The sequence below is a fragment of the Lissotriton helveticus genome, chromosome 4_1 (assembly GCF_964261635.1).
Source record: "Lissotriton helveticus chromosome 4_1, aLisHel1.1, whole genome shotgun sequence".
Classification (NCBI taxonomy): domain Eukaryota; kingdom Metazoa; phylum Chordata; class Amphibia; order Caudata; family Salamandridae; genus Lissotriton; species Lissotriton helveticus.
Window position 1 is genome coordinate 969,057,998 of NC_136063.1, and position 72,089 is coordinate 969,130,086.

A 72,089-nucleotide genomic window follows, 5' to 3' on the forward strand; every position below is an offset into this window, starting at 1 on the left:
TATAAATGGAAAATCAGAGCATCAATAATTTATGGTGCAGAGCTCTGGGGATTTGAAAATATTTTTCCCATAGTTCTTGCACAACATAAGTTTTTGAGATCGTTAGCTGGCCTGCCCCAATCAACTCCTGTCAAGCCACTATTGCTAGACTTAGGCTGCAATCCGTTCGAGGAGGCTGCGGGTTTCAGACCCTTAGCATACTGGAGAAGGTTGTGGACGACACCAGAGATAGCAACCTACGCCAATGCAGCAGTGCACATTAGGAAAGCAGACTTGTCCTCAAATGTTAAGTGACTACAAAAGATTACGGGCACATTGTTTGAAATGGGGCTTAGCCACTTGTGGGAAGACCCGGTAGGGAACACCTTGCCTAGCAAAAATTAGTATAAAGCACTTTACTGGGACTAGATCAGCAAGAAGACTATGTCTCTGGTGAGTAGTAGTTACTTAACAGGTATCTTCCTAGAGCACAAGTTTGAAATAAGATCAGAAGCCGATTGGGATGTCATCACGAGACCCGGCGATAGGAATCTATTTCACCAATTCAGAGTGGGCACTCTCCCAATAAAATCCTTTACGGCAAAGTGGAACAACTAATTAGATGTTAGTTGTTCCACGTGCCTAACTATGGAATTGTCGATGACTCACATACTGTTTGTGTGCCCAGCATATAATGGTCCCTGACACAAGTGGCTAAAGCTGATTTGCTCCAATCTTGGCACTCGATCCTGCAAGATAGTCCTACGTATCTTGAAAACAGATACAAGTGAAGACATAATCATAGCTAAGGCGAAACTTCTTAGTTGGACCTGGGCAATTAGAAGATCTACTTTGGAGTCTGCACCTGGAACTTTTCTCAATAATTAGCTGGTACGTTTAGTTAGGCGGTGCACTTCTTATGACAGAATTTCAGGGAATTTGTTTATATATGGAGTCTCAAATCATTATTTTTTAATTGTTTGGATATTAATCCATTTTTAAGTGAATTTATTCGATAAAAGATGATATCAACATTTGTATAGAACTGTATGGTTTTAAAGGTATGATATTTTATTACACTTTTATATCTGTGTTTGTGTCTTTTATGATTAAAATTATCGAATAAAGACTAATTGAACTTGATCTTGATAAAGATACTATGATTGTAAACAGCTGAATATAAGCTTTCCAACTATCCCGGGTTAACAATCAGTAGCACTTCATCATCAGCTATTTCTTCAATAGTATGCTATATATTTACTGAGCCTGTTAGTTTACTCCGTTAGAGCATGAAGTCAAAAACGGGAAGGACATACTTTCAATCAGTCTCCAAGCCAATACCAGATGCTCCTTTAATGTTGAAAATAGATGTATTATCTTCTGTATCATGTTTATCTCTATATTTCCTATGAGTAAAAGCTGGTAGAATGATTAGATGAATTAATTGAATATAGTTGATGAATTGTTGTTTATTGCTAAACCACATGGAAAAAACGTACATTTTTTTGAAGTCATATTAGTTTTTCATGTTGATAATATATAACTATAGCTTCATGTTAAAACGCGGAAATTGAGCTTTCCAAATCTCCCGGGTTCACTATCATTAGCATTTTTTCATATTCTGGTACTCCAGAAGTGTGTGCGCCTACGTAAACTGGCCTGTTAGCTCAGTTTGTTAGAGCGTGGTGTTAATAACGCCAAGGTCAAAGGTTCGATCCCTGTACAAGCAAAGTTTAATTGTTCGAAAAAGAAGTTTCATTTTTCTTGTGTCTCATTTTTGACTGTTTATCTCCTTGGAGCAAAAGCTTCTTGAAGGATTGGATGAATACATTTGATATAGATATAGAATTATTTATTCTTTTTTTATTTTTTTACTATGCCAACGTAAATAGAAATACAAAAGACATCACATCGAGTGGAGCAACCCCCACCCAACCCCCAAGAGGAAGAGAAACTACTGAGTGAAAATAAAGGCACAGCGGAAGAAAAAGGAAGAAAAGAAAAAAGAAATAATTGTCAAGCAACATTCTGAGGTCCTAAGGATGAGATGGTATAGTGCTAATGAAGAAACAGCGAGAAAGAAATCAACATTAGGAGGCTCCAGCCAGGAAGTAAGATTTTCCCAAACCTCCAGGCCCTTGCGTCCCTTTTTGGCATAAACAGCTATTTCTAAGTGATAAGTAGCAACGAGTTTAGCAAGCTCTAACACCAAGTAACAACATCTCTTATTTATTGCAATTGATTGAGGTCATTTTTTGTTTGTCTTGTTGATAATATATAAAGATACTATGATTGTAAACAGCTGAATATAAGCTCTCCTACTATCCTGGGTTAACGATCAGTAGCACTTCATCATCTGCTATTTCTTCAATAGTATGCTATATATCTAGTGAGCCTGATAGTTTAGTCTGTTAGAGCATGAAGTTAAAAACGCCAAGGACATACTTTCAATCAGTCTCCAAGCCAATACTTGATGCTCCTTTAATGTTGAAAATAGATGTATTTTCTACTGTATCATGTTTTTCTCTATATTTCCTTTGAGGAGAAGCTGATAAAATGATTAGATGAATCAATTCAATATAGGTGATGAATATTTATTTATTGTTTAACCACATGGAAAAAACGTTAATGGTTCTAAGTTCTAACACTAAGTATGAACATCTCTTTTGTATTGTCATTTTATTTAAGTCATATTAGTTTCTTCATGTTGATAATATATAACTATAACTTCATGGTAAACTGCTGAAATTAAGCTTTCCAAATCTCCTGGGTTAACTATCATTTGCCCTTCTTCATATGCTGGACCTCCAGGTAGTTGTGCAAAATGGCCTGTTAGCTCAGATGGTTAGAGCGTGGTGCTAATAACGCCAAGGTCACAGATTCGTTCACTGTACAGGCCAAGTTTAATTGTTTGAAAAAAGATGAATTTTTCTAGTGTCTGATATTGGACTATTTATCTCCTTGGATCACACGCTGCTTGAAGGATTGGATGGAATCAGTAGCATTTCATCATTTGCTAATTCTTCAATTGTATGCTATATATTTAGTGAGCCTATTAGTTTAGTCTGTTAGAGCATGAAGTTAAAAACGCAAAGGACATACTTTCAATCAGTCTCCAAGCCAATACTTGATGCTCCTTTAATGTTGAAACTGGATGTATTTTCTTCTGTATCAAGTTTACCTCTATATTTCCTTTGTGCAGAAGCTGATAGAATGATTAGATGAATCAATTGAATATAGGTGATGAATATTTATTTATTGCTAAACCACGTGGAAAAAACGTTACTGGTTAAAACATTTTAACACTAAGTATGGAAATCTCTTTTGTATTGCAATTTTTTTGAAGTCATATTAGTTTCTTCATGTTGAAAATATGAAACTATAATTCATATTAAACAGCTGAAATTCAGCTTTCCAAATCTCCCTGTTTAACTATCATTAGCACTGCTTCCTGTGCTGGTCCTCCAAAAAATTTGCAAAATGGCCTGTTAGCTCAGTTGGTTAGAGCGTGGTGCTAATAACGCCAAGGTCACAGGTTCGATCCCTGTACAGGCCAAGTTTAATTGTTTGAAAAAAGATGAATTTTACTTGTGTCTCATTTTGGACTGTTTATCTCCTTGGATCAAACGCTGCTTGAAGGATTGGATGAATACATTTGATATAATTATAGAATTAATTACTATTCTTAAAGCACCTGGAATATCTATTAATGGTTCTAAGTTCTAACGCCAAGTAACTAAATCTCTTATTTATTGCAATTTATTGAGATCATTTTTGTTTAGTCTTGTTGATAATATATAAAGATACTATGAATGTAAACAGCTGAATATAAGCTTTCCAACTATCCCGGATTAACAATCAGTAGGACTTCATCATCTGCTTCATCTTCAATAGTATGCTATATATTTAGTTAGACTATTAGTTTAGTCTGTTAGAGCATGAAGTTAAAAACGCCAAGGACATACTTTCAATCAGTCTCCAAGCCAATACTTGATGCTCCTTTAATGTTGAACATAGATGTATTTTCTACTGTATCATGTTTATCTCTATATTTCCTTTGAGGAGAAGCTGATAAAATGATTAGATGAATCAATTCAATATAGGTGATGAATATTTATTTATTTCTTAACCACATGGAAAAACGTTAATGGTTCTAGGTTCTAACACTAAGTATGAAAATCTCTTTTGTATTGTAATTTTGATTAAGTCATATGAGTTTCTTCATGTTGATAATATATAACTATTACTTCATGGTAAACTGCTGAAATTAAGCTTTCCAAATCTCCTGGGTTAACCATCATTTGTCCTTCTTCATATGCTGGACCTCCAGGTAGTTGTTCAAAATGGCCTGTTAGCTCAGATGGTTACAGAGTGGTGCTAATAATGCCAAGGTCACAGGTTCGATCCCTGCACAAGCCAAGTTTTATTGTTTGAAAAAAGATGAATTTTTCTTGTGTCTCATTTTGGACTGTTTATCTCCTTGGATCAAACGCTGCTTGAAGGATTGGATGGAATCAGTAGCATTTCATCATCTGCTAATTCTTCAATAGTATGCTATATATTTAGTGAGCCTATTAGTTAAGTCTGTTAGAGCATGAAGTTAAAATCGCAAAGGACATACTTTCAATCAGTCTCCAAGCCAATACTTCATGCTCCTTTAACGTTGAAAATAGATGTATTTTCTTCTGTATCATGTTTACCTCTATATTTCCTTTGCGCAGAAGCTGATAGAATGATTAGATGTATCAATTGAATATAGGTGATAAATATTTATTTATTGCTAAACCACGTGGAAAAAACGTTACTGGTTAAAAATTCTAACAGTAAGTATGGAAATCTCTTGTATTGCAATGTTTTTGAAGTCATATTAGTTTCTTCATGTTGATAATATGAAACTTAATTCATATTAAACAGCTGAAATTAAGCTTTCCAAATTTCCCGGTTGAACTATCATTAGCACTGCTTCCTGTGCTGGTCCTCCAGAAGATGTGCAAATTGGCCTGTTAGAACAGCTGGTTAGAGCGTGGTGCAAATAACACCAAGGTCACAGGTTCAATCCCTGTACAGTCAAAGTTTAATTGTTTGAAAAAAGATGAATTTTACTTGTGTCTCATTTTGGACTGTTTATCTCCTTGGATCAAACGCTGCTTGAAGGATTGGATGAATACATTTGATATAATTATAGAATTAATTACTATTCTTAAAGCACCTGGAATATCTATTAATGGTTCTAAGTTCTAACGCCAAGTAAGTAAATCTCTTATTTATTGCAACTTATTGAGATCATTTTTGTTTAGTCTTGTTGATAATATATAAAGATACTATGAATGTAAACAGCTGAATGTAAGCTTTCCAACTATCCTGGATTAACAATCAGTAGGACTTCATCATCTGCTTCATCTTCAATAGTATGCTATATTTTAAGTGAGATTATTAGTTTAGTCTGTTAGAGCATGAAGTTAAAAACGCCAAGGACATACTTTCAATCAGTCTCCAAGCCAATACTTGATGCTCCTTTAATGTTGAAAATAGATGCATTTTCTACTGTATCATGTTTATCTCTATTTTTCCTTTGAGGAGAAGCTGATAAAATGATTAGATGAATCAATTCAATATAGGTGATAAATATTTATTTATTGCTTAACCACATGGAAAAAACGTTAATGGTTCTAAGTTCTAACACTAAGTATGAAAATCTCTTTTGTATTGTAATTAAGTCATATTAGTTTCTTCATGTTGATAATATATAACAATAACTTCATGGTAAACTGCTAAAGTAAGGTTTCCAAATCTCCTGGGTTAACTATCATTTGCCCTTCTTCATATGCTGGACCTCCAGGTAGTTGTGCAAAATTGCCTGTTGGCTCAGATGGTTAGAGCGTGGTGCTAATAACGCCAAGGTCACAGGTTCGATCCCTGTACAAGCCAAGTTTAATTTTTTGAAAAAAGATGAATTTTTCTTGTGTCTCATTTTGGACTGTTTATCTCCTTGGATCAAACGCTGCTTGAAGGATTGGATGGAATCAGTAGCATTTCATCATCTGCTAATTCTTCAATAGTATGCTATATATTTAGTGAGCCTATTAGTTTAGTCTGTTAGAGCATGAAGTTAAAAACGCAAAGGACATACTTTCAATCAGTCTCCAAGCCAACACTTGATGCGCCTTTAATGTTGAAAATAGATGTATTTTCTACTGTATCATGTTTATCCCTATATTTCCTTTGAGGAGTAGCTGATAAAATGATTAGATGAATCAATTCAATATAGGTGATGAATATTTATTTATTGCTTAACCACATGGAAAATACGTTAATGGTTCTAAGTTCTAATACTAAGTATGACAATCTCTTTTGTATTGTAATTTGTTTGAAGTAATATTAGTTTCTTCATGTTGATAATATATAACTATAACTTCATGGTAAACTACTGAAATTAAGCTTTCCAAATCTCCTGGGTTAACTATCATTTGCCCTTCTTCATATGCTGGACCTCCAGGTAGTTGTGCAAAATGGCCTGTTAGCTCAGATGGTTAGAGCGTGGTGCTAATAACGCCAAGGTCACAGTTTCGATCCCTGTACAGGCCAAGTGTAATTATTTGAAAAAAAATGAATTTTTCTAGTGTCTCATTTTGGACTGTTTATCTCCTTGGATCACACGCTGCTTGAAGGATTGGATGGAATCAGTAGCATTTCATCAGCTGCTAATTATTCAATAGTATGCTATATATTTAGTGAGCCTATTAGTTTAGTCTGTTAGAGCATGTAGTTAAAACCCAAAGGACATACTTTCAATCAGTCTCCAAGCCTATACTTGATGCTCCTTTAATGTTGAAAATAGATATATTTTCTTCTGTACCATGTTTACCTCTATATGTCCTTTGCACAGAAGCTGATAGAATGATTAGATGAATCAATTGAATATAGGTGATGAATATTTATTTATTGCTAAACCACGTGGAAAATACGTTACTGGTTCAAAATTCTAACACTAAGTATGGAAATCTCTTTTGTATTGCAATTTTTTTTAAGTCATATTAGTTTCTTCATGTTGATAATATGAAACTATAATTCATATTAAACAGCTGAAATTAAGCTTTCCAAATCTCACGGTTTAATTATCACTAGCACTGCTTCCTGTGCTGGTCCTCCGGCAGATGTGCAAAATGGCCTGTTAGCTCAGTTGGTTAGCGTGTGGTGCTAATAACGCCAAGGTCACAGGTTTGATCCCTGTACAAGCCAAGTTAATTGTTTGAAAAAGATGAATTTTTCTTGTGTCTCATTTTGGACTGTTTATCTCCTTGGATCAAACGCTGCATGAAGGATTGGATGAATACATTTGATATAATTATAGAATTAATTACTATTCTTAAAGTGCCTGGAATATCTATTATTGGTTCTAAGTTCTAACGCCAAGTAACTAAATCTCTTATTTATTGCAATTTATTGAGATCATTTTTGTTTAGTCTTGTTGATAATATATACAGATACTGTGAATGTAAACAGCTGAATATAAGCTTTCCAACTATCCCGGATTAACAATCAGTAGGACTTCATCATCTGCTTCATCTTCAATAGTATGCTCTATATTTAGTGAGACTATAAGTTTAGTCTGTTAGAGCATGAAGTTAACAACTCCAAGGACATACTTTCAATCAGTCTCCAAGCCAATACTTGATGCTCCTTTAATGTTGAAAATAGATGTATTTTCTACTGTATCATGTTTATCTTTATATTTCCTTTGAGGAGAAGCTGATAAAATGATTAGATGAATCAATTGAATATAGGTGATGAATATTTATTTATTGCTTAACCACATGAAAAAACATTAATGGTTCTAAGTTCTAATACGAAGTATGAAAATCTCTTTTGTATTGTAATTTTTTTTAAGTCATATTAGTTTCTTCATGTTGATAATATATAACTATAACTTCATGGTGAACTGCTGAAATTAAGCTTTCCAAATCTCCTAGGTTAACTATCATTTGCCCTTCTTCATATGCTGGACCTCCAGGTGGAGGTGCAAAATGGCCTGTTAGCTCAGATGATTAGAGCGTGGTGCTAATAATGCCAAGGTCACAGGTTTGATCCCAGTATAGGCCAAGTTTACTTGTTTGAAAAAAGATGAATTTTTCTTGTGTCTCATTTTGGACTGTTTATCTCCTTGGATCAAACGCTGCTTGAAGGATTGGATGGAATCAGTAGCATTTCATCATCTGCTAATTCTTCAATAGTATGCTATATATTTAGTGAGCCTACTAGTTTAGTCTGTTAGAGCATGAAGTTAAAATCGCAAAGGACATACTTTCAATCAGTCTCCAAGCCAATACTTGATGCTCCTTTAATGTTGAAAATAGATGTATTTTCTTCTGTATCATGTTTACCTCTATATTTCCTTTGCGCAGAAGCTGATAGAATGATTAGATGTATCAATTGAATATAGGTGTGAAATATTTATTTATTGCTAAACCACGTGGAAAAAACTTTACTGGTTACAAATTCTAACACCAAGTATGGAAATCTCTTTTGTATTGCAATTATTTTGAAGTCATATTAGTTTCTTCATGTTGATAATATGAAACTTAATTCATATTAAACAGCTGAAATTAAGCTTTCCAAATCTCCCAGTTGAACTATCATTAGCACTGCTTCCTATGCTGGTCCTCCAGAAGATGTGCAAATTGGCCAGTTAGATCAGCTGGTTAGAGTGTGATGCTAACAACGCCAAGGTCACAGGTTCAATCGCTGTACTGTCCAAGTTTAATTGTTTGAAAAAAGATGAATTTTACTTGTGTCTCATTTTGGACTGTTTATCTCCTTGGATCAAACGCTGCTTGAAGGATTGGATGAATACATTTGATATAATTATAGAATTAATTACTATTCTTAAAGCGCCTGGAATATCTATTAATGGTTCTAAGTTCTAACGCCAAGTAACTAAATCTCTTATTTATTGCAATTTATTGAGATCATTTTTGTTTAGTCTTGTTGATAATATATAAAGATACTATGAATGTAAACAGCTGAATATAAGCTTTCCAACTATCCCGGATTAACAATCAGTAGGACTTCATCATCTGCTTCATCTTCAATAGTATGCAATATATTTAGTGAGACTATTAGTTTAGTCTGTTAGAGCATGATGTTAAAAATGCCAAGGACATACTTTCAATCAGTCTCCAAGCCAATACTTGATGCTCCTTTAATGTTGAAAATAGATGTATTTTCTACTGTATCATGTTTATCTCTATATTTCCTTTGAGGAGAAGCTGATAAAATGATTAGATGAATCCATTCAATATAGGTGATGAATATTTATTTATTGCTTAACCACATGGAAAAAACGTTAATGGTTCTAAGTTCTAACACTAAGTATGAAAATCTCTTTTGTATTGTAATTTTTTTTAAGTCATATTAGTTTCTTCATGATGATAATATATAACTATAACTTCATGGTAAACTGCTGAAATTAAGCTTTCCAAATTTCCTGCGTTAACTATCATTCGCCCTTCATGCTGGACCTCCATGTAGTTGTGAAAAATGGCCTGTTAGCTCAGATGATTAGAGCGTGGTGCTAATAACGCCAAAGTCACAGGTTTGATCCCTGTATAGGCCAAGTTTACTTGTTTGAAAAAATATGAATATTTCTTGTGTCTCATTTTGGACTGTTTATCTCCTTTGATCAAACGCTGCTTGAAGGATTGGATGGAATCAGTAGCATTTCATCATCTGCTAATTCTTCAATAATATGCTATATATTTAGTGAGCCTATTAGTTTAGTCTGTTAGAGCATGAAGTTAAAATCGCAAAGGACATACTTTCAATCAGTCTCCAAGCCAATACTTGATGCTCCTTTAATGTTGAAAATAGATGTATTTTCTTTTGTATCATGTTTACCTCTATATTTCCTTTGCGCAGAAGCTGATAGAATGATTAGATGTATCAATTGAATATAGGTGATAAATATTTATTTATTGCTAAACCACGTGGAAAAAACGTTCCTGGTTAAAAATTCTAACAGTAAGTATGGAAATCTCTTTTGTATTGCAATGTTTTTGAAGTCATATTAGTTTCTTCATGTTGATAATATGAAACTTAATTCATATTAAACAGCTGAAATTAAGCTTTCCAAATATCCCGGTTGAACTATCATTAGCACTGCTTCCTGTGCTGGTCCTCCAGAAGATGTGCAAATTGGCCTGTTAGAACAGCTGGTTAGAGCGTGGTGCTAATAACGCCAAGGTCACAGGTTCAATCCCTGTACAGTCCAAGTTTAATTGTTTGAAAAAAGATGAATTTTACTTGTGTCTCATTTTGGACTGTTTCTCTCCTTGGATCAAACGCTGCTTGAAGGATTGGATGAATACATTTGATATAAATATAGAATTAATTACTATTCTTAAAGCGCCTGGAATATCTATTAATGGTTCTAAGTTCTAACGCCAAGTAAGTAAATCTCTTATTTATTGCAATTTATTGAGATCATTTTTGTTTAGTCTTGTTGATAATATATAAAGATACTATGAATGTAAACAGCTGAATATAAGCTTTCCAACTATCCCGGATTAACAATCAGTAGGACTTCATCATCTGCTTCATCTTCAATAGTATGCTATATATTTAGTGAGATTATTAGTTTAGTCTGTTAGAGCATGATGTTAAAAACGCCAAGGACATACTTTCAATCAGTCTCCAAGCCAATACTTGATGCTCCTTTAATGTTGCAAATAGATGTATTTTCTACTGTATCATGTTTATCTCTATATTTCCTTTGAGGAGAAGCTGATAAAATGATTAGATGAATCAATTCAATATAGGTGATGAATATTTATTTATTGCTTAACCACATGGAAAAAACGTTAATGGTTCTAAGTTCTAACACTAAGTATGAAAATCTCTTTTGTATTGTAATTTTGTTTAAGTCATATTAGTTTCTTCATGTTGATAATATATAACAATAACTTCATGGTAAACTGGTAAAGTAAGCTTTCCAAATCTCCTGGGTTAACTATCATTTGCCCTTCTTCATATGCTGGACCTCCAGGTAGTTGTGCAAAATTGCCTGTTAGCTCAGATGGTTAGAGCATGGTGCTAATAACGCCAAGGTCACAGGTTCGATCCCTGTACAGGCCAAGTTTAATTGTTTGAAAAAAGATGAATTTTTCTTGTGTCTCATTTTGGACTGTTTATCTCCTTGGATCAAACGCCGCTTGAGGGATTGGATGGAATCAGTAGCATTTCATCATCTGCTAATTCTTCAATAGTATGCTATATATTTAGTGAGCCTATTAGTTTAGTCTGTTAGAGCATGAAGTTAAAAACGCAAAGGACATACTTTCAATCAGTCTCCAAGCCAATACTTGATGCTCCTTTAATGTTGAAAATAAATGTATTTTCTACTGTATCATGTTTATCCCTATATTTCCTTTGAGGAGAAGCTGATAAAATGATTAGATGAATCAATTCAATATAGGTGATGAATATTTATTTATTGCTTAACCACATGGAAAATACGTTAATGGTTCTAAGTACTAACACTAAGTATGAAAATCACTTTTGTATTGTAATTTGTTTGAAGTAATATTAGTTTCTTCATGTTGATAATATATAACTATAACTTCATGGTAAACTGCTGAAATTAAGCTTTCCAAATCTCCTGGGTTAACTATCATTTGCCCTTCTTCATATGCTGGACCTCCAGGTAGTTGTGCAAAATGGCCTGTTAGCGCAGATGGTTAGAGCGTGGTGCTAATAACGCCAAGGTCACAGTTTCGATCCATGTACAGGCCAAGTTTAATTGTTTGAAAAAAGATGAATTTTTCTAGTGTCTCATTTTGGACTGTTTATCTCCTTGGATCACACGCTGTTTGAAGGATTGGATGGAATCTGTACCATTTCATCATCTGCTAATTATTCAATAGTATGCTATATATTTAGTGAGCCTATTAGTTTAGTCTGTTAGAGCATGTAGTTAAAAACCCAAAGGACATACTTTCAATCAGTCTCCAAGCCTATACTTGATGCTCCTTTAATGTTGAAAATAGATATATTTTCTTCTGTACCATGTTTACCTCTGAATTTGAATTTGAATTTAAAACATTTGTAGAGCGCGGCATACACCCTGCGGTTTCTTGGCGCTGTATAGACAAGGTTAGGCAAAACGAAGCTGTGGATGACTGGCCCAAGAAATAACATGAGGCACAGTTTACAGAGAAAATGCTTGTTTAAACAAAAAAGTTTTAAGATCTTTGCGGAAGGAAGGATAATGGGAGGAAAATCGTAAATGGTCGGGGAGGGAATTCCAGAAAGTGGGAGCCAGAGTTGAAAAATTGGCACCTCCCCACTTCTTTCGTTTGTAGCGCGGGATTTGGAGGAGAGATTTGGACGATGATCGGAGCTCTCTGACAGGAGCATATTCATTAATCAAGGAGGAAATGAAAGCGGGAGCAGACCCCTGGCGAGCCTGGAAAATCATACAACCAATTTTAAAAAGGGAGCGCTCCTTGACAGGGAGCCAATGAAGCTCCCTAAGGAGGGGTGTAGAGTGATGAGAACGCGAAAGACCATACACCAATCGTGCCGCTTGGTTCTGAATCAGCTGGAGCTTCCGCAGACTGTATGCAGGGATGCCGTTGTAAAGGGCATTGGCGTAGTCCAGCCGTGAAATCACCAGAGCGGACATGATCAGTTTAAGTGCCAGAGGGGAAAAGAAACGGGAGACAGTGCGAATAGTGCGGAGAGTGAGAAAACAGGAGGAGACAACAGAACTAATTTGTGAGTGTAAGGTGAGTTGGTTATTCACCCTAACACCCAGGGTTTTGACTTTGGAGGAAGGAGTGGGGGAAGGACCAAACGAAGAGGGCCAAAAAAGAGAGTTCCAGGGACTGGAAGATCCACCTGTGAGAACCAACTCGGTTTTGTCCGGGTTCAATTTGAGATGGTTGTGGTTCATCCAGTCCCTGATAAAAATCATAATAGACTGGAAATTTGAAATAGAGTGGGGAGATGAGGAGAGACTGAAAATGAGCTGGAGGTCATCCGCATAGTTATATACGGTGACCTCCAGCTGCTGGAGAGCAAAGATTAAAGGAGAAATGTATAGGTTGAAGAGTAAAGGAGAAAGTGAGGAACCCTGGGGAACACCACAAGTGACGTGGAGTGGGGCAGTCGTGAAATCCCTCAACCGAACCGCCTGGGTGTGGTCCCTCAGGAAGGACGATAGCCAGACCAGGGCTGAGCCCTCGATTCCCGCCGCTCTGACACGTGAAAGTAAGATGGTATGGTCCACCGTGTCAAAAGCGGCGGAGAGATCGAGGAGCACCAGCGCCTGATGTTTATTCCGGTCCATGCCTTCCCTGAGATTGTCCAGGACCGACACCACAACGGATTCGGTAGAGTGCCTAGGGCGGAAGCCGGCCTGACGAGACGCCAAGCCTCCATTTACCTCTACATGGGTGCTGAGTACCGAGGTGACATGGCGCTCAAGCACCTTCCCCAAGTAGGGCAGTAGGGAAATGGGGTGGTAATTGGCTGGAGTGGACGGGTCAGCGCCGGGCTTCTTTAAGATGGGCACTATTGTAGCTGATTTAAGTGCGGGGATCACGACTCCCTGGGTGAGAGAGCTATTGAGGAAAGTGATTGGGGGCTGGGGGCAGGCAGAGTAAATCTGTTGTAGAATTCGTGCCGGACAGATGTCTGCCGGAGAGCCAGATTTGACTTTAGGCAGCATCTCTAAAAATATTTCTTTGGTGAGGGGAGGAATTGAGGTGCGACGGGACTGAACAGTAGGGGGGAGAGGGTCAACAAAATTAGAAGAGGGAGGGGGGATATTTGCCTTGATAGTTGCAATCTTGTCCAGAAAATAGAAATTTAGTTGGTCACACAGGGCCTGAGTAGGAGGAGATTGGGGTAAGGCCCTGTCCGAGTAGGCTAAATCGTTAACTATGGTGAAAATCTCCCTGGGTTTATTTTCAGCTGAATGAATTTTTGTAGAGAAATACATAGTTTTGATGGCTAAAATGGCTTTTTTGTACTCTGTTAGCAATGAAGAATATTGGTTTTTCAATAGGGGACAGTAGTTTCTTCTCCACTGCCTCTCGGCTTGTCGTACGGCCAATTTTTGTTCCTTTAAGTCGTCACTGAACCACCTATTAGAGTCCTTGAGCCGTCGAGTAGAAATGCGGCGTAGTGGAGCGACCGAGTCGCAGCTTCCAGCAAGCCAGGTGTTAATAGCAGTGGCTTGTAAATTGGAAGATAGACCTGAGAGATTGGGAGAGGAATTCATAAGCAGGGAGGTCAGTGTGGGGAAATCAACCCGGTTCCAATTCCGCGCCCAGGTGTTTTTGGCGTGTGGAACCTTGATGACGGGGTTGAGGACGAGAGAAAAGGAAATAAGGTCATGATTAGACCAAGAGCAAGGGAATACACACACAGGGGAAACAGAGAGGTTGAGGGACCAAACCTGGTCTAAGGCGTGACCATGGGAGTGTGTGGGGACAAATACATGAGGGACAAAGTTCAAGGACTGGAGGGATTCGGTGAATTGTTTAGAGGAGGTGCACTCTAGAGGGTCCGAGGGCCAGTAGTTGAAATCACCTGACACCAGGACAGAGGCATAATTAACCACCAAGTTGGCCACTAGGTCTTGAAATGCTGGCAGAAACAAAGAAGAAGGCTGGGGTGGGCAATACATTAGTAGACAGGTAATTGGAGGAGAAAAAGAGAAAGAGCGGGCCACAAGGTATTCAGTGGAAAAGATGGGAGGGGATGGCAAAATTTGAAAATTATAATTTGAGCGGGCAATTAAAGCTACGCCGCCACCAGTCCTACCTCTATATGTCCTTTGCGCAGAAGCTGATAGAATGATTAGATGAATCAATTGAATATAGGTGATGAATATTTATTTATTGCTAAACCACGTGGAAAATACGTTACTGGTTCAAAATTCTAACACTAAGTATGGAAATCTCTTTTGTATTGTAATTTTTTTGAAGTCATATTAGTTTCTTCATGTTGATAATATGAAACTTAATTCATATTAAACAGCTGAAATTAAGCTTTCCAAATCTCCCAGTTGAACTATCATTAGCACTGCTTCCTGTGCTGGTCCTCTAGAATATGTGCAAATTGGCCTGTTAGATCAGCTGCTTAGAGTGTGGTGCTAACAACGCCAAGGTCCCAGGTTCAATCCCTGTACAGTCCAAGTTTAATTGTTTGAAAAAAGATGAATTTTACTTGTGTCTCATTTTGGACTGTTTATCTCCTTGGATCACACGCTGCTTGAAGGATTGGATAAATACATTTGATATAATTATAGAATTCATTAATATTCTTAAAGCGCCTGGAAAATCTATTAATGGTTCTAAGTTCTAACGCCAAGTAACTAAATCTCTTATTTATTGCAATTTATTGAGATAATTTATGTTTAGTCTTGTTGATAATATATAAAGATACTATGAATGTAAACAGCTGAATATAAGCTTTCCAACTAACCCGGATTAACAATCAGTAGGACTTCATCATCTGCTTCATCTTCAATAGTATGCTATATATTTAGTGAGACTAGCAGTTTAGTCTGTTAGAGCATGATGTTAAAAACGCCAAGGACATACTTTCAATCAGTCTCCAAGCCAATACTTGATGCTCCTTTAATGTTGAAAATAGATGTATTTTCTACTGTATCATGTTTATCTCTATATTTCCTTTGATGAGAAGCTGATAACATGATTAGATGAATCAATTCAATATAGGTGATGAATATTTATCTATTGCTTAACCACATGGAAAAAACGTTAATGGTTCTAAGTTCTAACACTAAGTATGAAAATCTCTTTTGTATTGTAATTTTTTTTAAGTCATATTAGTTTCTTCATGTTGATAATATATAACTATAACTTCATGGTAAACTGCTAAAATCAAGCTTTACAAATCTCCTGGGTTAACTATCATTTGCCCTTCTTCATATGCTGGACCTCCAGGCAGTTGTGCAAAATGGCCTGTTATCTCAGATGGTTAGAGCGTGGTGCTAATGACGACAAGGTCACAGGTTCGATCCCTTGACAAGCTTAGTTTAATTCTTTGAAAAAAGATGAATTTTTCTAGTGTCTACTTTTGGACTGTTTATCTCCTTGGATCACACGCTGCTTGAAGGTTTGGATGGAATCAGTAGCATTTCATCATATGCTAATTCTTCAAAAGTATGCTATATATTTAGTGAGCCTATTAGTTTAGTCTGTTAGAGCATGAAGTTAAAACGCAAATGACATACTTTCAATCAGTCTCCAAGCCAATACTTGATGCTCCTTTAATGTTGAAAATAGATGTATTTTCTTCTGTATCATGTTTACCTCTATATTTCCTTTGCGCAGAAGCTGATAGAATGATTAGATGAATCAATTGAATATAGGTGATGAATATTTATTTATTGCTAAACCACATGGAAAAAACGTTACTGGTTAAAAATTCTAACACTAAGTATGGAAATCTCTTTTGTATTGCAATTTTTTTTATGTCATATTAGTTTCTTCATGTTGAGGATATGGAACTTAATTCATATTAAACAGCTGAAATAAGCTTTCCAAATCTCCCGGTTGAACTATCATTAGCACTGCTTCCTGTGCTGGTCCTCCATAAGATGTGCAAATTGGCCTGTTAGCTCAGTTGGTTAGAGCGTGGTGCTAATAACACCAAGGACACAGGTTTGATCCCTGTACAGGCCTAGTTTAATTGTTTGAAAATAGATTAATTTGTCTTGTGTCTCATTTTGGACTGTTTATGTCCTTGGATCAAACGCTGCTTGAAGGATTGGATGAATACATTTGATATAATCATAGAATGAATTACTATTCTTAAAGCGCCTGGAATATCTATTAGTGGTTCTAAGTTCTAAAGCCAAGTAACTAAATATCTTATTCATTGCAATTTATTGAGATCATTTTTGTTTAGTCTTGTTGATAATATATAAAGATACTATGAATGTATACAGCTAAATAAAAACTATCCAACTATCCCGGATTAACAATCAGTAGGACTTCATCATCTGCTTCATCTTCAATAGTATGCTATATATTTAGTGAGACTATTAGTTTAGTCTGGTAGAGGATGAAGTTAAAAACTCCAAGGACATACTTTCAATCAGTCTCCAAGCCAATACTTGATGCTCCTTTAATGTTGAAAATAGATGTATTTTCTACTGTATCATGTCTATCTCTATATTTCCTTTGAGGAGAAGCTCATAAAATGATTAGATGAATCAATTCAATATAGGTGATGAATATTTTTTTTTATTGCTTAACCACATGGAAAAAACGTTAATGGTTCTAAGTTCTAACACTAAGTATGAAAATCTCTTTTGTATTGTAATTTTTTTTAAGTCATATTAGTTTCTTCATGTTGATAATATATAACTATAACTTCAAGGTAAACTGCTGAAATTAATCTTTCCAAATCTCCTGGGTTAACTATCATTTGCCCTTCTTCATATGCTGGACCTCCAGGTAGTTATGCAAAATGGCCTGTTAGCTCAGATGGTTAGATCGTGGTGCTAATAATGCCAAGTTCACAGGTTCAATCCCCGTACAGGCCAAGTTTAATTGTTTGAAAAAAGATTAATTAAGCCAATACTTGATGCTCCTTAAATGTTGAAAATAGATGTATTTTCTTCTGTATCATGTTTACCTCTATATTTCCTTTGCGCAGAAGCTGATAGAATGATTAGATGAATCAATTGAATATAGGTGATGAATATTTATTTATTGCTAAACCACGTGGAAAAAACGTTACTGACACAAAATTCTAACACTAAGTATGGAAATCTCTTCTGTATTGCAATTTTTTTGAAGTCATATTAGTTTCTTCATGTTGATAATATGAAACTTAATTCATATTAAACAGCTGAAATTAAGCTTTCCAAATCTCCCGGTTGAACTATCATTAGCACTGCTTCCTGTGCTGGTCCTCCAGAAGATGTGCACATTGGCCTGTTAGCTCAGTTGGTTAGAGTGTGGTGCTAATAACGCCAAGGTCACAAGTTCAAACTCTGTATAGGCTAAGTTTAATTGTTTGAAAAACGATTAATTTTTCTTGTGTCTCATTTTGGACTGTTTATCTCCTTGGATCAAACGCTGCTTGAAGGATTGGATGAATACATTTGATATAATTGTAGAATTAATTACTATTCTTAAAGTGCCTGGAATATTTATTAATGGTTCTAAGTTCTAACGCCAAGTAACTAAATCTCTTATTTATTGCAATTTATTGAGATCATTTTTGTTTAGTATTGTTGATAATATATAAAGATACTATGAATGTAAACAGCTGAATATAAGCTTTCCAGCTATCCCGGATTAACAATCAGTAGGACTTCATCATTTGCTTCATCTTCAATAGTATGCTATATATTTAGTGAGACTATTAGTTTAGTCTGTTAGAGCATGAAGTTAAAAACGCCAAGGACATACTTTCAATCAGTCTTCAAGCCAATACTTGATGGTCATTTAATGTTGAAAATAGATGTATTTTGTACTGTATCATGTTTATCTCTATATATCCTTTGAGGAGAAGCTGATCAAATGATTAGATGAATCAATTCAATATAGGTGATGAATATTTATTTATTGCTTAACCACATGGAAAAAACGTTAATGGTTCTAAGTTCTAACACTAAGTATGAACATCTCTTTTGTATTGTAATTTTTTTTAAGTCATATTAGTTTCTTCATGTTGATAATATATAACTATAACTTCATGGTAAACTGCTGAAATTAATCTTTCCAAATCTCCTGGGTTAACTATCATTTGCCCTTCTTCATATCCTGGACCTCCAGCTAGTTGTGCAAAATGGACTGTTAGCTCAGATGGTTAGAGCGTGGTGCTAATAAGACCAAGGTCACAGGTTCGATCCCTGTACAGGCCAAGTTTAATTGTTAAAAAAAGATGAATTTTTCTTGTGTCTAATTTTGGACTGTTTATCTCCTTGGATCAAACGCTGCTTGAAGGATTGGATGGAATACGTAGCATTTCATCATCTGCTAATTCTTCAATAGTATGCTATATATTTAGTGAGCCTATTAGTTTAGTCTGTTAGAGCATGAAGTTAAAAACGCAAAGGACATACTTTCAATCAGTCTCCAAGCCAATACTTGATGCTCCTTTAATGTTGAAAATAGATGTATTTTCTTCTGTATCATGTTTACCTCTATATTTCCTTTGCGCAGAAGCTTATAGAATGATTAGATGATTCAATTGAACATCGGTGATGAATATTTATTTATTGCTAAACCACGTGGAAAAAACGTTACTGGTTCAAAATTCTAACACTAAGTATGGAAATCTCTTTTGTATTGCAATTTTTTTGAAGTCATATTAGTTTCTTCATGTTGATAATATGAAACTTAATTCGTATTAAACAGCTGAAATTAAGCTTTCCAAATCTCTCGGTTGAACTATCATTAGCACTGCTTCCTGTGCTGGTCCTTCAGAAGATGTGCAAATTGGCCTGTTAGCTCAGTTGGTTAGAGCGTGGTGCTAATAACACCAAGGTCACAGGTTTAATCCCTGTACAGGCCAAGTTTAATTGTTTGAAAAAAGATTAATTTTTTTTGTGTCTCATTTTGGACTGTTTATCTCCTTGGATCAAACGCTGCTTGAAGGATTGGATGAATACATTTGATATAATTATAGAATTAATTACTATTCTTAAAGCGCCGGTAATATCTATTAATGGTTCTAAGTTCTAAAGCCAAGTAACTAAATCTCTTAATCATTGCAATTTATTGAGATCATTTTTGTTTAGACTTGTTGATAATACGTTTGATATAATTGTAGAATTAATTACTATTCTTTTTTTGTTGTAACTTTTTATTATATAAAACAAAGGAAACATATCAACAAACAAACAAGGCAATATGTCGATAGTGCAATCGTTAGGCATGTGCTCAAGGTGGACGGGAGATACATGACAAAAGGAGACAAAATTCGTTGACTACAGATAAGGGGGGGGCGAAGGCGAAAATTGCATATCAACAGTACAATACACCACATCATAGCGGGAATGCAGGTCAGGGTGATTGAGGAGGACTAGGAATCTCTGCAAGTGGGGGCGTACATATATCTCCCTGGTATGAGTTCCATTGGCTCCAAATGTTCCCCCATTTTCTGGGTCTGCCTCTTGCTATATACACCGTTTTCTCTCTGAACATGCACCAGTCCATATTCTTTTTCCAGGCAGTCACTGTAGGGGGCCTCTGGGACCCCCATAATTGTGCAATATCTCGTTTAGCTATCATATTGGCAAAAGTCACCCATCGAAGCTGTGACACACCATAATCATTCGGTCCCCACACATTCAACATCATTGCCGGGCTTCTGGCATCATCACAACACCCGTTACTTCACTCATCACATCATGTATACGGCTCCAAAAACGCGCCACCTCAGGGCATTCCCAGATTATGTGAAGATAGGTGCCAAGGAGACCCCAACCACGCCTACATAAGCCATCCGCGGAGTAACCCATATGGATCAGACGGGGGCCAGTGACGTAGATTCGATGGAGGATCTTGAGCTGAACCAGGCGGAGGCGGGCCGGAATTGCAACCTCCCTGGGAGAGGAGATCGCGGACTGCCAGTCCTCATCATCCAGTTCAATACCATCAGCGATCCAGGCGTCCCTAAGGCGAGCAAGCAATCTCGATCAGTCATTAATCATCTTTTTATAAAACAACGAGATGGTACTATCCGGCACATGACCATCCAATATACGATCTTCGAGGGGGGAGGATTCCGGAATGTCACTACCCACAGGAAACACTGAATGCAAGGCATGGCGTATTTGAACATAGCGAAAAAATTCCCTGCCACTCAGCTGATATTCCGCTTGTAAGTCCGAAAAGGTCTTCACCCCACCCTTAACCCAGAGATCACGTACCTTACTAATACCTATTGTGTCCCATTTGTCAAACCCCTTCGTCTTCCACAGACAGCCCAATTTTGCGGAGGCATAAAGCGGAGTTGCGCCGGTCAATCTATCGCTCCAACCCATAGCCGCAGTCGCGCAACGCCACACACACACAGCTATAGCGGTAGGTCCTGAAAGTCGTAAACGGGAGGGTCCTGAGTAAAGCACCCTCTTGTAGTCACCACCCGGCAGCAGCCACCTATCCATTTCAAATGCTGGATTCAGTGCCGGACCATACATCCCATGGTTGATCGCAGCAAGTTGGGAAGCCCAATAATACCTTCCAATGTCTGGAAGTGCTATGCCGCCATCATACCAGGGAAGTGTTATTTTGAAAGAGCGATGCGCGAACGTCCGTCCCATATCAATTGCCTCTGCGAGGATTCTACCTCCCGAAAATATGTCGACGGGATCACATCAAAACTATTCTGAAGTGCATATAGGAATCGCGGTAAGGACATCATTTTAAAGAGGGCCGCACGCCCCAAAGGAGACAACGGCAATTTACGCCAGCATCCTACATCCGAGCGCAGTCGTTGGAGTGGGGGGAGTAGATTGCGTTCATAGCAATCCGCCGGGTCCAGCGAGATAAACACACCCAAGTATTTAAAACCAGACTGCGACACCTGGATGGGGCAGCCCCGCGGTAAAAGGGGGACACCACCCGCGAGCACATAAATATAGGATTTTGACCAGTTAATAACAAGGCCCGAGTTCTTCCTGAAGGAGTTAAGCACGTCGAACAACACGTTAAGCGATTTTTGGGGAGACGTGAGGTACAATAAAATGTCATCCGCGTACAATGAAATACGGTCTTCAAAGTCCAGAGTCCAACGTATACCCTTCATTGAGGGTTCCCACCGTAGCCAAGCGGCGAGCGGTTCCAACGCAAGAGCAAAGAGAAGCGAGGATAATGGACAACCCTGCCGCGTACCCCTCCCAAGAACAAAGGGCATGGAGACCCGACCATTAACCACTACCTGCGCCAGTGGGGCTTCATACAGGAGTTTAACCCAACTAATAAAGCCAGCGCCAAAACCAAACTTGGCGAGTACGGCCCAAAGATACGGCCATTCAATTGTGTCAAAGGCCATCGTGGCATCCAAGGACACCAAGATGGCCGGCTCGCACAACGTCGGTGCCCTCGCGAGAATACCATGCAAACGCCGCAAATTCAAGGCCGTGATGCGATGAGGGATAAAGCCTGACTGGTCCGGGTGAATCAGGTCACTGATCACCGTAATCAGACGATTAGCAAGTAACTTGGCAAGAATCTTAGGCTCAGCATTTAAGAGCGAAATGGGTCTGTAAGTCGCGCAGCGGTCCCGTGGCTTACCCTCCTTATGAATCACCACAATGGTCACAAAACGCTGATCCCGAGGGAGGGAGCCAGTTTCTTGCGCAGCCAAAAACATATCTCAAAGATAAGGTGCTAGCGTATCAGGGCGTAATTTATACAGTTCGATAGGAAGGCCATTGGGACAAAAGCCTTGCCAGAGCGAATAGAGCGCATCGCAAGAGCTACCTCATCCACCGAGGGTGCGGCATCCAAACAGTCCCGGTCAGACTCAAACAAACAAGGTAGTGCGATATCCTTAAGTAACAAGTGAGAATCCTCCTCGGGCCTGTCAGACATCGAGGTATACACCTCTCGGAAATAATCAGCAAAACATTCCACAATTTCAACTGGGTCTGTCACACGCACACCATCCAATTTCTCAATCTCAGGAACCACACGACTCGCTCTCTCCTTCATATCCAGCCAAGCAATCAACTTCCCTGCTTTATCGCCCACATCATACAATCGTCCTTGCTGTTCCCTACTCATCATCTTGGCCGCATCAGTAACTAAAGTCTTATATTCTAATTGCTTAAGGTGGAGAATATGCAATGCGTTTCGAGTAAGATCTCGCTCCAATGCTGTCTCTAATTCAGTAATTTCTGTCTCAAGATGAACAACTGCCTAATTTTTACATTTCTTGGCACACCCAAAGACAATGCCTGTCCCCTGATAACAGTCTTGAAAGCTTCCCACAACAAAACAGGTGAAGACACGGAACCCACGTTTTCAGCAAAATACAAATCTAATGACTTAACCAATTCAGTGCGGGTTTTGGGGTTAAGAAGATACCAGGGGTTAATCGGGGCTACCCTCCCTTCAGCGCCTGTATTCAGATTAAAATGAAACCAGAGGGGGGAATGGTCTGATATACCCCGAGCCAGGTGTCTAATTTCTCCGATCGAAGGGGACAGGGCAGCCGGCACCAGGATATAATCCAGTCTAGAAAGACTACCATGTGCTCCCGAGTGGAAAGTGAACTGTGTCTGCTCTGGATGCATAAGCCTCCAACAATCCACAAGCCCTAATGTCTCCAGAAAGTCACCTAACCAGGATTGCACAGCTGTAAGGTCTCTGGGTGGATAGCGATCCGCTCTGCCGGAGACGACTGAGTTACAATCACCACCTATTATCAAAACACCCTCCGAGAGACCCAAAACCATCCACCCCAAGTCTGCAAATGTTGTGGATTGAAGGCCAGGAGGAACATATACCGATACCAACGAAACTGTCCTTCCCTCCCACCTCCCTACGAGTGCAACATATCGACCCCTGGTGTCAAGAACCACATCATCAATCTCGAGGGGGAGTGAGGTCTTAAGCAATACACCCACCCCTCTAGAACTAGAAGTAAATCCAGAATGGGCAACAAGACGATAACCCCATCTGTTAAGAGCATAACAAGCATTCCCAATCAAGTGTGTCTCTTGTAGCAATACAACGTCGGGCGAGAGGTGCCGCAAAAGCTGCATAACCACCTTTCTCTTTATACGATCCCCCAACCCATTCACGTTCCAGCACAATACCCTCAACCCCCTACCCCCCATCCAAATCCAAGAGGAACTCCCATCTCAGAACGAGCGCCACACCAATGTCAGAAGTAGTAATAGTTTGTTGCCTTGAAAAAGAAAAGGTGAACAACCCCAACACAGTTCCCTCCCTCCCCCCAGTGTTCCCAACACAACTCCCCCCATCCTGCACCCCTGCACAGACTCAGAAGCAACCCCAAATTGCAGTGTGCTTGTCGCCCTAACTGAAAAACAACAGCTAATCTACACAAAGAAACCCCAGAGGAGGAAAGGATCCCTTCGTCCCCGCCGCCTACCGGGATACACGGGGAACGATCAAAGAAGTCAGTGAGCCACAGCTGTCCACAATCAATAGTATTCAAGACTCAGGTACCATTGTCATTCTTGATCCATTAGGCCCCCTTCAGCGCCACCAGTGTGGTCTTGGCCAGCACGGCGAGCAGACAAAGTGTCCGACCAATCACTTGCTTCCTCAGGCCGGACAAAAAAGAATGTCCGATTGTCATATTCAAGACGCAGTCGGGCCGGGAACAGCATCACATATTTCAACTCCATGTCTCTAAGCCGACGATTCACCCCTTGAAATCCCATGCGTTGCTTCTGGACCGAATGGGAAAAGTCCGGATAAAAGTTCACAGCAGCGTTCTCAAACTGCGTAGGACCGCAGGTCCGTGCAGCCTGCAAAATGGGGTCGCGGTCCCTGAAGTTGAAGATTCGTGGGATAATTGGACGGGGGGGGGGAAACCGGGCTTTGCCTGTCCCCCTGGCACCCTGTGTGCACGTTCAACGGCGAAGAATTTGCTCAGGCCCTTGGGTGCAAGATGATTGAGAATAAGGTCCTCTACTCGAAGATCCGTAGAGAGCGAACTAGAGTCCTCCGGGACCCCAATAATACGCACGTTGTTGTGCCGTGCACGGCCCTCAAAATCCTCCAATCGACGAGCAAAGAAGTCATTAGCAGTTCTAAGGTTGCGCACTTCTGTTTGCAGGTCGGACACATCCGTCGTGAGGCTGGATGTTTTTAGATCAAGAGACTTCACCTTCTCGTTCGTCTTAGCCAAATCAGTTCTGATTAGGTTGGCATCAATGGCCACCGTATACAGCATCAGAGCCAGTGCTTCATACTGTTGGCCGATAGAGGTCTTGATACCAGCAATGGCGCCCATTACGTCCTGTAGCATTAGGTCCGCCGACACAGACGGATCATCGATAACCGCCTCCCGGGTCTTAGGTATGCCACCAGGGGATCCTTTAGGGAATGTGTAGCGGTCCATGACATTCGTCTGGGCTGAGCCTCCTCGGAAGGTGGACTAAACTTTCCGTTTTTCACCCTCGGGCTTGCCCGTCATGGCGAGCCGGGTGCCCCGAAGGAAAGCTTGAGACCTAGTCCAAATGGCTCCTCAGAATTCACCCACGAGAACACCAGAGGCAGAGACGATTCAAGTTGAATTCACAGTCACACTGTCGCTAGCTCCGAGCCCAATGAAATGGCATAGGAGCCAGCTTGTCCAGCCTTCACCCCGATGAGGAGATACGATTTGTAGGAGAAACGAAACCGAAAGTGAAGTGAGGCTGTGAGCTGATCTCTGCCAGCCGTTGTTGTTGAATTACGGTCTGGGTAAAGCCACAACTCAAGGTCCAGGCGGTCCAATGGAGAAGGCCACAAAACCCCGGATGGCGGGGATCCAACGTCCGATTCCGACCCTGAAACCCGCTAGCACATCAGCCGGGCTGTGTCCTCAATGATCTTCCATCAAATCAGGATAATATCCAGGATAAACGTGGGAGGCGGCGAAGTGTCTCTAGAGCCCTGTGGTCACGCGGCCATCTCCGATGCGCGCGAAGCTCCTCCTCTCAATTACTATTCTTAAAGAGCCTGGAATATCTATTAATGGTTCTAAGTTCTAACGCCAAGTAACTAAATCTCGTATTTATTGCAATTTATTGAGATCATTTTTGTTTAGTCTTGTTGATATTATATAAAGATACTATGAATGTAAACATCTGAATATAAGCTTTCCAACTATCCCGGATTAACAATCAGTAGGACTTCATCATCTGCTTCATCTTCAATAGTATGCTATATATTTAGTGAGACTATTAGTTTAGTCTGTTAGAGCATGAAGTTAAAAACGCCAAGGACATACTTTCAATCAGTCTTCAAGCCAATACTTTATGGTCCTTTAATGTTGAAAATAGATGTATTTTCTACTGTATCATGTTTATCTCTATATTTCCTTTGAGGAGAAGCTGATAAAATGATTAGATGAATCAATTCACTATAGGTGATGAATATTTATTTTTTGCTTAACCACATGGAAAATACGTGAATGGTTCTAAGTTCTAACACTAAGTATGAAAATCTCTTTTGTATTGTAATTTTTCTTAAGTCATATTACTTTCTTCATGTTGATAATATATAACAATAACTTCATGGTAAACTGCTGAAATTAAGCTTTCCAAATCTCCTGGGTTAACTATCATTTGCCTTCTTCATATGCTGGACCTCCAGGTAGTTATGCAAAATGGCCTGTTAGCTCAGATGGTAAGATCGTGGTGCTAATAGCGCCAAGGTCACAGGCTCGATCCCTGTACAGGCCAAGTTTAATTGTTTGAAAAAAGATGAATTTTTCTTGTGTCTCATTTTGGACTGTTTATCTCCTTGGATCAAACGCTGCTTGAAGGATTGGATGGAATCAGTAGCATTTCATCATCTGCTAATTCCTCAATAGTATGCTATATATTTAGTGAGCCTATTAGTTTAGTCTGTTAGAGCATGAAGTTACAAAACGCAAAGGACATACTTTCAATCAGTCTCCAAGCCAATACTTGATGCTCCTTAAATGTTGAAAATAGATGTATTTTCTTCTGTATCATGCCTCTATATTTCCTTTGCGCAGAAGCTGATAGAATGATTAGATAAATCAATTGAATATAGGTGATGAATATTTATTTATTGCTCAACCACGTGGAAAAAACGTTACTGGTTCAGAATTCTAACACTAAGTATGGAAATCTCTTCTGTAGTGCAATTTTTTTGAAGTCATATTAGTTTCTTCATGTTGATAATATGAAACTTAATTCATATTAAACAGCTGAAATTAAGCTTTCCAAATCTCCCGGTTGAACTATCATAAGCACTGCTTCCTGTGCTGGTCCTCCAAAAGATGTGCAAATTGGCCTGTTAGCTCAGTTGGTTAGAGCGTGGTGCTAATAATGCCAAGGTCACAGGTTCAATCTCTGTACAGGCCAAGTTTAATTGTTTGAAAAAAGATGAATTATTTTTATTTTTTTTATTTTTATTTTTTTTATTGAGCAAGATCATAATACATATATCGGTACAAACAGAGCAATCATTTCATGTATACTACATCAAACTAGTAGTTATTGCCCATAAGAGACATCATAAAATTATAAAAAGGTAACAACAAGGAAGAATCAAATCAAAAAAGCAATATCATGATATGGCAAGGATATACAATTCATAGTTCTATCTAACAAGAAGCATGAGGACCTCTTTTATTTTCATGCCAATTAGTTATCGGAGCCCATATCTGGGTGCCAAGCATTCTAGATTTTCTTCCTCTAGTTTTGTAAATAGCTAGCTCCTGTTTGTAAATCCCCTAAAACCTGCTTAGCCACATTTGGAAGGTAGGAACCTCAGACTCTTTCCAGCGGGTAGCCAGTATAATTCTAAGCACTGCCATGCCTATAAAAACAGACATTGATTCTTCATTATTATACCCGAGAGATTCGTCATGACCCAAAATATATACAGTCAATGAGGCTCTCAGTCTGTGTCCAAAAATTACTGCCCAGTATTCAAAGATCTTCTTCTTTATTAAATCTAATTTGGGGCATTCAGCAAACATATGCGTTAAATTTGCTAAAGGCTGATCACATCTTGGACATTGATCATTGGGCCGTAGGCCCCAAGTATATAATTTTGAAGGTGTAAAATAGAGATCATAGATTGTTCTGTAATACTGGGCCTTAAGATTAGAGGCTAAAAATGTAAACAGCTGAATATAAGCTTTCCAACTATCCCGGATTAACAATCAGTAGGACTTCATCATCTGCTTCATCTTCAATAGTATGCTATATATTTAGTGAGACTATTAGTTTAGTCTGTTAGAGCATGAAGTTAAAAACGCCAAGGACATACTTTCAATCAGTCTTCAAGCCAATACTTGATGGTCCTTTAATGTTGAAAATAGATGTATTTTCTACTGTATCATGTTTATCTCTATATTTCCTTTGAGGAGAAGCTGATAAAATGATTAGATGAATCAATTCAATATAGGTGATGAATATTTATTTATTGCTTAACCACATGGAAAAAACGTTAATGGTTCTAAGTTCTAACACTAAGTATGAAAATCTCTTTTGTATTGTAATTTTTCTTAAGTCATATTACTTTCTTCATGTTGATAATATATAACAATAACTTCATGGTAAACTGCTGAAATTAAGCTTTCCAAATCTCCTGGGTTAACTATCATTTGCCCTTCTTCATATGCTGGACCTCCAGGTAGTTTTGCAAAATGGCCTGTTAGCTCAGATGGTTAGATCGTGGGGCTAATAAAGCCAAGGTCACAGGTTCGATGCCTGTACAGGCCAAGTTTAATTGTTTGAAATAAGATGAATTTTTCTTGTGTCTCATTTTGGACTGTTTATCTCCTTGGATCAAACGCTGCTTGAAGGTTTGGATAGAATCAGTAGCATTTCATCATCTGCTAATTCTTCAATAGTATGCTATATATTTAGTGAGCCGATTAGTTTAGTCTGTTAGAGCATGAAGTTAAAAACGCAAAGGACATACTTTCAATCAGTCTCCAAGCCAATACTTGATGCTCCTTAAATGTTGAAAATAGATGTATTTTCTTTTGTATCATGTTTACCTCTATATTTCCTTTGCCCAGAAGCTGATAGAATGATTAGATGAATCAATTGAATATAGGTGATGAATATTTATTTATTGCTAAACCACGTGGAAAACACGTTACTGGTTCAAAATTCTAACACTAAGTATGGAAATCTCTTTTGTATTGCAATTTTTTTGAAGTCATATTAGTTTCTTCATGTTAATAATATGAAACTTAATTCATATTAAACAGCTGAAATTAAGCTTTCCAAATCTCCCGGCTGAACTATCATTAGCATTGCTTCCTGTGCTGCTCGTCCCAAAGATGTGCAAATTGGCCTGTTAGCTCAGTTGGTTAGAGCGTGGTGCTAATAACGCCAATGTCACAGGTTCAATCCCTGTACAGGCCAAGTTTAATTGTTTGAAAAAAAGATGAATTTTTCTTGTGTCTCATTTTGGACTGTTTATCTCCTTGGATCAAACGCTGCTTGAAGGATTGGATGAATACATTTGATATAATTGTAGAATTAATTACTATTCTTAAAGTGCCTGGAATATCTATTAATGGTTCTAAGTTCTAACGCCAAGTAACTAAATCTCTTATTTATTGCAATTTATTGAGATCATTTTTGTTTAGTCTTGTTGATAATATATAAAGATACTATGAATGTAAACAGCTAAATATAAGCTTTCCAACTATACCGGATTAACAATCAGTAGGACTTCATCGTCTGTTTCATCTTCAATAGTATGCTATATATTTAGTGAGACTATTAGTTTAGTCTGTTAGAGCATGAAGTTAAAAACACCAAGGACATACTTTCAATCAGTCTTCAAGCCAATACTTGATGGTCCTTTAATGTTGAAAATAGATGTATTTTCTTCTGTATCATGTTTATCTCGATATTTCCTTTAAGGAGAAGCTGATAAAATGATTAGATGAATCAATTCAATATAGGTGATAAATATTTATTTATTGCTTAACCACATGGAAAAAACGTTAATGGTTCTAAGTTCTAACACTAAGTATGAAAATCTCTTTTGTATTGTAATTTTTTTTAAGTCATATTAGTTTCTTCATGTTGATAATATATAACAATAACTTCATGGAAAACTGTTGAAATTAAGCTTTTCAAATCTCCTGGGTTAACTATCATTTGCCCTTCTTCATATGCTGGACCTCCGGGTAGTTATGCAAAATGGCCTGCTATCTCAGATGGTTAGCTCGTGGGGCTAATAACGCCAAGGTCACATGTTCGATGCCTGTACAGGCCAAGTTTAATTGTTTGAAAAAAGATGAATTTTTCTTGTGTCTCATTTTGGACTGTTTATCTCCTTGGATCAAACACTGCTTGAAGGTTTGGATGGAATCAGTAGCATTTCATCATCTGCTAATTCTTCAATAGTATGCTATATATTTAGTGAGCCTATTAGTTTAGTCTGTTAGAGCATGAAGTTAAAAACGCAAAGGACATACTTTCATTCAGCCTCCAAGCCAATACTTGATGCTCCTTAAATGTTGAAAATATATGTATTTTCTTCTGTATCATGTTTACCTCTATATTTCCTTTGCGCAGAAGCTGATAGAATGATTAGATGAATCAATTGAATATAGGTGATGAATATTTATTTATTGCTAAACCACGTGGAAAAAACGTTACTGGTTCAAAATTCTAACACTAAGTATGGAAATCTCTTTTGTATTGCAATTTTTTTGAAGTCATATTAGTTTCTTCATGTTGATAATATGAAACTTAATTCATATTAAACAGCTGAAATTAAGCTTTCCAAATCTCCCGGTTGAACTATCATTAGCACTGCTTCCTGTGCTGGTCCTGCAGAACATGTGCAAATTGACCTGTTAGCTCAGTTGGTTAGAGCGTGGTGCTAATAACACCAAGGTCACATGATCAATCCCTGTACAGGCCAAGTTTAATTGTTTGAAAAAAGATGAATTTTTCTTATGTCTCATTTTGGACTGTTTATCTCCTTGTATCAAACGCTGCTTGAAGGATTGGATGAATACATTTGATATAATTGTAGAATTAATTACTATTCTTAAAGTGCCTGGAATATCTATTAATGGTTCTAAGTTCTAACGCCAAGTAACTAAAGCTCTTATTTATTGCAATTTATTGAGATCATTTTTGTTTAGTCTTGTTGATAATATGTAAAGATACTATGAATGTAAACAGCTGAATATAAGCTTTCCAACTATCCCGGATTAACAATCAGTAGGACTTCATCATCTGCTTCATCTTCCATAGTATGCTATATATTTATTGAGACTATTAGTTTAGTCTGTTAGAGCATGAAGTTAAAAACACCAAGGACATACTTTCAATCAGTCTTCAAGCCAATACTTGATGGTCCTTTAATGTTGAAAATTGATGTATTTTCTACTGTATCATGTTTATCTCTATATTTCCTTTGAGGAGAAGCTGATAAAATGATTAGATGAATCAATTCAATATAGTTAATGAATATTTATTTATTGCTTAACCACATGGAAAAAACGTTAATGCTTCTAAGTTCTAACACTAAGTATGGAAATCTCTTTTGTATTGCAATTTTTTTGAAGTCATATTAGTTTCTTCATGTTAATAATATGAAACTTAATTCATATTAAACAGCTGAAATTAAGCTTTCCAAATCTCCCGGCTGAACTATCATTAGCATTGCTTCCTGTGCTGCTCGTCCCAAAGATGTGCAAATTGGCCTGTTAGCTCAGTTGGTTAGAGCGTGGTGCTAATAACGCCAATGTCACAGGTTCAATCCCTGTACAGGCCAAGTTTAATTGTTTGAAAAAAAGATGAATTTTTCTTGTGTCTCATTTTGGACTGTTTATCTCCTTGGATCAAACGCTGCTTGAAGGATTGGATGAATACATTTGATATAATTGTAGAATTAATTACTATTCTTAAAGTGCCTGGAATATCTATTAATGGTTCTAAGTTCTAACGCCAAGTAACTAAATCTCTTATTTATTGCAATTTATTGAGATCATTTTTGTTTAGTCTTGTTGATAATATATAAAGATACTATGAATGTAAACAGCTAAATATAAGCTTTCCAACTATACCGGATTAACAATCAGTAGGACTTCATCGTCTGTTTCATCTTCAATAGTATGCTATATATTTAGTGAGACTATTAGTTTAGTCTGTTAGAGCATGAAGTTAAAAACACCAAGGACATACTTTCAATCAGTCTTCAAGCCAATACTTGATGGTCCTTTAATGTTGAAAATAGATGTATTTTCTTCTGTATCATGTTTATCTCGATATTTCCTTTAAGGAGAAGCTGATAAAATGATTAGATGAATCAATTCAATATAGGTGATAAATATTTATTTATTGCTTAACCACATGGAAAAAACGTTAATGGTTCTAAGTTCTAACACTAAGTATGAAAATCTCTTTTGTATTGTAATTTTTTTTAAGTCATATTAGTTTCTTCATGTTGATAATATATAACAATAACTTCATGGAAAACTGTTGAAATTAAGCTTTTCAAATCTCCTGGGTTAACTATCATTTGCCCTTCTTCATATGCTGGACCTCCGGGTAGTTATGCAAAATGGCCTGCTATCTCAGATGGTTAGCTCGTGGGGCTAATAACGCCAAGGTCACATGTTCGATGCCTGTACAGGCCAAGTTTAATTGTTTGAAAAAAGATGAATTTTTCTTGTGTCTCATTTTGGACTGTTTATCTCCTTGGATCAAACACTGCTTGAAGGTTTGGATGGAATCAGTAGCATTTCATCATCTGCTAATTCTTCAATAGTATGCTATATATTTAGTGAGCCTATTAGTTTAGTCTGTTAGAGCATGAAGTTAAAAACGCAAAGGACATACTTTCATTCAGCCTCCAAGCCAATACTTGATGCTCCTTAAATGTTGAAAATATATGTATTTTCTTCTGTATCATGTTTACCTCTATATTTCCTTTGCGCAGAAGCTGATAGAATGATTAGATGAATCAATTGAATATAGGTGATGAATATTTATTTATTGCTAAACCACGTGGAAAAAACGTTACTGGTTCAAAATTCTAACACTAAGTATGGAAATCTCTTTTGTATTGCAATTTTTTTGAAGTCATATTAGTTTCTTCATGTTGATAATATGAAACTTAATTCATATTAAACAGCTGAAATTAAGCTTTCCAAATCTCCCGGTTGAACTATCATTAGCACTGCTTCCTGTGCTGGTCCTGCAGAACATGTGCAAATTGACCTGTTAGCTCAGTTGGTTAGAGCGTGGTGCTAATAACACCAAGGTCACATGATCAATCCCTGTACAGGCCAAGTTTAATTGTTTGAAAAAAGATGAATTTTTCTTATGTCTCATTTTGGACTGTTTATCTCCTTGTATCAAACGCTGCTTGAAGGATTGGATGAATACATTTGATATAATTGTAGAATTAATTACTATTCTTAAAGTGCCTGGAATATCTATTAATGGTTCTAAGTTCTAACGCCAAGTAACTAAAGCTCTTATTTATTGCAATTTATTGAGATCATTTTTGTTTAGTCTTGTTGATAATATGTAAAGATACTATGAATGTAAACAGCTGAATATAAGCTTTCCAACTATCCCGGATTAACAATCAGTAGGACTTCATCATCTGCTTCATCTTCCATAGTATGCTATATATTTATTGAGACTATTAGTTTAGTCTGTTAGAGCATGAAGTTAAAAACACCAAGGACATACTTTCAATCAGTCTTCAAGCCAATACTTGATGGTCCTTTAATGTTGAAAATTGATGTATTTTCTACTGTATCATGTTTATCTCTATATTTCCTTTGAGGAGAAGCTGATAAAATGATTAGATGAATCAATTCAATATAGTTAATGAATATTTATTTATTGCTTAACCACATGGAAAAAACGTTAATGCTTCTAAGTTCTAACACTAAGTATGAAAATCTCATTTGTATTGTATTTTTTTTTAAGTCATATTAGTTTCTTCATGTTGATAATATATACCAATAACTTCATGGTAAACTGCTGAAATTAAGCTTTCAAAATCTCCTGGGTTAACTATCATTTGCCCTTCTTCATATGCTGGACCTCCAGGTAGTTATGCAAAATGGCCTGTTAGCTCAGATGGTTAGAACACAGTGCTAATAACGCCAAGGTCACAGGTTCCATCCCTGTACAGGCCAAGTTTAATTGTTTGAAAAAAGATGAATTTTTCTTGTGTCTCATTTTGGACTGTTTATCTCCTTGGATCAAACACTGCTTGAAGGATTGGATGAATACATTTGATATAATTTTAGAATGAATTACTATTCTTAAAGTGCCTGGAATATCTATTAATTGTTCTAAGTTCTAACGCCAAGTAACTACATCTCTTATTTATTGCAATTTATTTAGATCATTTTTGTTTAGTGTTGTTGATAATATATAAAGATACTATGAATGTAAACAGCTGAATATAAGCTTTCCAACTATCCCGGATTAACAATCAGTAGGACTTCATCATCTGCTTCATCTTCCATAGTATGCTATATATTTATTGAGACTATTAGTTTAGTCTGTTAGAGCATGAAGTTAAAAACACCAAGGACATACTTTCAATCAGTCTTCAAGCCAATACTTGATGGTCCTTTAATGTTGAAAATAGATGTATTTTCTACTGTATCATGTTTATCTCTATATTTCCTTTGAGGAGAAGCTGATAAAATGATTAAATGAATCAATTCAATATAGGTGATGAATATTTATTTATTGCTTAACCACATGGAAAAAACGTTAATGGTTCTGAGTTCTAACACTAAGTATGAAAATCTCTTTTGTATTGTAATTTTTTTAAGTCATATTAGTTTCTTCATGTTGATAATATATAACAATACCTTCATGGTAAACTGCTGAAATGAATCTTTCCAAATCTCCTGGGTTAACTATCATTTGCCATTCTTGATATGCTGGACCTCCAGGTAGCTGGGCAAAATGGCCTGTTAGCTCAGATGGTTAGAGTGTGGTGCTAATAACGCCAAGGTCCGATTCCTGTACAGGCCAAGTTTAATTGTTTGAAAAAAGATGAACTTTTCTTGTGTCTCATTTTGGACTGTTTATCTCCTTGGATCAAACGCTGCTTGAAGGATTGGATGGAATCAGTAGCATTTCATCATCTGCTAATTCTTCAATAGTATGCTATATATTTAGTGAGCCTATTAGTTTAGTCTGTTAGAGCATGAAGTTAAAAACACCAAGGAAATACTTTCAATCAGTCTCCAAGCCAATACTTGATGCTCCTTAAATGTTGAAAATAGATGTATTTTCTTCTGTATCATGTTTACCTCTATATTTCCTTTGCGCAAAAGCTGATAGAATGATTAGATGAATCAATTGAATATAGGTGATGAATATTTATTTATTGCTAAACCACGTGGAAAACACGTTACTGGTTCAAAATTCTAACACTAAGTATGGAAATCTCTTTTGTATTGCAATTTTTTTGAAGTCATATTAGTTTCTTCATGTTGATAATATGAAACTTAATTCATATTAAACAGCTGAAATTAAGCTTTCCAAATCTTGCGGTTGAACTATCATTAGCACTGCTTCCTGTGCTGGTCCTCCAGAAGATGTGCAAATTGGCCTGTTAGCTCAGTTGGTTAGAGCGTGGTGCTAATAACTCCAAGGTCACAAGTTCAATCCCTGTACAGGGCAAGTTTAATTGTTTGAAAAAAGATGAATTTTTCTTGTGTCTCATTTTGGACTGTTTATCTCCTTGGATCAAACGCTGCTTGAAGGATTGGATGAATACATTTGATATAATTGTAGAATTAATTACTATTCTTTTTTTGTTGTTGTAACTTTTTATTATATAAAACAAAGGAAACATATCAACAAACAAACAAGGCAATATGTCGATAGTGCAATCGTTAGGCATGTCCTCAAGGTGGACGGGAGATACATGACAAAAGGAGACAAAATTCGTGGAATACAGATAAGGGGGGGGGCCGAAGGCAAAAATTGCATATCAACAGTACAATACACCACATCATAGCGGGAATGCAGGTCAGGGTGATTGAGGAGGACTAGGAATCTCTGCAAGTGGGGGCGTACATATATCTCCCCGGTAGGAGTTCCATTGGCTCCAAATTTTTCCCCATTTTCTGGGTCTGCCTCTTGCTATATACACCGTTTTCTCTCTGAACATGCACCAGTCCATACTCTCTTTCCAGGCAGTCACTGTAGGGGGCCTCTGGGACCCCCATAATTGTGCAATATCTCGTTTAGCTATCATATTGGCAAGAGTCACCCATCGAAGCTGTGACGCACCATAATCATTCGGTCCCCACACATTCAACATCATTGCCGGGCTTCTGGCATCATCACAACACTCGTTACTTCACTCATCACATCATGTATACGGCTCCACAAATGCGCCACCTCAGGGCATTCCCAGCTTATGTGAAGATAGGTGCCAATGAGACCACAACCACGCCTACATAAGCCATCCGCGGAGTAACCCATATGGATCAGACGGGGGCCAGTGACGTAGATTCGATGGAGGATCTTGAGCTGAACCAGGCGGAGGCGGGCCGGAATTGCAACCTCCCTGGGAGAGGAGATCGCGGACTGCCAGTCCTCATCATCCAGTTCAATACCATCAGCGATCCAGGCGTCCCTAAGGCGAGCAAGCAAACTCGATCGGTCATTAATCATCTTTTTATAAACAACGAGATGATACTATCCGGCACATGACCATCCAATATAAGATCTTCGAGGGGGGAGGATTCCGGAATGTCACTACCCACAGGAAACACTGAATGCAAGGCATGGCGTATTTGAACATAGCGAAAAAATTCCCTGCCACTCAGCTCATATTCCGCTTGTAAGTCCGAAAAGGTCTTCACCCGCCCTTAACCCAGAGATCACGTACCGTACTAATACCTATCGTGTCCCATTTCTCAAACCCCTTCGTCTTCCACAGACAGCCCAATTTTGCGGAGGCATAAAGCGGAGTTGCGCCGGTTGATCTATCGCTCCAACCCATAGCCGCAGTCGTGCAACGCCACACACACACAGCTATAGCGGTAGGTCCTGAAAGTCGTAAACTGGAGGGTCCCGAGTAAAGCGCCCTGTTGTAGTCACCACCCGGCAGCAGCCACCTATCCATTTCAAATGCTGGATTCAGTGCCGGACCATACATCCCGTGGTTGATCGCAGCAAGTTGGAAAGCCCAATAATACCTTCCAATGTCTGGAAGTGCTATGCCGCCATCATACCAGGGAAGTGTTAATTTTGGAAGAGCGATGCGCGAACGTCCGTCCCATATCAATTGCCTCTGCAAGGATTCTATCTCCTGAAAATATGTCGACGGGATCACATCAAAACTATTCTGAAGTGCAGATAGGAATGGCGGTAAGTACATCGTTTTAAAGAGGGCCGCACGCCCCAAAGGAGACAACGGCAATTTACGCCAGCGTCCTACATCCGAGCGCAGTCGTTGGAGTGGGGGGAGTAGAGTGCGTTCATAGCGAACCGCCGGGTCCAGCGAGATAAACACACCCAAGTATTTAAAACCAGACTGCGACACCGGGATGGGGCAACCCGCGGTAAAAGGGGGACACCACCCGCGAGCACATAAATATAGGACTTTGACCAGTTAATAACAAGGCCCGAGTTCTTCCCGAAGGAGTTAAGCACGTCGAACAACACGTTAAGCGATTTTTGGGGAGACGTGAGGTACAATAAAATGTCATCCGCGTACAATGAAATACGGTCTTCAAAGTCCGGAGTCCAACGTATACCCTTCATTGAGGGTTCCCACCGTAGCCAAGCGGCGAGCAGTTCCAACGCAAGAGCAAAGAGAAGCGAGGATAATGGACAACCCTGCCGCGTACCCCTCCCAAGATCAAAGGGCATGGAGACCCGACCATTAACCACTACCTGCGCCAGTGGGGCTTCATACAGGTGTTTAACCCAACTAATAAAGCCAGCGCCAAAACCAAACTTGGCGACTACGGCCCAAAGATACGGCCATTCAATTGTGGCAAAGGCCATCGTGGCATCCAAGGACGCCAAGATGGCCGGCTCGCACAACGTCGGTGCCCTCGCGAGAATACCATGCAAACGCCGCAAATTCAAGGCCGTGTTGCGATGAGGGATAAAGCCTGACTGGTCCGGGTGAATCAGGTCACTGATCACCGTAATCAGACGATTAGCAAGTAACTTGGCAAGAATCTTAGGCTCAGCATTTAAGAGCAAAATGGGTCTGTAAGACGCGCAGCGGTCCCGTGGCTTACCCTCCTTATGAATCACCACAATGGTCACAAAACGCTGATCCCGAGGGAGGGAGCCAGTTTCTTGCGCAGCCAAAAACATATCTCAAAGATAAGGTGCCAGCGTATCAGGGCGTAATTTATTCAGTTCGATAGGAAGGCCATTGGGACCCAAAGCCTTGCCAGAGCAAATAGAGCGCATCGCAAGAGCTACCTCATCCTCCGAGGGTGCGGCATCCAAACAGTCCCGGTCAGACTCAAACAAACAAGGTAGTGCGATATCCTTAAGTAACGAGTGAGAATCCTCCTCGGGCCTGTCAGACACTGAGGTATACACCTCTCGGAAATAATCAGCAAAACATTCCACAATTTCAACTGGGTCTGTCACACGCACACCATCAAATTTCTCAATCTCAGGAACCACACGACTCGCTCTCTCCTTCCTATCCAGCCAAGCAATCAACTTCCCTGCTTTATCGCCCACATCATACAATCATCCTTGCTGTTCCCTACTCATCATCTTGGCCGCATCAGTAACTAAAGTCTTATATTCTAATTGCTTAAGGTGGAGAATATGCAATGTGTTTCGAGTAAGATCTCGCTCCAATGCAGTCTCTAATTCAGTAATTTCTGTATCAAGACGAACAACTGCCTCATTTTTACATTTCTTGGCACACCCAATCAAAGACAATGCCTGTCCCCTGATAACAGACTTGAAAGCTTCCCACAACAAAACAGGTGAAGACACGGAACCCACGTTTTCAGCAAAATACAAATCTAATGACTTAACCAATTCAGTGCGGGTTTTGGGGTTAAGAAGATACCAGGGGTTAATCAGGGCTACCCTCCCTTCAGCGCCTGTATTCAGATAAAATGAAACCAGAGGGGGGAATGGTCTGATATACCCCGAGCCAGGTGTCTAATTTCTCCGATCGAAGGGGACAGGGCAGCCGGCACCAGGATATAATCCAGTCTAGAAAGACTACCATGTGCTCCCGAGTGGAAAGTGAACTGTGTCTGCTCTGGATGCATAAGCCTCCAACAATCCACAAGCCCTAATGTCTCCAGAAAGTCACCCAACCAGGATTGCACAGCTGTAAGGTCTCTGGGTGGATAGCGATCCGCTCTGCCGGAGACGACTGAGTTACAATCACCACCTATTATCAAAACACCCTCCGGGAGACCCAAAACCATCCGCCCCAAGTCTGCAAATGTTGTGGATTGTAGGCCAGGAGGAACATATACCGATACCAACGAAACTGTCCTTCCCTCCCACCTCCCTACGAGTGCAACATATCGACCCCTGGTGTCAAGAACCACATCATCAATCTCGAGGGGGAGTGAGGTCTTAAGCAAGACACCCACCCCTATAGAACTAGCAGTAAATCCAGAATGGGCAACAAGACGATAACCCCGTCTGTTAAGAGCATAACAAGCATTCCCAATCAAGTGTGTCTCTTGTAGCAATACAACGTCGGGCGAGAGGCGCTGCAAAAGCTGCATAACCACCCATCTCTTTATACGATCCCCCAACCCATTCACCTTCCAGCACAATACCCTCAACCCCCTACCCCCATCCAAATCCAAGAGGAACTCCCATCTCAGAACAAGCGCCACACCAATGTCAGAAGTAGTAGTAGTTTGTTGCCTTGAAAAAGAAAAGGTGAACAACCCCAACACAGTTCCCTCCCTCCCCCCAGTGTTCCCAACACAACTCCCCCCATCCTGCACCCCTGCACAGACTCAGAAGCAACCCCAAATTGCAGTGTGCCTGTCGCCCTAACTGAAAAACAACAACTAATCTACACAAAGAAACCCCAGAGGAGGAAAGGATCCCTTCGTCCCCGCCGCCTCCCGGGATACACAGGGAACGAACAAAGAAGTCAGTGAGCCACAGCTGTCCACGATCAATAGTATTCAAGACTCAGGTACCATTGTCATTCTTGATCTATTAGGTCCCCTTCAGCGCCACCAGTGTGGTCTTGGCCAGCACGGCGAGCAGACAAAGTGTCCGACCAATCACTTGCTTCCTCAGGCCGAACAAAAAAGAATGTCCGATTGTCATATTCAACACGCAGTCGGGCCGGGAACAGCATCACATATTTCAACTCCATGTCTCTAAGCCGACGTTTCACCCCTTGAAATCCCATGCGTTGCTTCTGGACCGACTGGGAAAAGTCCGGGTAAAAGTTCACAGCAGCGTTCTCAAACTGCGTAGGACCGCACGTCCGTGCAGCCTGCAAAATGGCGTCGCGATCCCTGAAGTTGAAGATTCGTGAGATAATTGGACGAGGGGGAAAACCGGGCTTTGCCTGTCCCCCTGGCACCCTGTGTGCACGTTCAACGGTGAAGAATTTGCTCAGGCCCTTGGGTGCAAGATGATTGAGAATAAGGTCCTCTACTCGAAGATCCGTAGAGAGCGAACTAGATTCCTTCGGGACCCCAATAATACGCACGTTGTTGTGCCGTGCACGGCCCTCAAAATCCTCCAATCGACGAGCAAAGAAGTCATTAGCAGTTCTAAGGTTGCGCACTTCTGTTTGCAGGTCGGACACATCCGTCGTGAGGCTGGATGTTTTTAGATCAAGAGACTTCACCTTCTCGTTCATCTTAGCCAAATCAGTTCTGATTAGGTTGACATCAATGGCCACCGTATCCAGCTTCAGAGCCAGTGCTTCATACTGTTGGCCGATAGAGGACTTGATACCAGCAATGGCGCCCATTACGTCCTGTAGCGTTAGGTCCGCCGACACAGACGGATCATCGATAACCTCCTCCCGGGTCTTAGGTATGCCACCAGGGGATCCTTTAGGGAATGTGTAGCGGTCCATGACATTCGTCTGGGCTGTGCCTCCTCGGAAGGTGGACTTGACTTTCTGATTTTAACCCTCGGGCTTGCCCGTCATGGCGAGCCGGGTGCCCCGAAGGGAAGCTTGAGACCTAGTCCAAATGGCTCCTCAGAATTCACCCACGAGATCACCAGAGGCAGAGACGATTCAAGTTGAATTCACAGTCACACTGTCGCTAGCTCCGAGCCCAATGAAATGGCATAGGAGCCAGCTTGTCCAGCCTTCACCCCGATGAGGAGATACGATTTGTAGGAGAAACGAAACCGAAAGTGAAGTGAGGCTGTGAGCTGATCTCTGCCAGCCGTTGTTGTTGAATTACGGTCTGGGTAAAGCCACAACTCAAGGTCCAGGCGGTCCAATGGAGAATGCCACAAAACCCCGGATGGCGTAACTCGGGGACCCAACGTCCGATTCCGACCCTGAAACCCGCAAGCACATCAGCCGGGCTGTGTCCTCAATGATCTTCCATCAAATCAGGATAATATCCAGGATAAACGTGGGAGGCGGCGAAGGGTCCCTCTCTCAATTACGGATGCGCGTAAAGCTCCTCCTCTCAATTACTATTCTTAAAGTGCCTGGAATATCTATTAATGGTTCTAAGTTCTAACGCCAAGTAACTAAATCTCGTATTTATTGCAATTTATTGAGATCATTTTTGTTTAGTCTTGTTGATATTATATAAAGATACTATGAATGTAAACAGCTGAATATAAGCTTTCCAACTATCCCGGATTAACAATCAGTAGGACTTCATCATCTGCTTCATCTTCAATAGTATGCTATATATTTAGTGAGACTATTAGTTTAGAGCATGAAGTTAAAAATGCCAAGGACATACTTTCAATCAGTCTTCAAGCCAATAATTGATGGTCCTTTAATGTTGAAAATAGATGTATTTTCTTCTGTATCATGTTTATCTCTATATTTCCTTTAAGGAGAAGCTGATAAAATGATTAGATGAATCAATTCAATATAGGTGATGAATATTTATTTATTGCTTAACAACATGGAAATAACGTTAATGGTTCTAAGTTCTAACACTAAGTATGAAAATCTCTTTTGTATTGTAATTTTTTATAAGTCATATTAGTTTCTTCATGTTGATAATATATAACAATAACTTCCTGGTAAACTGCTGAAATTAAGCTTTCCAAATCTCCTGGGTTAACTATTATTTGCCCTTCTTCATATGCTGGACCTCTGGGTAGTTATGCAAAATAGCCTGTTATCTCAGATGGTTAGCTTGTGGGGCTAATAACGCCAAGGTCACAGGTTCGATGCCTGTACAGGCCAAATTTAATTATTTGAAAAAAGATGAATTTTTCTTGTGTCTCATTTTGGACTGTTTATCTCCTTGGATCAAACGCTGCTTGAAGGTTTGGATGGAATCAGTAGCATTTCATCATCTTCTAATTCTTCAATAGTATGCTATATATTTAGTGAGCCTATTAGTTTAGTCTGTTAGAGCATGAAGTTAAAAACGCAAAGGACATACTTTCATTCAGCCTCCAAGCCAATACTTGAAGCTCCTTAAATGTTGAAAATATATGTATTTTCTTCTGTATCATGTTTACCTGTATATTTCCTTTGCGCAGCAGCTGATAGAATGATGAGATGAATCAATTGAATATAGGTGATGAATATTTATTTATTGCTAAACCACGTGGAAAACACGTTACTGGTTCAAAATTCTAACACTAAGTATGGAAATCTCTTTTGTATTGCAATTTTTTTGAAGTCATATTAGTTTCTTCATGTTGATAATATGAAACTTAATTCATATTAAACAGCTGAAATTAAGCTTTCCAAAACTCCCGGTTGAACTATCCTTAGAACTGCTTCCTGTGCTGGTCCTCCAGAACATGTGCAAATTGACCTGTTAGCTCAGTTGGTTAGAGCGTGGTGCTAATAACACCAAGGTCACAGGTTCAATCCCTGTACAGGCCAAGTTTAATTGTTTGAAAAAAGATGAATTTTTCTTGTGTCTCATTTTGGACTGTTTATCTCCTTGGATCAAACACTGCTTGAAGGATTGGATGAATACATTTGATATAATTGTAGAATTAATTACTATTCTTTTTTTTGTTGATGTAACTTTTTATTATATAAAACAAAGGAAACATATCAACAAACAAACAAGGCAATATGTCGATAGTGCAATCGTTAGGCATGTGCTCAAGGTGGACGGGAGATACATGACAAAAGGAGACAAAATTCGTTGAATACAGATAAGGGGGGGGGGCGAAGGTTAAAATTGCATATCAACAGTACAATACACCACATCATAGCGGGAATGCAGGTCAGGGTGATTGAGGAGGACTAGGAATCTCTGCAAGTGGGGGCGTACATATATCTCCCCGGTAGGAGTTCCATTGGCTCCAAATTTTCCCCCATTTTCTGGGTCTGCCTCTTGCTATATACACCGTTTCCTCTCTGAACATGCACCAGTCCATACTCTCTTTCCAGGCAGGCACTGTAGGGGGCCTCTGGGACCCCCATAATTGTGCAATATCTCGTTTAGCTATCATATTGGCAAGAGTCACCTATCGAAGCTGTGACTCACCATAATCATTCGGTCCCCACACATTCAACATCATTGCCGGGCTTCTGGCATCATCACAACACCCGTTACTTCACTCATCACATCATGTATACGGCTCCAAAAACGCGCCACCTCAGGGCATTCCCAGATTATGTGAAGATAGGTGCCATGGAGACCACAACCACGCCTACATAAGCCATCCGCGGAGTAACCCATATGGATCAGACGGGGGCCAGTGACGTAGATTCGATGGAGGATCTTGAGCTGAACCAGGCGGAGGCGGGCCGGAATTGCAACCTCCCTGGGAGAGGAGATTGCGGACTGCCAGTCCTCATCATCCAGTTCAATACCATCAGCGATCCAGGCGTCCCTAAGGCGAGCAAGCAAACTCGATCGGTCATTAATCATCTTTTTATAAAACAACGAGATGGTACTATCCAGCACATGACCATCCAATATACGAGCTTCGAGGGGGGAGGATTCCGGAATGTCACTACCCAAAGGAACCACTGAATGCAAGGCATGGCGTATTTGAAAATAGCGAAAAAATTCCCTGCCACTCAGCTGATATTCCGCTTGTAAGTCCGAAAAGGTCTTCACCCCGCCCTTAACCCAGAGATCACGTACCTTACTAATACCTATCGTGTCCCATTTGTCAAACCCCTTCGTCTTCCACAGACAGCCCAATTTTGCGGAGGCATAAAGCGGAGTTGCGCCGGTCAATCTATCGCTCCAACCCATAGCCGCAGTCGCGCAACGCCACACACACACAGCTATAGCGGTAGGTCCTGAAAGTCGTAAACGGGAGGGTCCAGAGTAAAGCGCCCTGTTGTAGTGACCACCCGGCAGCAGCCACCTATCCATTTCAAATGCTGGATTCAGTGCCGGACCATACATCCCATGGTTGATCGCAGCAAGTTGGGAAGCCCAATAATACCTTCCAATGTCTGGAAGTGCTATGCCGCCATCATACCAGGGAAGTGTTAATTTTGGAAGAGCGATGCGCGAACGTCCGTCCCATATTAATTGCCTCTGCAAGGATTCTACCTCCCGAAAATATGTCGACGGGAAGATGGCCGGCACGCACAACGTCGGTGCCCTCGCGAGAATACCATGCAAACGCCGCAAATTCAAGGCCGCGTTGCGATGAGGGATAAAGCCTGACTGGTCCGGGTGAATCAGGTCACTGATCACCGTAATCAGACGATTAGCAAGTAACTTGGCAAGAATCTTAGGCTCAGCATTTAGGAGTGAAATGGGTCTGTAAGACGCGCAGCGGTCCCGTGGCTTATCCTCCTTATGAATCACCACAATGGTCACAAAACGCTGATCCCGAGGGAGGGAGCCAGTTTCTTGCGCAGCCAAAAACATATCTCAAAGATAAGGTGCCAGCGTATCAGGGCGTAATTTATACAGTTCGATAGGAAGGCCATTGGGACCCAAAGCCTTGCCAGAGCAAATAGAGCGCATCGCAAGAGCTACCTCATCCACCGAGGGTGCGGCATCCAAACAGTCCCGGTCAGACTCAAACAAAAAAGGTAGTGCGATATCCTTAAGTAACAAGTGAGAATCCTCCTCGGGCCTGTCAGACACCGAGGTATACACCTCTCGGAAATAATCAGCAAAACATTCCACAATTTCAACTGGGTCTGTCACACGCACACCATCCAATTTCTCAATCTCAGGAACCACACGACTCGCTCTCTCCTTGCTATCCAGCCAAGCAATCAACTTCCCTGCTTTATCGCCCATATCATACAATCGTCCTTGCTGTTCCCTACTCATCATCTTGGCCGCATCAGTAACTAAAGTCTTATATTCTAATTGCTTAAGGTGGAGAATATGCAATGCGTTTCGAGTAAGATCTCGCTCCAATGCAGTCTCTAATTCAGTAATTTCTGTCTCAAGACGAACAACTGCCTAATTTTTACATTTCTTGGCACACCCAATCAAAGACAATGCCTGTCCCCTGATAGCAGTCTTGAAAGCTTCCCACAACAAAACAGGTGAAGACACGGAACCCACGTTTTCAGCAAAATACAAATCTAATGACTTAACCAATTCAGTGCGGGTTTTGGGGTTAAGAAGATACCAGGGGTTAATCGGGGCTACCCTCCCTTCAGCGCCTGTATTCAGATTAAAATGAAACCAGAGGGGGGAATGGTCTGATATACCCCGAGCCAGGTGTCTAATTTCTCCGATCGAAGGGGACAGGGCAGCCGGCACCAGGATATAATCCAGTCTAGAAAGACTACCATGTGCTCCCGAGTGGAAAGTGAACTGTGTCTGCTCTGGATGCATAAGCCTCCAACAATCCACAAGCCCTAATGTCTCCAGAAAGATACCCAACCAGGATTGCGCAGCTGTAAGGTCTCTGGGTGGATAGCGATCCCCTCTGCCGGAGACGACTAAGTTAAAATCACCACCTATTATCAAAACACCCTCCGGGAGACCCAAAACCATCCGCCCCAAGTCTGCAAATGTTGTGGATTGTAGGCCAGGAGGAGCATATACCGATACCAACGAAACTGTCCTTCCCTCCCACCTCCCTACGAGTGCAACATATCGACCCCTGGTGTCAAGAACCACATCATCAATCTCGAGGGGGAGTGAGGTCTTGAGCAATACACCCACCCCTCTAGAACTAGAAGTAAAGCCAGAATGGGCAACAAGACAATAACCCCGTCTGTTAAGAGCATAACAAGCATTCCCAATTAAGTTTGCCTCTTGTAGCAATACAACATCGGGTGAGAGGCGCCGCAAAAGCTGCATAACCACCCCTCTCTTTATACGATCCCCCAACCCATTCACCTTCCAGCACAATACCCTCAACCCCCTACCCCCCATCCAAATCCAAGAGGAACTCCCATCTCAGAACGAGCGCCACACCAATGTCAGAAGTAGTAATAGTTTGTTGCCTTGAAAAAGAAAAGGTGAACAACCCCAACACAGTTCCCTCCCTCCCCCCAGTGTTCCCAACACAACTCCCCCCCATCCTGCACCCCTGCACAGACTCAGAAGCAACCCCAAATTGCAGTGTGCCTGTCACCCTAACTGAAAAACAACAACTAATCTACACAAAGAAACCCCAGAGGAGGAAAGGATCCCTTCGTCCCCGCCACCTCCCGGGATACACAGGGAATGATCAAAGAAGTCAGTGAGCCACAACTGTCCACGATAAATAGTATTCAAGACTCAGGTACCATTGTCATTCTTGATCCATTAGGTCCCCTTCAGCGCCACCAGTGTGGTCTTGGCCAGCACGGCGAGCAGACAAAGTGTCCGACCAATCACTTGCTTCCTCAGGCCGGACAAAAAAAGAATGTCCGATTGTCATATTCAACACGCAGTCGGGCCGGGAACAGCATCACATATTTCAACTCCATGTCTCTAAGCCGACGTTTCACCCCTTGAAATCCCATGCATTGCTTCTGGACCGACTGGGAAAAGTCCGGATAAAAGTTCACAGCAGCGTTCTCAAACTGCGTAGGACCGCACGTCCGTGTAGCCTGCAAAATGGCGTCGCGGTCCCTGAAGTTGAAGATTCGTGCGATAATTGGACGGGGGGGGGGAAACCGGGCTTTGCCTGTCCCCGTGGCACCCTGTGTGCACGTTCAACTGCGAAGAATTTGCTCAGGCCCTTGGGTGCAAGATGATTGAGAATAAGGTCCTCTACTCGAAGATCTGTAGAGAGCGAACTAGAGTCCTCCGGGACCCCAATAATACGCACGTTGTTGTGCCGTGCACGGCCCAAAAAATCCTCCAATCAACGAGCAAAGAAGTCATTAGCAGTTCTAAGGTTGCGAACTTCTGTTTGCAGGTCGGACACATCCGTCGTGAGGCTGGATGTTTTTAGATCAAGAGACTTCACCTTCTCGTTCGTCTTAGCCAAATCAGTTCTGATAAGGTTGACATCAATGGCCACCGTATCCAGCTTCAGAGCCAGTGCTTCATACTGTTGGCCGATAGAGGTCTTGATACCAGCAATGGCTCCCATTACGTCCTGTAGCGTTAGGTCCGCCGACACAGACGGATCATCGATAACCTCCTCCTGGGTCTTAGGTATGCCACCGGGGGATCCTTTAGGGAATGTGTAGCGGTCCATGACATTCGTCTGGGCTGAGCCTCCTCGGAAGGTGGACTTGACTTTCCGTTTTTCACCCTCGGGCTTGCCCGTCATGGCGAGCCGGGTGCCCCGAAGGGAAGCTTGAGACCTAGTCCAAATGGCTCCTCAGAATTCACCCACGAGAACACCAGAGGCAGAGACGATTCAATTTGAATTCACAGTCACACTGTCGCTAGCTCCGAGCCCATTGAAATGGCATAGGAGCCAGCTTGTCCAGCCTTCACCCCGATGAGGAGATACGATTTGTAGGAGAAACGAAACCGAAAGTGAAGTGAGGCTGTGAGCTGATCTCTGCCAGCCGTTGTTGTTGAATTACGGTCTGGGTAAAGCCACAACTCAAGGTCCAGGCGGTCCCATGGAGAAGGCCACAAAACCTCCGGATGGCGTAACTCGGGGACCCAACGTCCGATTCCGACCCTGAAACCCGCTAGCACATCAGCCGGGCTGTGTCCTCAATGATCTTCCATCAAATCAGGATAATATCCAGGATAAACGTGGGAGGCGGCGAAGGGTCTCGGGAGCCCTGTGCTCACGCGGCCATCTCAGATGCGCGCGAAGCTCCTCCTCTCAATTACTATTCTTAAAGTGCCTGGAATATCTATTAATGGTTCTAAGTTCTAACGCCAAGTAACTAAATCTCTTATTTATTGCAATTTATTGTTGATAATATATAAAGATACTATGAATGTAAACAGCTGAATATAAGCTTTCCAACTATCCCGGATAAACAATCAGTAGGACTTCATCATCTGCTTCATCTTCAATAGTATGCTATATATTTAGTGAGACTATTAGTTTAGTCTGTTAGAGCATGAAGTTAAAAACGCCAAGGACATACTTTCAATCAGTCTTCAAGCCAATACTTGATAGTCCTTTAATGTTGAAAATAGATGTATTTTCTTCTGTATCATGTTTATCTCTATATTTCCTTTAAGGAGAAGCTGATAAAATGATTAGATGAATCAATTCAATATAGGTGATGAATATTTATTTATTGCTTAACCACATGGAAAAAACGTGAATGGTTCTAAGTATGAAAATCTCTTTTGTATTGTAATTTTTTTAAAGTCATATTAGTTTCTTCATGTTGATAATATATAACAATAACTTCATTGTAAACTGCTGAAATTAAGGTTCCCAAATCTCCTAGGTTAACTATCATTTGCCCTTCTTCATATGCTGGACCTCCAGATAGTTATGCAAAATGGCCTGTTAGCTCAGATGGTTAGATCGAGGTGCTAATAACGCCAAGGTCACAGGTTCGATCCCTGTACAGGCCAAGTTTAATTGTTTGAAAAAAGATGAATTTTACTTGAGTCTCATTTTGGACTGTTTATCTCCTTGGATCAAACGCTGCTTGAAGGATTGGATGGAATCAGTAGCATTTTATCATCTGCTAATTCTTCAATAGTATGCTATATATTTAGTGAGCCTATTAGTTTAGTCTGTTAGAGCATGAAGTTAAAAACGCAAAGGACATACTTTCAATCAGTCTTCAAGCCAATACTTGATGCTCCTTAAATGTTGAAAATAGATGTATTTTCTTCTGTATCATGTTTACCTCTATATTTCCTTTGCGCAGAAGCTGATAGAATGATTAGATGAATCAATTGAATATAGGTGATGAATATTTATTTATTGCTAAACCACGTGGAAAAAATGTTACTGGTTAAAAATTCTAACACTAAGTATGGAAATCTCTTTTGTATTGCAATTTTTTTGAAGTCATATTAGTTTCTTCATGTTGATAATATATACCAATAACTTCATGGTAAACTGCTGAAATTAAGCTTTCAAAATCTCCTGGGTTAACTATCATTTGTCCTTCTTCATATGCTGGATCTCCAGGTAGTTAAGCAAAATGGGCTGTTAGCTCAGATGGTTAGATCGTGATGCTAATAATGCCAAGGTCACAGGTTCAATCCCTGTACAGGCCAAGTTTAATTGTTTGAAAAAAGATAAAATTTGTAGCTTTTACTTGCCTCCATTTCCCTGAAACCCTCTCAAAACCAGTGCCACGGCCCAAAATGGCTGGGTCATAAACCTGCAACAACATATCGCCAGACCCTCACAAAGCTAGTTTATAAACACTGCCTTCCCCCTGGCTCACCAAAATAGACATAGGACTCCCCTCCACCCACCCAGTAAGATAGAAACAGGACATCCTTTTGAGCTTTTGAAACTGGCCCACATCCTTGATCTCATTACATAACAACAAACAAAGGACTTCTATACTCTTTTCTATCTCTCTAACTCGGGGGCCATCTTAGACTAGTCAATCCTCATCACCTTATCATGCCCAAAGAAGCGGCCATCTTAGACTAGTCTAAATACCTTCTCATCCAATCCCACTTCCTAACCTTTCCACCCACACCTTCCTTGCACTCATCATAGCTCTTATCCTACACTTACCCACACATCCCCCCTCACCTACCTCTCCCCCTACCTCCAACATGGAACCCACGGGCAAACACACATATAAAATTAACTACCCCCCCGAGCTCTAAAAAAAAAAACGCAAAACGGTTTAAATACAACCTCCTGAAGTCCCACCCTGAAACCCCCTTTGTAGACACTTACTTCTCTCCTAACAATGGAGCTAAGAATACCGATATCATCCTATACACTATACGCAGAGCACAATGGAGAAAAGCATTCCTCACCCTACTCACCGTCTCGTCCACTAGGAAAACTGCCCATGGCGTAACACTTTCAACCACACCATCCCAACTCTACCCAGCTAGAGCAACCATCCCCATCTACAACAACGGCACCATCTTAATTCAATCCACAGACAGAAACCTTGACCTATTTGACAACCTGTTCCCCACTTTCAAAGAATACATCTCCAACTCTCAGATCCCACACCTTCCGGCCTCCAATCCCAACGACCTTGACTCCATAGCACCTCCTAACACTAATACGCACCTCCTCCCTCCCCCCAGTACTCTACCCTATCACCCTCCGGCTACAGACACTTCACACTCGTCAACCTCAGACGCCGATCCCACCTCCTCTATCAACCCCCACACCCCCACCCCCTCATAACCCGCCCCTCACACCTCCGACTAGCTTCTCAGAACACCCCTCCCCCCTAACTGCACCCCACACAACATGACTCTCTCCCATCCCACCTCCCCCCCCACATTTTGCACTCCCGCCATGCCTAGCCTTCACTCCTCCCTCAACCAGACAGACAGACAGACGCGGCGATCTAGGCTGCTGATGTGTTGCTACTTGCTACTTTTTAAAAAAAAAAAAATTATTTTTATTTAAAGACCTTTATTAACAGTTGTTAATCATACACTGCCAATCGCCTACAACCCTGGGGCCGGCTGCCAAGCAATATTTCCATTGTATTGACTTATTGTACACACAACACTAAACATGTCCCCGTTCATTCCGGCCATATAATGCATATCATGAGGTCTAGTGTTTTTATTTTTTGTTGTGCAACATTTTGTAGAATGTCAACTTTAAATAACAAAAGATATAAATTGTAACTTAAGAAAAAGAGACTCTGTCAGGTAACCTAGATCAATAGTAATTGTAAATTTTATATCACGGCTTTTATAGACTCAAGGGACTAAATGACACTATTTCTTTTAACGTAGTTCTCACATTTGGGTCATTCCTAATCGTCCGTATCTAGTGACAGTAAGTAGTCCGTTAGATAGCACCAAAAGTCCTTGGGCCTGACTGTTGCAGGCAATTCTTCTTCGTAGGTTTGCAGTTTGTCTCTGCAGCTGGCCATATCTAGCAGCCATCTGGACGTCTTGGGCACCTGTTTACTGTGCCAACATTTTGCAATTTGTCTCTTGGCCAACAGCAGTGCTATTGCACAAAATTTACGTCGTGTAGCACGGAGTTGCTGTATCACACCCAGTAGACAAGTTCGAATCGTGCATGTTATCTCAACCCCTAACATAGCAGATAGTGTTTTTACCACTTCCAGCCAGTAATCATGTACCGCAGGACAGAACCAAACCAAATGAGCAAATCCCGCCCGTTCCCCATTACATCTTTTACACCTGTCAGTGTCTTGTAGCCCAAATTTGTACATGCGCTCCGGTGTGTAATACGCTTGATGGACAAACTTGTAATGAATAATTCTTAGATTCCCATTTGGGGTGAGTATTTGTGTCAGTGCACAGGTTTGTTGCCATTCATTTTCAGATAGCGGTTCCTCAAGCACCTCATCCCATCTCTTTTTGGCCCTGTCAGTTGTGTATGGTATCTCGTCCATTGCTGTGGTGTATAGCCGAGATACTAGATGGGATATATCCTGTGTGGTAATGATCAGCTGTAGTGTGTTCAGGCTATCTGGTTCACTAGGAAATGTTGGGTAGTGTGCCTGCATTGCACGTTTCAACCTATAATGCGCAAATTTAAACATGTGTGTTTTGTTTTGGATATATTCCATGTCGTCTGTGTTAACAAAAGATCCCTCATGGAACATATCCCCCATTTTTTCAATACCCACTTGTTGCAGTATTGACATGCCTACTTTTTCACCTCTGACCGATAATGCTTGATGGTGAGGTAAAGGCATCGCAGGCGCGTATAATGGTGTTTTATGCGCTAGTCGTCCCAGTTTTCTCCAAGCCTTAATGGTGGTGTCGACTGTGTTAATGTCCTGTGCATGTAGGGGTTGTCGGGTATGTGAGAGCATTGATGTCAATGGTATTGGGGAAGCATCACCCTCCTCAATAGCTGTGTGCGTGAGATATGGTACTACGTGGAACCAATATGTAGCGTATTGCGCTTGAGCGCATAAGTAGTACAACAAAAAATCTGGTACCCCGAAGCCTCCCCTGATATACGGAAGTGTGAGTGTCCTAAGGTCGATACGCGCTTGCTTACCAGCCCATATAAGTTTCAGTACAAGTGTTTTTATACGGCGGAACACTGCTGCTGGCGGTTCAATAGGAATGTTATTAAACAGGTACAGTAGCTTAGGGAGTATGTTCATCTTTACAATCGCTATACGATCCGCTAACGATAGTGGTAGTTGTATCCATCTTGCTATCTTATCTTCCAGTTTGGATATGGCTGTGCCATAATTTGTCCTGATAAGCACTTCGGGGTCTCTGTGATACAGCACGCCTAAATACCTCACAGGGTCTGATTGCCACTCCAAAGGATAGTCAGTGTCTTGAGGGTTTGTCATGTCTGTCAGTGGTATAATTGAAGACTTGGACCAGTTTATGGCTAGTCCAGAGTGTCCACCAAATTTGATGTATTCCCATAAGATTGGGTTTAAATGTGTGTTGGGGTCGCGGATATATAGCAACATGTTGTCTGCGTATAGTGATATGTGTAAGGGTCTGGATGGGAATTGAAGCGCTGATTCTTTGTAATTTTGTCTTATTATGCAGGCTAAGGATTCAAGTGCTAACGCAAATAATAGTGGTGAAAGTGGGCATCCCTGCCTGGTGCCACGCTGGATAGGGAATGCATCTGAGACATAACCATTGATTCGTACTCTTGCACACGGTTTCGTGTATATGAGTGATACCCATTGTACAAATCGCTTGGGGAATCCCATTCTATGCAAAATAACAATCAAATATTCCCACTCGATGGAGTCAAATGCCTTAGCGGCATCTAGCATAACCGCAACTGCTTTTGTCGAAGGATTCAGATAATGTGAAAGGGCGAACAACGATCTAGTGTTATGGGAAGTGGAACGTGTAGGGATAAATCCTGCTTGATCTGGCAGGACTAGTTTTGTCATCAGTGGTTTGAGACGTGTGGCCAGTAGCTTCGCCAGTATTTTAGAGTCTGTATTAATAAGTGAAAGCGGTCTGTAGGAGTCGCATACCTCCGGATCTTTAGTAGGCTTGAGGAGCGCTATTATTGCCACTTCTCGCAGTGTGAGGGGTAATTCTGATAGTTCAAACGCTGCACCATACATTTCCACCATATGTGGGGCAAGTATGTCTACAAATCGTTTGTAAAATTCATTAGTGTACCCATCAGGGCAGGGAGCTTTCCCCTTTGGGAGAGATTCAATCACTTCAGTTACTTCCTCTACCGTGATGGGCGACGCCAACAGTTCCCTCTGACCATCCGATAGCCAGCCTATTGCCACATTTTCTAAATAGCTAAAAGTTTCTTCACCCGATGCTATCGGTCGTGACCTGTAGAGATCCTCGTATCCTCCCGTGAAACATTTTAATATGTCCGTAGCGTGTGTGTGGACCGAACCATCATCCGCTTTAATACGTAGGATAGGTGTGTGCCCTTTGCCCTCGCAAATTTTGGCCGCCAGTATTCTGCCTGGTCTGCCCCCTTCCCCATATAACCTGGCCGAGTGTTTCTTATCCAAGTATTTAATTTCGTCGTCAACGAATGACTGATGTTCTGAGTGTAGTGTTCTAAGTTCCCCCAGAACGGCGGTGTCTTGGGCGGCTTCATAGGCCAATTCCAGTTCCCTCATGCGTGTTTCACAACGTGTAATTTGTCTTCGAATATCTTTTAGAATACCTATCGTGGTGCTCATGCATACCCCCCGTATCGTGGCCTTGAATGCTTCCCATAACAGTCCCGGGTCCTCTACCACAGGTTTGTTTAGTAGGAAGTATTCTTTTATCGCTTTGTGTATGGTGTCTGAGTAAATCACGTCTGTGAGTGCGCGGGAATTAAATCTCCAGTGAAAAGGGGGTGTGATAAAGTTCGGTAGTACAAGGGCCAGTAATACAGGATTGTGGTCTGATAGAGTCCTGGGTAAAATCTGAATCTCTCTCGTCCACAGCGCAATGCTGTCGGACCCCAGCCAGTAGTCTAAGCGTGACCAGCTATGATGGGCTGCAGAGATGTGCATGGCTCCCGGGTCATCAGGGAACTTGTTCCTCCATATGTCCGTCAACGAGAGGTCTGAGAGCATGTGGTGGAGTTTGGCCCTGGCTTGCTTATGTGGTTCCAATGAGTGTGAGGAACGGTCCACCCCTTCCTTCATCGTTACGTTCCAGTCCCCCCCGCATATAATGTGAGTATTCGCTAGTGTTTGGAGGTGTACCCACAGTTCCTGGAAGAACTCCGGGGCATCTGTGTTTGGGCCATACACATTTAGGAGTGTTATCTTATGTCCACGTAGCATGCCTGATACGATAACATATCTGCCATTAGGATCACTTATAGTTGTCTGCACCGTAAAGTTGATCCCTCTTCGGACTAGTGTGATCACCCCTCTCGAGTAAGAGGAGTAGGTAGCCATATATGCGGATTCTGACCAACGACCCCCTATCTTTGCTTGTGTATTAGGTGCAATGTGTGTCTCCTGCAATACAGCAATATCAACTTCCCATCTTTTTAAGTAGGCAAATACCTGTCTAATCTTTTTCGGTTGAGTCAAACCCCGGACATTCCATGAGAGGAGGTTGACACGATTTCTATTGGTATCTCCAACTATCTGTGCCATCTATAAAATCTGTAGATCCATCGAAATAGCAGACGACATTCAAATACGGAATGTAACATCAACATCCCCGTTGAATCCTTGCACAATGCAACCGTCCCTCGTCTATCTACACCTCGTAAATGCACATATGTTACCTGCGTCTGTCTCAAAACCTGAACAAATTTCCCCTGCTTCCCTCCCCCGCCCACTTAAGCAACCCAATAATGCCGAAGCCATGTCCCCATTGTAACCAACCCTTAAGGAACAGTAAGCCAGTACCAACAAGAAAAAAATAAAGCAAACAAACAGTCAAATGTATCTAACTTTGGTGGGGATCACCCTTTTGGAGGTGTAGTGTAGTTCCTATTATCCCAATAGGCTCTGCGCATTGGAATAATAGGAACTACACTACATGGCGCCCCACGTTGGGCGCCATGTAGTGTAGTTCCTATTATCCCAATAGGCTCTGCGCATTGGAATAATACCTTCAATAGTAAAGGCCTAGACCAGACGTTAACTAGGTCTACTACTGTCGATATTAGACTTAAAGTTTTGGGTTTGCCAGCCAGCTCAGAGTTCACTAGAAACTTTCTCGAATGTTCAGGAAGGAATTAACTTCCCTGATTAGACAAGAAGGGATTTAGTTTCTGACAACCATAGAACATGACAACTTTGCTCTCCCCTAATCAAGAGTGTATCTCGAGAGTCGTGTGAACAAAAGGCAATTTATTTTACTCAGTCAGTACGTGCATTCTTAGTCTCATCAGAATGTAGAGAAAAGGAAGAGACGGGCGTGTTCAATAAAAAGGTGTTATTTATTGATCAGTCTCTTTTCTCATACAAGAGAAATGGATCGATATTATTGCAATACTTATAGCTAAGTAAAGTGCATACATTAAAAGCAGAAGTATAAAATAATACTGTAAAAACATTGATATGGTTTCTAAGCCATAAGATGTTTTAAAATGAATAAAATATGTTACATACACATATACATTTGACTAAACGTACTCAACTGGTGTTTCTAAATACGCCTACCCCGTGTACCTGACCTAAGCCTAATACGTGGGCGGGAATAGAAAGTTACAGTTTAAGTTAAGTTTGTTTTTGCCAAGTGAATAACTAAAGAATTCTCTGCAAGGGGTTATTCAGTTCTGTACCTGGAATCTAGGTTGAATGAGGGATGGTATCTCTCTCTCTGGTCTCGATATTCCAGGCTGCCTGCGAGGGCTACCCGGAAGCGCCGGTGCTGGATTTCTCGGCAGGAGAAAGCAGCGCGTCTCGTTCTCAGCGCGTCAGGAAGGCGGGGCTGCGCCAGCGGGGTCTGCTCTGCTCTGGGCTTCGGCAAGTATGGCTGCTCCGTCTCGTCACCACCGCGTGTGTTTGCATAGGGCAATATCGGTAATATTTATACCTTTTAGGTGCCGAGATTGACGTAAGGATGGACATAGATACGTCAATAAGGATGTCATACGACTTGCTCGTTAGCACATTCTTTTGCTGAAGTTCTTGGTGAAATCAAAACAATGGCCGCAGGGTTTTGCCCAGGTTGTCATAGGTTTGATTTGTTATGAGAACTCCGTATGCCTTATCAGGGGCTGGAAGAATATCGCTTGTCTAATTAGATCGCAAGCGTTATGACCTAATCAGATAACACGTTCCTGTGCCGTAGTGTGACTGCGTCAGATAACGGTATCTGCATCATGGGGGTTTTCTGCCTCATGGGCTGACTGCTAGTTAACTTGTTGGTTTGTTTAACCAGAATAGGGTCAGGAATAGGGGGATCGATTCAGAACCTATAGGAATACATCACAGAGGTCCGCCTAGGGCACAACTCTTCACCCAACGTATTGGGTGCGGGCGACTCACAGAACTCTAATACATATATGTGCGCGATGACTATCCAACTCGATCCCCCACAGTAGGCCCCGGTCCCTCCTGCGTGGAAATGACACAATGGTTCATATATTCGTGATCTAGTCTCCCTCATACGTGGTCATCTATGCAGCATAGCTACATCGCACTACCTCATACACCTCGGGACCCTCGGGTGAGTGTTGGTGCAGTCCGAACTTTTAGAAATATGTAGCATTCCGATTGCATTTATGTATTTAGTTCCATATGTGCCTTTGTTTGATTTTGGTTCAGGCCCAATGTACTCCAGTAAAGAGTCTACAATCCATCGGGCCTTAGGGTCCGCGTAGGCTGCCTATCTGGGGTTACAGAAACAAATAGTCTTACCAGAAGTTCGCATATTTCCCCCACCTTTCTTACTCTGCTTCGTCTGATTCCGCGTGTTGATCATCACGTGCACGTTGCTTGTGTTGGTGAAGCACTTTTTTAACAAATTCCTGGGCTGCTTTTGGGGATGGCAACACCACTGCTTTGCCATTCCATGACACTCGCAGTCTCGCTGGGTACAACATGGAGTATCCCACGTTCAATTCTCGGAGCTTGGCCTTAACAGATGTAAATTCCTTCCTCGCCTGTTGAACCGCCACTGTGTGATCCGGGTAGAACTCTAGGGTGTTTCCTTGATGCGTAATTTTCCCTTTCTCACGTGCCAGCCTCAGAATGGTGTCTCTGTCGCGATAATTGAGGATACGTGCCACTATCGGACGTGGAGTCGCTCCTGGTTTTGGTGTTGGCGCCAATGATCTGTGGGCTCTCTCCACTATGAAGATGTGAGAGAGCGCCTCTGTGCCAAAAATGTCTCTGCATAGTTGCTCGATGTAAATCTCCATCTTGCCCGTGTTTGTGGATTCTGGCAGGCCCGCGATTCGTACATTATTGCGTCTCGAGCGTGCTTCCAAATCCTCCTCCTTTGCTTTAATCACCTCCAGGACGCGTTCCATACCGGTGCACTTGCTGGTCGAGGCTCGTGATTCATCCTCCACTGTGGATATTCTGGCTTCGGCGTCATTCAGTCTTTCCCCATGTTTCTCAAGTTTGTCTGACATCCCGTCCATTCTGCATGTGAGGTTGTCTAGTTTCCCGTTTATGTCTTGTACATTTGCTTGTATGGACAGTAATATCTTCTCCATGTTGGATATCGGTTCCACAGTTGGCGCCCCTTCCCCTTCCGGCGCGTGTTCCGTGGCTTTTGGTGTTTTTTTGTTCTCAAACGAGATTTTTTGCTGCTGTTTATTCGGCTTCCCCATCTTGGGTGTTTCTGGAGGTACTGTAGTCGCCTGTTGACGTTTGGGTCTGGTGTTCCTGGTAGCCGCCACCGCAGCCACCAGTATCTTTGAGTACGTGTTCTCTTCTCTTGCCTATCAGGAGCTGCTTGTGATCACCGTTCTCCAGCGATGGGTGTACGCACTTATCGGGTCTGCTACCTCAAAGCAGTCTATGAACACCACTATCCGGCCACTTTCATATAAGATCCTCCGATGTTACAGGGTTTGAGGTGCTCCGCCGAAATGCTGAGCGTAGCAGCCCGTTTATTTCGATGTGCTCAGGGTGATCGGATAACTCTGCTGTAAATTTGCCTCCTGATACGTGTATTTTCCCATTCAGGGGTTGCGTTCCTGTGACGACTCCTGGCACTATTTGACAATGCAATGCGCCTCAGTGGAGCTGATTCACCACGCTTGTGATAGCGCTCTGGGCCATACACTGTCGGTAGCACGCTCACATCAATGCGTCGGCCCTCGCCTCTGTCGGGGGGGATTCAGCAGGGAGGGTTAGCAATGGCGCCGTGTCGTATTCGCGAACCGGCAGTCAAATTGCCGCTCTGATCAGGGTTTGTGATTGTACCTCATGCACCGAGCGGGATCGTCACTGCACGGGCCGGCCGCGATGTGCCACCGCTGTATCTTGACTCCAGCGTTGAGGAGCTATCCTGCCTTAACTGTGCCTGCCTCCGGTCTCCACATCAATATTCCTCGATGCGTCCATGGGCGCCGCCATTTTGACCATCACCGGTCCGCATTTCTTAAAGGGGCCATGCACTGTGTCACCGTGTTAGTACCCGGACACTCTGGCATACCATAAACGGCGAGCCTGCGGTTCTGTATGCTGGACACACATACCATCGTTGGGTGCATTTCAGAGGACCATCTTGATCGCGATGTCGCGGCAATCAGCGGTCACTCGCGGCGTCAGCCGCCATCTTGTCGCCTCTCGCCACACTCAGCAGAGATTTGCACCGTTACATGGCGATACAGCGCAGCATGGGTACCCTGACTCGTCACATTAGGGGCGGTGTGTATTCATCTCCCCGGTTCTGTGGTCATTGGTCGTTATGGGGGTCGAAATCGGTCGCTCTAGTCGCGTTCTGCGAGCCGCCCGGCGGAGCTGTGTAATCACCCAGCCATTCCGCCGTGCACCCCCTAGCGCCTCTCTGCTGCTACTTGCTACTTGCTCTCTGCCAATTGTTGCTAAGCTGACTACTAGCTCTCTAATGCGGCTCCGCATTTATTGTTGTACAATTTTAAAAACTGTAACTTTTAAATTGTAATTTATGTTTGTGCAATTACCGTCAGTGAGAGATCTCACCTGCATTATTACTCACGCTCCAGACCCCGTTCCGCCCCGGCTGAGTGCCGTTTGTGCGGAGGGTCGAATTGCAGAGCGCCAGTCCCCGCCTTCTATTCTCCACTTCCGCCCTGCCTCACCCAGCGGAGGTTAGCGGTCTAGTGGCTATTGACCCAGCAGTATATCTTCTGCGCTATCGAGGGTCACAGGTGACAGACGCGGCGATCTAGGCTGCTGATGTGTTGCTACTTGCTACTTGCTCTCTGCCAATTGTTGCTAAGCTGACTACTAGCTCTCTAATGCGGCTCCGCATTTATTGTTGTGCAATTTTAAAAACTGTAACTTTTAAATTGTAATTTGTGTTTGTGCAATTACCGTCAGTGAGAGATCTCACCTGCATTATTACTCACGCTCCAGACCCCGTTCCGCCCCGGCTGAGTGCCGTTTGTGCGGAGGGTCGAATTGCAGAGCGCCAGTCCCCGCCTTCTATTCTCCACTTCCGCCCTGCCTCACCCAGCGCAGGTTAGCGGTCTAGTGGCTATTGACCCAGCAGTATATCTTCTGCGCTATCGAGGGTCACAGGTGACAGACGCGGCGATCTAGGCTGCTGATGTGTTGCTACTTGCTACTTGCTCTCTGCCAATTGTTGCTAAGCTGACTACTAGCTCTCTAATGCGGCTCCGCATTTATTGTTGTGCAATTTTAAAAACTGTAACTTTTAAATTGTAATTTGTGTTTGTGCAATTACCGTCAGTGAGAGATCTCACCTGCATTATTACTCACGCTCCAGACCCCGTTCCGCCCCGGCTGAGTGCCGTTTGTGCGGAGGGTCGAATTGCAGAGCGCCAGTCCCCGCCTTCTATTCTCCACTTCCGCCCTGCCTCACCCAGCGCAGGTTAGCGGTCTAGTGGTTAAACGCTGTCCTACTTACATGACGATATGGCGGAAGCGCAGCGGACGAGCGCAGCGGGAGCGCCGACTTTGCGCCGAAGTCGCGCCAAAATCCAGCCCGTCTGCGCCCGTCCGCGGCCAGCCGCGACCTGCGGCCCGACACCCTGCCCAAACTTTTACGTACTCGGCGTCTGAGTTACGCACTTTGCAACACGTGGCCCTTCCACCGCCTGATGCCATCAGGAGGGCTCAAGAGTGCGGTATTCTGACCTTTCTAGGCTCGGTAACCCCTCCTTTGCCTGAACTAGTACCTACCCTCGGACCCCGGTACCCCACTGCCCCTAAACCAGAGACCCGAGCCTTAACCATCCTTTACCTCAATACCCGTTCCATGGTAAAAAACCAATTAGAAATTTATCGCTTACTCGACGACACCAACGTCGACATTCTCTTCCTGTCCGAAACCTGGCTGACAGACAACTCGGTACCTGATATCTTGGCCGCCACTCCTAACGGCTACTATATCTTACAAGTCAATCGCCCTGGAGGACAAGTTGGGGGCGGGGTTGCTGCTATCATCCGCAAAGAACATGTCTTCTCCATCCTAGACTGCACTCCCATCCCTCATACCCAATCTCTTATTATTCAACTTTGTTCGCCCAGGACCTCTCTCATTTGTGTTCTCATATACAGACCCCCTATCTACATGCCCTCCTTTCCACAATTAGTTGGGGACCTTGTCTCGCAACTTCTTATCAACCATGCCAAAGTTATCATTTTGGGTGATTTCAACTATTGGCCTACCGACCCTCGAGAAAGCCGTTTGTCTGAGCAGTTCTCAGAAGTTCTAACCAGCATGAACTGTCAACAACTGATCTCTTCTCCTACACATTGTAAGGGCCACATACTTGATCAGGTATGGACGGCTAACTTAGACACTTCGCCTCCATTGATCACCCCCTGTTCGTGGTCAGACCACTATTTCATCTCTTTCTCAGTTGATCTATCTAGCTTTCATCGCCCTCCGCCTCCCACTAACACCATAGCTCGTAATTGGAAGAATGCTAATCTATCTGAACTGCATTCCCTTTTGGCAGTTTCAGCTCCATCTACTCTCGGGCCAGTCTCCAACCAAGCCTCTAATCTTGAGCATTGGCTGATGGCTGCTGCCGACGCTGTAGCCCCTCTAAAAACTATAAAAACCTCACGCCCCCATGATGCCCAGCGCTGGTTTACCGATCGGTTAAAACTCGACAAACTGGCCCTTCGCCAAGCCGAACGTCGCTGGCGCCATAAGTATGACCCCTTACTTAAAACAAAATTCATGTCTTTATTGAACACCTATAAATCTTCCATTCTAGAGGCAAAAACATCCTACTTCTCCCGTAAAATCTTGGAGTCAGCCTCCAAAGTCAAAGACATCTTTTCGATCGTCAACGAGCTTTCCCTTCCCGATCGCATAACCCTTCCCCTTGTGCCCTCCCAGGCCCTATGTGATGAGCTTAATACGTTCTTCCAGGACAAAATCTCTACAATTAAAAATAATATCTCCCCACCCTCTCCTCCCCAATCATTCTCCCTTCCTCCTGGAAACCCCCAGCAACTCAATAATTTTCCTCCCTTTTCCATCACTGAATTCCACAGTCTCATCCATAAAGTTAGTTCTGGTTCCCCTGCAGACTGCTGTCCCCCTCATATTCTTAAAGAAATCTTCCTGACTTGCCCCGAACCTGCTTTGGCTCTCTTTAACACCTCCTTAGCCACAGGAACTGTTCCAGACTCCTTTAAGCAGGCTGTAGTATTACCCATTTTGAAAAAGACCAACGCTGATCCACTAGTGTTGAGCAATTATAGACCCATCTCCCTTCTCCCATTCCTAGGAAAGATCTTAGAGACCTATGTAACGCGGTGTCTGAGTACCTTTGTGGAGACTTCATCTTTCTTGGACCCGCTATAGGCCGGTTTCCGCCCTCTCCATTCCACAGAGGCGGTGATAGCGGCCGTCATGGACACTCTTAGAACAGGGGCCGACAACAACATTCCTCAAGCCCTTGTACTGCTTGACCTGTCGGCGGCTTTTGACACGGTCGATCATGCCATCCTGATCGACCGTGTCACTAATGCCGGTATTCAGGGCGTCGCCCTTGATTGGGTCCAATCTTTCCTTCAAGGCCGCTCCCAGGCAGTCCACCTTTCCACTTTTGCTGCTCCTCTCTCCCCCCTTTCCTGTGGTGTTCCCCAGGGCTCTGCTTTATCCCCTCTTCTTTTTAATTTATATATGCAACCACTCATGGTTTCCCTCCGTCACTCCCCGGCCACTATCTATAATTATGCAGATGACCTGCAATTGATCTTTCCTTTGGACACTTCACCATCCTCCCGCACTAATTTTCAAACCACAATGCTATACATCTCGGATTGGATGGCTCATAGCCAGCTCAAATTGAACCCGTGTAAGACGGAACTTGTTCTTGTGGGTGGCTCGACCAACCCCTGGGCGGATAATTACTGGCCCCCCTCTCTGGGCATTCCCCCCTGCCCGGTTAAATCGGTGAAAAGTCTTGGAGTGGTCATCTCCGAGGATCTATCTATGAAATCGCAAATCTCGGCTGTAACATCTGCCTGCTTTTTCCAACTGCGCAGGATCCGCAAGATTTGTCGATTTCTTACCAGAGAGGCACTCATTTTAGTCATCCTGGCTCTAGTCATCTCCAGGGTTGACTTTGCAAATATCTTGTATGTAGGCTTTCCCGCCTACCAGCTCCAAAGACTCCAGCTTATCCAGAACCAGGCCGCCCGCTTGGTGTTCCACCAACCAAAACACCAGCATGTTTCTCCTCTCCTAAAGAGTCTCCACTGGCTTCCAGTGGCCAAACGGTGCTCCTTCAAACTTGGGTGCACCATTTTCAAATCCTTCCAGAATCGAGCACCTTTGTTCATCTCCTCCAAATTAAAACGCTATCTCCCGACCCGCAATCTTCGCTCCTCTGCTGACAACCTTCTATGTATTCCATGTTACCGCCGGAAAAAACACGGTGGCCTGCGCCTCTCCTTTCTAGGGCCTTCCTTTTGGAATTCTCTCCCTTCATCTTTTCGTCACTGCCCCTCATACGATCTATTCCGAAAGACACTAAAAACTCACCTCTTTAAAGCTGCCTTTGAGTAAAAACCCCCGGCCCTGGTCTGCTATGTCTGTTATGAGCACCAAGAAACCGTTTCGGTGTACGTGCGCGGTATAAGCTTTTTAACATAACATAACATAACCTCTCACCCCCCACCCTCAGTCCCCACTATCCCACCTTCACTCCCGCAACGCCCAGCCTCCACACCTCCCCCATTTGCCCTTCCCCTACTATCACTGAGTCCCTGCCCAATAATGCCAACACCCACACTAATACCCTCTCTCCCCTCCCCCACAACGTCCCTACCCACCCGAACACCAACCCTCTCACAAACACCTCCAACCCCCTCACTAACACCCCCACCCCACCTCCACTCCCCCCCTACTCCAGTAACCTATACACCTGTTCACCTCCATTGCCCTTCCCCAACTCTGTACCCAACCCCACGCTGGACATGATTATGTCCACCCTCCTCCAAGTGAAAGAAGAACTCCACACCGTCAAAGAATTACTCCTCATACACCCCAGACACCCCCTTCCCACCACCACCTCTCCACCTAATAACATATCCCCCTCACAGCCTAATCGCCCTACCACACAACACTCCCCACACTGGACCTCTATCCCCTCTCGCAATACCACCAATCGCCCCTGACGCATCACTAACACGCTTTCGGACCACGACATACACACCCTCCTCCGCACATACGTCCCGGTTCCCCAAAATCACTTAGCCACCACACACCTGTCCATCCCAACGATTCTCTCTAACCCCCTCAGGCACCCCACGCAAAACAACAGAGGCTCTGTCCCCAACAACCTCACAAATGTACCCATCACCCTAGAACCCTCCTCCACCCTCTGCACCCCCAGACTCAAATGCATACTTCTCAACTGCAGATCGGCCCAAAGACACTCCGCGGAGGTCGCTGATCTCATCATCACTCTGGAACTTAACCTAGCCATTCTGACTGAAACATGGTTAACTGAATCTTCTACACCCATCATGGATATCCTAGTCCCCCCCAACTACTGCATCAGTAAACTTGACAGGTCCATCAAGACAGGCGGTGGAATCGCATGTATTTACAGAAGCAACCTATCAGTTAATAAAGTCACCGCCCCCTCTCTTACCTCCTGGGAATACTTCTGCCTTGATGTCACCAGCGAAAGCAAACCTGTATGCTCTCTACACATCATTTACCACCCACCTGGGGACAATCTCACCTTCTCCCAACAACTCATGGACACAATTACAACCAACTCAGGACGGAAAAACACTCAAATTTTCCTTGGCGACTACAATCTCCATTGGAATGATAGCAGTGACACAGTGGTAAATAGCCTCAAAAACCTCCTCAACGCTCTTGATCTCACCCAAATATGCAATAGTCCGACCCATGACAAACGCTCTATCCTCGACCTTATCATCTCCAAAGAGGACTCTATTCAACTTGAGTCAATTCAACCCTGTGACTGGTCAGATCATCATATTGTCACATTCTTCATCAATGAAAAAGTTAAACTTAACCCAGTTCAATCCTCCAAGCCCAAAGTTTGGAAAAGAGACCTGAAGAAACTCAACCCAAACTCATTACCCCCTAACAGCTGCAATCTCCTACTTCCTCCTAACGCCGCTATGGACGTTCAAGTCTTGACTAAACACTATCTCAATGCTATGACCTCAATAATCAATGAGGCTGCACCCATGCAATTGAAAAGAGTCTCCACCAAGATCTCCAACCCATGGTACGACGGGAGTCTCAATGAAGATAGACAGGCCATGCGAATGGCAGAGCGCACCTGGAGATCAGCTCCCTCTGCACTGCACCTAAAAACTCTGAAGAAAAAGAGAAATGCCTACTTCAGGAAAATAAAACGCTCAAAAACAGATTTCTTCAGCCTCCAGCTCGACCAAGCTAAAAACCGTCCGAGAAAACAGTTTGAGCTAATCAGAACACAATCCAAGGAACAACCCCAATCACTCAGCACTATGGGCGATACACCTTCCTGTGAAGACTTCTCTGCTTTCTTTAAACAAAAAACTGACAACATAAGGAACGATCTCCTCAATGACGCACGCCTCTACTCCAAACCCCTCCACATAGCATCCACTGAACCAAAGAACAATGCTACATGGTCATCCTTTGGCACCTACTCTGAAGAAGAAATTGGCAGACTGCTCAGCACCCTGAAACCATCCAATCACCTCACTGACCCCCTTCCTGCTAACGCTGTAAAAGACTTTACCCCTTTGCTCCTCCCACTCTGGACCAAAATTATTAACAGCTCACTTCAACAAGGAACCATCCCTAACTCCCTCAAAATTGGACAAGTCACACCTTTACTAAAGAAACCAACAGCAGACCCCACTGATCTAAACAATTACCGTCCTATTACCAATATTCCCACTCTCGCCAAACTGTTGGAAAAATGCGTACAACTACAACTGACTAAACACATAGATCAGTTTGATCTCCTCAACCCTCATCAATCAGGCTTCCGAGCAGGGCACAGCACCGAAACTGCTATGACTCACATAATTGACGACGCCCTCCAAATCTTAGATCAAAACGATACCTGCCTCCTCATTCTTCTTGATCTCTCTTCAGCATTCGACACCGTTAAACACGAGAACCTACTCGAACTGTTAAACACAAGAATGGGCCTATCTGGGACTGTTCTCAAGTGGTTCACCTCCTTTCTACACAACCGGTCTCAGAGATTCAAGAGCAACAACCTGATGTCCTCTCCAGTACCTGTATTGTTAGGCGTCCCCCAAGGATCCTCCCCTTCCCCAACATTGTTCAACCTAGTTATGGAACCTCTCACCACCTTGTTACAAGCATCCAATGTACACTTTCACATGTACGCTGACGACACCCAGCTATATCTCAAATTACAATCCCCCAATGACATTACGCTCCTGAACTCAACGATCAGAAACACCCAATCCTGGCTTGCCGATAATCACCTCAAACTCAATGCGCTGAAGACTGAATTCCTCCTGATCTCACCTCCCGCAAAAATCTCTACCACTCAAACTTGGCTTAAGCACCTAACTGCACTCAATGTTCAACCCACCATCGTAGACTCAGCAAAATCTTTAGGCATAACACTTGACGCCAATCTCAACATGCAGCAGCATATCAGCAAGGCAACCAAAGGAGCGAACTTCCAAATCAACACCTTGAGGAAACTTAAACCCTTCCTCCCAGCCAAAGACTTCCAATCTGCAGTACAATCCCTAGTCATCCCCCGCATAGAATACGGCAACATCGCCCTCTGCGGACTCCCTCTAACTACAACTGCACCCCTAAGAGCTTCTCTAAACGCTGCAGCGAGACTCATCACTGGTTCAAAAAAGCACTCGCATATTTCCCCTGACTTTAAATCCCTGAACTGGCTGCCTTTTGAAGCACCTGAAAATCGCCTGCATGACACACAAGGCTGTACAGCTGAACTCACCCGGCTACCTCACTCAGAAGCTGACAATTTCTGGCGGCTCTTGAACCACTAGAAGCACAAACAATCTACTGCTGAAGCCTCGAAGATTCTGGAAGGAAAAAACGTATAAACGCTCCTTCTCAGGAATGGCACCCAGGATCTGGAACTCACTCCCTCCTGAAACCAGGCTCATCTCCTCCAACAAACTCTTTAAGAAAGAAGTAAAAGCTATCCTCATGGCTAAATGCACATGATCTATTATTCTGGATATTTTAAGACTCTGCACCGATCTGTACTACCTGTTTGATCCCTTTGCTTATTTGTTTTACTTGTATTATTGACTTACCTGATTGTCTATGCTCCCCCTTTTTGCACTCTCTGTATTTTTGACTTACCTGCTTGACTATGCACCTTGTACCTACCCTACCTCAATTATTACCTACTATTATGCTATGCCCAAAAGCATGTTAAGCACTCCTCTTCTATTACCCCTTTTCTCTGTAAAGCGCTCTGATATCTGCAAAGATCTTGTTTGCGCTATATAAAACTTTCAAAATAAAAAATAAATAAAATAAATGTAGGTGATGAATATTTATTTATTGCTTAACCACATGGAAAAAACGTTAATGGTTCTAAGTTCTAACACTAAGTATGAAAATCTCTTTTGTATTGTAATTTTTTTTAAGTCATATTAGTTTCATTCATGTTGATAATCAATAACTATATCTTCATGGTAAACTGCTGAAATTAATCTTTCCAAATCTCTCTGGGTTAACTATCATTTGCCATTCTTCATATGCTGGACCTCCAGGTAGTTGTGCAAAATGGCCTGTTACCTCAGATGGTTAGATCGTGGTGCTAATAATGCCAAGGTCACAGGTTCGATCCCTGTACAGACCAAGTTTAATTTTTTGAAAAAAGATGAATTTTTCTTGTGTCTCATTTTGGACTGTTTATCTCCTTGGATCAAACGCTGCTTGAAGGATTGGATGGAATCAGTAGCATGTCATCATCTGCTAATTCTTCAATAGTATGCTATATATTTAGTGTGCCTATTAGTTTAGTCTGTTAGAGCATGAAGTTAAAAACGCAAAGGACATACTTTCAATCAGTCTCCAAGCCAATACTTGATGCTCCTTAAATGTTGAAAATAGATGTATTTTCTTCTGTATCATGTTTACCTCTATATTTCCTTTGCGCAGAAGATGATAGAATGATTAGATGAATCAATTGAATATAGGTGATGAATATTTATTTATTGCTAAACCACGTGGAAAAAACGTTACTGGTTCAAAATTCTAACACTAAGTATGGAAATCTCTTCTGTATTGCAATTTTTTTGAAGTCATATTAGTTTCTTCATGTTGATATTATGAAACTTAATTCATATTAAACAGCTGAAATTAAGCTTTCCAAATCTCCCGGTTGAACTATCATTAGCACTGCTTCCTGTGCTGGTCCTCCAGAAGAAGTGCAAATTGGCCTGTTAGCTCAGTTGGTTAGAGCGTGGTGCTAATAACGCCAAGGTCACAGGTTCAATCTCTGTACAGGCCAAGTTTAATTGTTTGAAAAAAGATGAATTTGTCTTGTGTCTCATTTTGGACTGTTTATCTCCTTGGATCAAACGCTGCTTGAAGGATTGGATGAATACATTTGATATAATTGTAGAATTAATTACTATTCTTAAAGTGCCTGGAATATCTATTAATGGTTCTAAGTTCTAACGCCAAATAACTAAATCTCTTATTTACTGCAATTTATTGAGATCATTTTTGTTTAGTCCTGTTGATAATATATAAAGATACTATGAATGTAAACAGCTGAATATAAGCTTTCCAACTATCCCGGATTAACAATCAGTAGGACTTCATCATCTGCTTCATCTTCAATAGTATGCTATATATTTAGTGAGACTATTAGTTTAGTCTGTTAGAGCATGAAGTTAAAAACGCAAAGGACATACTTTCAATCAGTCTTCAAGCCAATACTTGATGGTCCTTTAATGTTGAAAATAGATGTATTTTCTACTGTATCATGTTTACCTCTATATTTCCTTTGCGCAGAAGCTGATAGAATGATTAGATGAATCAATTGAATATAGGTGATGAATATTTATTTATTGCTAAACCACGTGGAAAAAACCTTACTGGTTCAAAATTCTAACACTAAGTATGGAAAGCTCTTTTGTATTGTAATGTTTTTTTTTAAGTCATATTAGTTTCTTCATGTTGTTAATATGAAACTTTTTAATTTTTTTTGTTGTAACTTTTTATTATATAAAACAAAGGAAACATATCAACAAACAAACAAGGCAATATGTCGATAGTGCAATCTTTAGGCATGTGCTCAAGGTGGACGGGAGATACATGACAAAAGGAGACAACATTTGTTGAATACAGATAAGGGGGGGGCATATCAACAGTACAATACACCACATCATAGCGGGAATGCAGGTTAGGGTGATTGAGGAGGACTAGGAATCTCTGCAAGTGGGGGCATATATATATCTCCCCGGTATGAGTTCCTTTGGCTCCAAATTTTCCCCCATTTTCTGGATCTGCCTCTTGCTATATACACCGTTTTCTCTCTGAACATGCATCAGTCCATACTCTCTTTCCAGGCAGTCACTGTAGGGGGCCTCTGGGACCCCCATAATTGTGCAATATCTCGTTTAGCTATCATATTGGCAAGAGTCACCCATCGAAGCTGTGACACACCATAATCATTCGGTCCCCACACATTCAACATCATTGCCGGGCTTCTGGCATCATCACAACACTCGTTACTTCACTCATCACATCATGTATACGGCTCCAAAAACGCGCCACCTCAGGGCATTCCCAGATTATGTGAAGATAGGTGCCAAGGAGACCCCATATGGATCAGACGGGGGCCAGTGACGTAGATTCGATGGAGGATCTTGAGCTGAACCAGGCGGAGGCGGGCCGGAATTGCAACCTCCCTGGGAGAGGAAAACGCGGACTGCCAGTCCTCATCATCCAGTTCAATACCATCGGCGATCCAGGCGTCCCTAAGGCGAGCAAGCAAACTCGATCGGTCATTAATCATCTTTTTATAAAACAACAAGATGGTACTATCCGGCACATGACCATCCAATATACGATCTTCGAGGGGGGAGGATTCCGGAATGTCACTACCCACAGGAAACACTGAATGCAAGGCTTGGCGTATTTGAACATAGCAAAAAAATTCACTGCCACTCAGCTGATATTCCGCTTGTAAGTCCGAAAAGGTCTTCACCCCGCCCTTAACCCAGAGATTACGTACCTTACTAATACCTATCGTGTCCCATTTGTCAAACCCCTTCGTCTTCCACAGACAGCCCAATTTTGCAGAGGCATAAAGCGGAGTTGCGCCGGTCAATCTAGCGCTCCAACCCATAGCCGCAGTCGCGCAACGCCACACATGCCCTGCTATAGCGGTAGGTCCTGAAAGTCGTAAACGGGAGGGTCCCGAGTAAAGTGCCCTGTTGTAGTCACCACCCGGCAGCAGCCACCTATCCATTTCAAATGCTGGATTCAGTGCCGGACCTTTCATCCCATGGTTGATGGCAGCAAGTTGGGAAGCCCAATAATACCTTCGAATGTCTGGAAGTGCTATGCCGCCATCATACCAGGGAAGTGTTAATTTTGGAAGAGCGATGCGCGAATGACCGTCCCATATCAATTGCCTCTGCAAGGATTCTACCTCCCGAAAATATGTCAACGGGATCACATCAAAACTATTCTGAAGTGCATATAGGAATCGCGGTAAAGACATCCTTTTAAAGAGGGCCGCACGCCCCAAAGGAGGCAACGGCAATTTACGCCAGCGTCCTACATCCGAGCGCAGTCGTTGGAGTGGGGGGAGTAGATTGCGTTCATAGAGAACCGCCGGGTCCAGCGAGATAAACACACCCAAATATTTAAAACCAGACAGCGACACCTGGATGGGGCAGCCCCGCGGTAAAAGGGCGACACCACCCGCGAGCACATAAATATAGGATTTTGACCAGTTAATAACAAGGCCCGAGTTCTTCCCGAAGGAGTTAAGCACGTCAAACAACACGTTAAGCGATTTTTGGGGAGACGTGAGGTACAATAAAATGTCATCCGCGTACAATGAAATACGGTCTTCAAAGTCCGGAGTCCAGCGTATACCCTTCATTGAGGGTTCCCACCGTAGCCAAGCGGCGAGCGGTTCCAACGCAAGAGCAAAGAGAAGCGGGGATAATGGACAACCCTTCCGCGTACCCCTCCCAAGAACAAAGGGCATGGAGACCCGACCATTAACCACTACCTGCGCCAGTGGGGCTTCATACAGGAGTTTAACCCAACTAATAAAGCCAGCGCCAAAACCAAACTTGGCGAGTACGGCCCAAAGATACGGCCATTCAATTGTTTCAAAGGCCATCGTGGCATCCAAGGACGCCAAGATGGCCGGCTCGCACAACATCGGTGCCCTCGATAGAACACCATGCAAAAGCCGCAAATTCAAGGCCATGTTGCGATGAGGGATAAAGCCCGACTGGTCTGGGTGAATCAGGACACTGATCACCGTAATCAGACGATTAGCAAGTAACTTGGCAAGAATCTTAGGCTCAGCATTTAAGAGCGAAATTGGTCTGTAAGACGTGCAGCGGTCCAGTGGCTTACCCTCCTTATGAATCACCACAATGGTCACAAAACGCTGATCCCGAGGGAGGGAGCCAGTTTCTTGCGCAGCCAAAAACATATCTCAAAGATAAGGTGCTAGCGTATCAGGGCGTAATTTATACAGTTCGATAGGAAGGCCATTGGGACCCAAAGCCTTGCCAGAGCGAATAGAGCGCATTGCAAGAGCTACCTCATCCACCGAGGGTGCGGCATCCAAACAGTCCCGGTCAGACTCAGACAAACAAGGTAGTGCGATATCCTTAAGTAACGAGTGAGAATCCTCCTCGGGCCTGTCAGACACCGAGGTATACACCTCTCGGAAATAATCAGCAAAACATTCCACAATTTCAACTGGGTCTGTCACATGCACACCATCCAATTTCTCAATCTCAGGAACCACACGACTCGCTCTCTCCTTCCTATCCAGCCAGGCAATCAACTTCCCTGCTTTATCACCCACATCATACAATTGTCCTTGCTGTTCCCTACTCATCATCTTGGCCGCATCAGTAACTAAAGTCTTATATTCTAATTGCTTAAGGTGGAGAATATGCAATGCGTTTCGAGTAACATCCCGCTCCAATGCAGTCTCTAATTCAGTAATTTCTGTCTCAAGACGAACAACTGCCTCATTTTTACATTTCTTGGCACACCCAATCAAAGACAAT

General features: G+C 42.0%; 4 non-coding genes across 4 annotated transcripts; all 4 read left to right on the plus strand.

The window, feature by feature from the left end:
- The first annotated feature begins 3,461 nt into the window (after window positions 1–3,461).
- Window positions 3,462–3,535, plus strand: TRNAI-AAU (transfer RNA isoleucine (anticodon AAU)). The gene has a single exon. It is a non-coding gene; the product is annotated as a tRNA-Ile (tRNA).
- A 25,465-nt stretch (window positions 3,536–29,000) lies between these two features.
- On the plus strand, window positions 29,001–29,074 carry TRNAI-AAU (transfer RNA isoleucine (anticodon AAU)). Its single transcript has one exon. It is a non-coding gene; the product is annotated as a tRNA-Ile (tRNA).
- A 2,306-nt stretch (window positions 29,075–31,380) lies between these two features.
- TRNAI-AAU (transfer RNA isoleucine (anticodon AAU)) lies at window positions 31,381–31,454 on the plus strand. Its single transcript has one exon. It is a non-coding gene; the product is annotated as a tRNA-Ile (tRNA).
- A 36,792-nt stretch (window positions 31,455–68,246) lies between these two features.
- On the plus strand, window positions 68,247–68,320 carry TRNAI-AAU (transfer RNA isoleucine (anticodon AAU)). The gene has a single exon. It is a non-coding gene; the product is annotated as a tRNA-Ile (tRNA).
- The last annotated feature ends 3,769 nt before the right edge of the window (window positions 68,321–72,089 follow it).